The 72,089-nt window shown below is 44.4% G+C and overlaps 1 gene segment (V, D, J or C); it reads right to left on the bottom strand.

Annotated features, from left to right (window-relative positions):
• Positions 1-42,454: 42,454 nt before the first annotated feature.
• Positions 42,455-48,641, bottom strand: LOC132474512 (Ig heavy chain V region 3-like). The segment is given in 3 exon segments: positions 42,455-42,598; positions 43,727-43,923; positions 48,596-48,641. Coding segments are annotated over 3 exon segments (387 nt in total).
• Positions 48,642-72,089: the final 23,448 nt, after the last annotated feature.

The raw sequence follows: 72,089 nt of genomic DNA, 5'->3' as shown, positions 1-72,089 counted from the left end.
TGGTGTGCTTGTGTTGTTTGTGAAGCACTGTGTCGCCAGGAATGAGGGGGCGTGGTTTCGCGTGACGGCGTGCGTCTGAGTCGCGCTTCATCTTGGCCTTAGCTGTGTTGTCTCTGTCTCTGATCGTGTGGTCAATGTTCTTTTCGATGGTTGAGGTGAGTGTTGGGACCTTTGTGTGCATCTTTTACCGTAGTACAAGTTCGGCTGGTGATACTTCAGTGGTGCTGTGAGGTGTAGAGCGATACTCATGGAGGAATGTGTTGAGTGTCTGCTTCCACGGGATGTTCACAGTCTCTGACACTCGGATGGCTATCCCGAGTGTGCGCATGAAACGCTCTGCTGTTGCGTTGGCCTGAGGCCAGAGGGGTGTTATCTGGCGATGATGGAAACCTAGGCAGTCAGCAAACTTGGAAAACTGTTCACTGTTGAATGGTGGACCATTATCAGTTTTGACCACTTGGGGTATACCAAACATGGAAAACACTTTGTCAAACACTGGAATAACTGTGTTAGCTGAAGTAGACCTTATTATCTCAACTACAGGGTAGCGTGAGTACTCGTCTATAATAACTAAGAGATACTCTCCCGTAGGGAGGGGGCCATATAAATCTGCACTGACATTAAGCCAAGGGGCTTCTGGTAGATCTGACATTCTCAGGGGCTCTGACTGGGCTATGGGTGTGTTTGCTAAACACAGTCTGTTCTGCTTTCTGATCGATGTTGGGGAACCATACCTTTGACCTGAAAAGTGTCCTTATTTTAACAATGCCCTGATGTCCTTCATGGGCTAACTGTAACACTCTGTGTACAAGGGATGCTGGGATGACGATCCTCATGCCTCGGAGGATGATGTCGTTGCTCGGCAGCATGCTCAGCTCTTCGCTGACTCGGATGAACTTCTTCAGAGTAGCAGCATGCTGTGTGTTGTCAGTGATCCTGTGCCACGTGTTGTGTTTGATGTTGGAAGCGACCTCCTGTAGTATCGGGTCCTTGAGTGTTTCTTCTCTGATCTCGGCAAGGGTCATTGCTTTGGGTGTGGCATGGTGGGTGATGAAGTTCACATATTCTTCTGCTACCTTCCCTGCTCTTGTAGATTCTCCCGTTGGCATCCGGATGGGGTGATGTGACATGTAGTCGGCGGGGTTCTCTGCACCTTTCCGGTACTCCACACGAAAGTTGTAGGGCTGGAGTCTCAGTCCCCATCTCTCGATTCTCGCCGGTGATTTTGATTTTGGGTTATTCCACATAAATTCGAGGGCCTTGTGGTCTGTGACAAAGGTGAAGGGGTTTCCGTAGATATACAAGTGGAAATGTTCACAACTCAACACGATGGCCAATGCTTCCCGTTCAGTCTGTGAGTAACGTCTTTCAACGTCACTCAGAGCACGACTGGCATATGCTATGGTGTGCCTCACCCCTTCTTTGTCCATTTGATAAAGAATGGTGCCTAGGCCTACCGGGCTGGCGTCCACGATCAGCTCCGTGTCCTTAGCTGGATCAAAGTACGCCATGACTGTGTCACTGATTGTCCTTGATTGTCCGTAGCACAGCAGTGTGCTCCGGTCCCCAGCTCCATTGCGTGTCTTTTTTTGTGAGCTTGCGTAGTGGTGCAGAGACGGTGGCAAAGTCTGGTATGAATCGTGCGCAGTAGTTCGCCATGCCGAGAAGGCTTCAGACCTCCGACGGGGCCTGTGCGTCGTTGGCCTGCTTGATGGCGGTGACCTTTTTGGGGTCTGCTGAGATCCCGTCTGCTGAGAAAATGAACCTGAAGAATTCAAGGCTGGATTTGTCAAACTCACACTTTTTGTGATTGAGTGTGAGACCTCTCTCTCTCAGTCTCTGGAACACCGCTCTGAGGGTGTCGTCGTGTTCAGCCTGTGTCTTGCCGTGGATGATGATGTCGTCACTCTGACTCTTGACACCGCTGATCCCTTGTAATGTCTGGCATATTGTGTTCTGGAACACCTCCGCTGCAGACGATATTCCAAAGTTCAGGCGTTTGTATCGCCTCAGACCTTGGTGTGTGGTGAAGGTCGAGATGTATCTGCTGGCCGGGTGGAGCTCTAACTGATGATACCCGGCAGTCAGGTCCAGCTTGGAGAAGACCGTAGCTCGGTTAAGCTCATGGATGACGTCGTCCATGGTGGGTGTGATGTGGCGTTCGCGCTGTATGGCGGTGTTGGCTTTTCTCATGTCGGCGCAGATCTCACTTTATCTGGGTCTTTTGGTTTGGGAGGCGTCACAATTGGGGAGAGCCATGGCGTGGGGCCTGTGACTATCTCTATGATGTCATTATTCTCGAGTTTCATCAGTTCGTCTTCGACTTTTTTTCGGATGTGAAATGGCACCCGTCTGTGTGGCTAACAGGTAGGCTGCACGTCTTTGTTGATGTGTAGCTTGACTTGAAAGTCTTTCAGTTTGCCTATTCCCTGGAAAAGCTCTGGATAACTGTCCAGCAGCTCGTCTGCAACTGTTCAGCCGCTTGTGGAGGAGACCCTGTTGACTATTTTAATCAGGCCAAGCTCATCAGCTGTTTTGTAGCTTAACAGAGAGCAGCCATCGCCCTCCAGCACGTAGAACATGCCCTTATTATTTTTGTTCCCTGCCTCTATGTCGCAGTTGAATGCTCCAGCTATGGGCAGTGGGTTGGTGCAGCCATAAGGATATATTTTTACGCTGACTGTGGTGAGCTGCGGGCGCCGAGTCATTGCGTTGAAAACAGACTCACTGATAATATTCACCACAGCTCCAGAGTCTATGAGTGCTGATATCCTGGTATCGTTGAGCTTCATGCGTGTCTGTGGCTGCATATTGTCACTGTTGCTGTTTATTACAAACACATATTTCTCATCGCTGCTCAACATTTTGCTCCGTGCTGGTCACATTGTACACTTTGCGTCTATGTTGTTTACCTTTCTCTCTGTCTGCTGCTTTCGGTTCAAGCCCTTTGGTTGATCCTTGTTGCTTAGATCTGCATTGTCGAGCAAAGTGATTCATTTTACCGCATGCTTTGCAGTCCTTGCCCCGTGCCGGGCAGTCTCCTTCATGTGGATATTGTCCTCCACAGTTCCTGCAATTATTATTGGTGTTGCCTCTCCCAGTGTATTGGCTGGGCCGCCAATTTTGCTAGATCACATTCACTGATGCAGTAGCTATCTGTTCCATGCCCGCTGCTTGCTGCTCGGACAGTTCTAACGACCTACCATGTTCGAGAAGGTCATCTAAATCCTTGTCAGGCTCTCTCAGCGCGCGTCGGCGCAGCCTGGTTGAAGTGCAGCTTTGAATCAGCTGTGCTTTGATCTCTATGTCAGTGTCTACAAACTCACAGTTCTTTGCAAGCATGCGTAGTCTAGATTTTCGCCTGGCAGTTGCACTGCCTTTCTGAACATGTAAACTTGATATTGAATGTTCTTCTTGGGGGTGAAGTACGTACCGAGCCTTGCCTTTACGTCCGCATATTTGTCTCCCTCTTCTGCGAGCGTGTCGTAGATATCGTACACGCGCTCTCCTGCTAGGTGCAGCAGCAGTGCCTTTAGCCTAGCATCGCCGGTGATGTTGACAGCAGTAGTGTCGTTTTCAAACCTCTGGACCCATTTGGTCCATCGCGGTCCCACCAAGCTTAGATCCGTTTCTGAGTCAGATGTATGGAGTGCAGGAGTGTGCGCGAGCGACATGACGAGTGCCACGTGTAGCGTTGGCCACTCAGTCCTCGGAATGCTGGCTATGCTAACTGTGAAGCTAGCTAAACTACCGCAGTCTACGAGACGTTTTATATTCCTCTTCTCTTCCAGACTTTATAGTTCCATATCCCATCCTTGTCGCCAATGTGATATAAGTTACCAATTGAATGAGACAAGCGGACAACCGTTATCAGTAGGCTACTGATGCTTTATCTCCGGGATAGCAATAAATGTCAGACTCCTTCATGTACATATGTCATGACCAATACCACATACGGCAGTGTCGCAAACACTACAATGACCAATACCATATACGGCAGTGTCGCAAACACTACAGTTAGACAGCGCATTGTTTTTATAGATATTTCCGTTGTCCCAGATATGGGAAATCCACTCCAGTGGTTTTCCTTTTGGATGTCTGATCCAACCTGTGGCGTAGTCTACACTACCACTACTGACAGAATATCCTGTTACTCTACAGGTAAGGACCAATGGCTCTGTTGTTCTCACAACGACAGCGACAGGCTGGGAAAGTTCCAAGCTATGAACACCTGCAAAGTAGATAGACCTTAAGAAGCTTTCAAATTATTCATTTATTTTACCAAATGCATACTTACAGACGCCACATTTAAAAAGCAAAAGCAGAACTACGTGAAACATGATTTACTTTTAGTTGTTTAAAAGTGTATTCTTTCTACCCAAGAACTTAGAGGACTTGAAACTGTTTATGTAGGACAAAGAGGGGGTGGATTTGCATTTTGCAAAAATGACAAATGATTACGTTATAGGTCGATGGGTCCGATGCCCTTATTAAGACTTCCTGGGTACATTTATATTTGTCAATATTGCATTTCTATTGCACGTTCCAGACAATGATAATTGATTATATCTATATCTAGGCCTGTCACGATGACACATTTTTCTGGGCGATTAATTGCCCCAGAAATTATTCCGATAAGCGATAATATTGCAGTTTTTCAACTAATATAATGATAAAGTACACCCTTTCGAAGATCAATAAACTTTTATTTTTAAAGAACACTGGAACTGGACGTCTGGAAGACGTTTAAAATATCCAGAATAAATTAACAAAACTACCAAAAACAATCTATTATTAACAAAAAATGCTCTTGAATAAAAACCAAACACCACCAAAAACAATAAATAAAAAGGATGTAAACACGATTGCGCTTCAAAAAATAATAAACACGTGTAACGCCAGGGCTCCGCCTCCCACACAGACCATGCAACAAATGACTGACACTTGACGTGGGGGTTTACTCGTTGTGCCCTGTAATTATGAGCCGGAGCCCGATTTAAACCCGACATTTGTTACTTAGGCCTACCCTGCTAAATATATATGATATACATAAATATATATAATGCATAGAACGCCGTAGGGCTGGGCGATAAAACGATAACGATATGTATCGCGATAGATACGTAATCAATATCAATAGAAAATGTGTTCGATAGAACGTTTTTTTTATTTTTATTCCTCGTTGTAAGAAACCGGAGCAAAAAGTCTACTTCTAGCTCCGCTTTGAACCAGAGGTTGCGAAGCAACGTTGGTTGAACTATTCAAGATGGCTGCGCCCAGTGTGACTTGAAGCATGAACTGTTTTCATTGTGCTTGGACCGCTTTGGTGGTTTAAATGGCCATTTCAATCACTCGTATGACTGCAATACCTTACTGCGTCCGTATCTCTGCCTATGGCCTATAGCCTACCTATTTTGGAGCGCCTGGTACTCTGCCAATGCTACCGCGACAACAGCTTCGACCGAGCTAAATAATAAGCTTGAAGTGTGGGCATGGCGTCAGATCCGAGATCCGGTTCGCAACGCACCAGCAACGTATCTGATCATGCTAATAGCCAATCATGTAACAGTATCAAGTTTGGTTGCGCCATCTCATTGTCTCGTGTTCACAGAAACAGCGTGCTGTGGGATGTGAAAGATGAGTACCGCAACGAGCGAGGAAATAGTCGATAAAAATGGAAATGTCAGCTCGCCAGTATGGCAGTTCTTTGGATTTTACAAGTCAGACCGTAGTCAGACTAATGTTGTCTGTAAATTATGCAAGACCATAGTCCCCGGCAAGACTGGGAGTACAACAAACTTATTTTACCACCTTAGCCGCTCTCACACTTTGGAGCACAGCCGTATCAAAAAAACGGCCAACAACATCTGCAAATGCAACGCTGCAAAAGCAGCAGCAGACCACCATGGAGAGGTACTCGGCATCAGTGCCTTATGAAAAAACATCCAAACGCTACAAAGACATAACCCAGGCAGTGGCATATCACATAGATATGGATAAGGATATGCTTCCGCTCTACCTGTGAGAAGCCCGGTGTTTCAGTTCAACTCGTGACCGTGTTAACTGGTGACCAGCCGAATGCGTCGCTTGTTGTCGTAGCTACGCCAGCTGTTGGAAATCGGGACCAGACACGTAGCTGTCCTTGCGAATGCCTCTGTGATTTGTTTTTCAATAAAATGAATAGTTCAGAGGCCTGTTTCAGGTAGCTGGTTTAACATACTCTGAGTTTAATCCTGCGCTCTGAGTTGGTTGACTCAGAGTTCAGGGTTGAAAAGCAACTCTGGGTTTTCGGTTTCAGAACAGGTGATAACGCTTAGTTCAATCAACTCTGAGTCAAGGTAACTCTGAGTGAAGCTCGTGCATGAGGATATAAAAAGCCCTCATCAATGGAACACAGATAACATGATTCACCATGGCAACAAGTACTAACAAGCCTCGATCCTCCTACTTCTCCCCAGCGGAGTTGCAAATCTTAATGACTGCATATGCAGAAAGCGAGCATATCTTTTTACTAAAAAGCAATACTATGGCAGCAGCCAAAAAGCGGGAGTTCGCGTGGAAAAAAAATAGCTGACCGAGTCAGAGTATTTGAGAAAAAGAAAATGTTTTCTCTTGAATGTTCCACTTATTCAACAATTATATTCCATATGTGTGTTTGTGCGCACAGGTGCAACCCAACAGGCCCCAAACGGACTTGGCTGCAACTAAAAATGAAATATAAAAATGTAGTTCAAACAGATAAGGTATAATTTAAGTACAAGCAATTGTGATGTTGTTTAGCCTGCCCTCATTGAACAGCATTTAGTGGCTGCATTCAACATGTGATAGATATATTTAAGTAATTAGGGAAATCTGCTAAACAAAGAAAAATCCCAACACTGCCAGTATTTAATATTGTCTATATGAAAGCAACACCTAAATGCCTTTTATACATACAAGTCTCCAAATTTGTGTTTTCTGGTTATCTTAAAATTTGACCTCCATTATAGCCAACAGAAAAAAGGCAGAGTCAGTTAGAAATGATTGAAGCATATCATGTCTCTGACAGGTCTTCCATCTTGTGCATCAGCAGGGGGGTCAGGATTATTATCTGGATCATTGGGGGAAAGAGTAGGACATTGTTCTCCTCTAATAGTGGCAATGTTGTGGAGAACCAAACATGCCACTATAATGTCACAAGCCCTTTCCGGGGTGACCCTGAGCCTACGAAGGCACTGGAACCGGGCCTTGAGTATGCCGATGGTCATCTCCACTCTGGCTCGTGTCCTGCAGTGAGCCAAGTTGTAGTGTTGCTGTGGGCAAGGGTCAGGGTCAGGGTAAGGGGTCAGCAGATAGCGCTGGCAGGGGTACCCTCTGTCTCCGAGTGGATAACCATCAAACTCACCTATGATAATACAAGATACACTTTATTGTTTCAGTTGTAATAGGAGGAAACAAAATATTGATCATAGGATATAACTATATACTGGATATATAAACTCACCACGGGCAAATCTGGCACTCAGTGTAGACTCACGAAACATTCGTGAGTCATACACAGACCCATGCCACTTCGCTTCCACATTATTTATCATGTGGGCTGCGTCACATATGATCTTCACAGTGGAGAACAGTAATTAGCTGTATAGTGAAGCATATTTCATTTGGAATGTTAAAGGCTACTATTTAGGCCTACCTGTACATTAATGCTGTGGACAGATTTCCTATTCACATAATCTCCTTCATTTATTGAAGGAGCTATGATAGGAATGTGAGTGCCATCTATGCAGCCATCACACCTGGAAACCCTAAAATATATCAAATTGACTGATTAGTGCTTCAAGTCTCAAAGCTTTATGACATAAATGAATTACTGCTTAGACTGATACCTGCAATTCTGTGGAACTCTTCTTTGAGAAGTCTGGTGGGTCTGTGACTTGCATAGTAGCCGTTTCAGTGCAAGTGTCACATTTCGGACAGCCCGACAGACAGTTTCCTTGGACACATGCTCTGCATCACCGACGTTATACAAAAAACTGCCGTTGGCAAAAAAACGAAGTGCAATACAAAGAATTTGCTCGGAACTGAGCGTGTCCACAATGTGTCATGTGAGCGATGTGAGGGCTGAGAATATTGTTTATATAAATTATTGATGATGCAGAGAAACGGAAACGCTCAAACAGGTAGCTACTCATCAGGGAATGATAAAACATCCAAGTATCTGCGCCTCGACATCAACTGGCTCTTCAACAAAAGGACACGCCATGTCTGCCACTGCCTTCAGTCTGCAGGCTTCAACTTAAGAGCAGGAGAAACTCGGGGTTAGTTGAAGAAAACCTGCCAGCGAGCAGGTTAGGTTCACGGAGTATGTTGCCAGGGTAACTGACTCAGAGTAAAGCTGAACTGGCTTTGTGAAACTGAAAAACCAGAGTTTCCCTCATCTCAGGGTTAACTAACTCAGAGTTTTCACTAAACCTGCTTTCTGAAACGGGCCCCAGAGGCCTGTTTCAGGTAGCTGGTTTAACATACTCTGAGTTTAATCCTGCGCTCTGAGTTGGTTGACTCAGAGTTCAGGGTTGAAAAGCAACTCTGGGTTTTCGGTTTCAGAACAGGTGATCAGCGTTGGGTTAATCAACTCTGAGTATGTTCACTCTGGGTTGAGGGCGTGCCTGTTGGCTATGAAGAGCCATCATCAATGGATCCCTGATAACATGATCAAACATGGACCAAAAGCGTAGATTACTTTTCCCCCACGGTATTGGACATTCTAATGAACGCGTATGCCGAGCAACCAATGGGTAACTGCTCCCGCGGCAGCGAGAGCGTGAGAGAGAGCTCGGCAGGAAATAGCTGAACAAGTCAATGCGTGAGTAAAATAAATTTGTAAAATAAAATAAAAATAAGAGGAAAGTTTAATATCTTCCACTTATTCAATATGTAATTTGTGTGTGTGTGTGTGTGTGTGTGTGTGTGTGTGTGTGTGTGTGTGTGTGTCAATTTACGCAGGAACAACCCGAGTTGCCCCAAGAGGACTTGGCAGCAAATGAAGATGAAGTACAAAAATATGGTTCAAACAGGTAAACTAATGTTTAATTGAAATCAAATCAATTGTGCTGTTTTGCCTGCTCTACCTAATTTAACAGCTATATTCAACATGGGCCTATATTTAAATGCATTATATATATATATATGTCTTCAAAATAGCGCTTACTGAATATTAGGGTAACATTTTCCTCCATGTTAGCAAATCGAAAAAAAGCAGAGCCCTGGCAGACTGGAGGGGGTCCACCTCTGCAGCCCTCACAGAGGCTGAGGAGATGGCCCTCAGCCAACAGAGTATGGGTCCTGTGGCTGAGGGCATCCCTGGGGGGAGCTCCTCACCAACCTCCATGCAATTGTAACAATTCTTCACCTTCCACAGATTATTAATAATGTCTTGGTAATTGCTGAACACAACCGTTAATGTCATTACAGGAAGATGATGGAGAAACATTGTCTGCAGCATTCGAAAGGGAAGAGGAAAGGCCTATTGAGGTTAACACCTTTTAAAAATAACCTCTAAAAGTTGATGATAGCGTTGTACAATTTAAAACTGACATCTTCTTTCTCTCAAACAGGATGAAATCGAATCCAATGAGAGGCCATCCACTTCTAAATCACAGCTTACCTCTGTAAGATTCTCCCTGGAATTATAATGAAACGCTCTACTTGGCACTGTGAAATCCAATCTCATCTTTTGCATTCCTATAGCTTCCAGTCAAAGACTTATATAAAATCTATCTAGAAAAGCAAATCCACAAAGCAGACTTGGAAATGGACCACCTTAGGCAAAAGATGCAAAAGGATGCTTTGGAGATCCACATTTTGGAACATAAGTTAATGGTGGTTGAGGTGCAAACTGGGATACTGTTCCCTGCTCTAAAAACATACCCAATATGAATGACTTTTTTTGTGCTTTCAGGAAATAAAGAAATCCTCATAAAAAGTAGATTGTCTTTATTAGAACACGGGCTGTGGTGGGACAAGTTATTTTGTTGAACAGTTTACTCAAAGGGTTTTACTCCAGTGAACAATGCAGAAGATTATGCTGAGCATGTGCATGTAGAGAAGAAGCATCTGGTTAAAAGCAGTACCAGGGTATTTTCTGCCCTGCATTCTTAATATGCGTTTCTTGACTTGCAGCAGTTATAGGTCCGTGGTTAGTCAGCTACTCTGATCATTGGAAAGCCACAACGTTAAAGTGACTGTAGTAGGGCCTACAGCGCGGGTGGGATGCACGGGGCGGATCATTCTGCAAATGCGTTAATTGCGTTAAAAAAAACAACTTAAACTTAAAGCATGCCCCCGCTGCGTTTGAGAGTTAACATGGGGGCTGAGAAGGTGGTCTAAATAAATGATAGATTGCGCTGAAAAACGATAGCGCTCGTGAAGAATATTATCAGGAAAATAAAGTATATCCAGCCGGCGTCTTAATAATCGTTCCTCACGGAGATTCCCTCTGAGGATCGCAGCCTCTCCGTCCGCAGGCTCTCGTAGAAAAGGACATGCCATTTCTAACACTTCCTTCTGTCGGAGAGCTGCCTTCAGCCTTATAGACAACAAACTCAGAGGGCCCTATTTTAACGGTCTGAAACGCAAGTGGGAAGCGCAAAGCGCAAGTAGCTTTGTGGGCGGTTCTACGGCGCTATCGCTATTTTACAGGCGGATAAATGACACTTGCGTCGCGGCGCAAGTGTCAAAAGGGTTGGTCTGAAGCAGCCTAATTACCCGTAGGTGTGGTTTGGGCGTAACGTCCAACAAACCAATGAGAGTGCCAGCTCCCATCCCCTTTAAGAGCCATGAGCGCATTTGAATCGGACGAGTTGATATTTTGACAGCGCGTCTGCAGTCTCCGATGAGACAGATGCACATGAATTTCAAACTGCAAATGGCTCAGTTTATTGCCAAATAATATGGCCTAATTCACACATGGAATAAGGGGTTTTCTTCCACAACTTCAGAAATACTGAGTCTTCAAATAAATTTCGCCAAAGAAAACGTATATGATATAACATATTGTAGCGACCCTGGGACAATTAAATAGTTTGTGTGTTATGTGTTGCATTGTATTTCATTGTCCGTTATGCCAGTTGTTCTATGTGCATGTATTGTTCTTATTGTCAATCAGGGTGGGGGCCTGCACGCGAGTGAGACCGTGTTGCCGGGGTAACCGGGGGTTTGTTTGTGTGTCGGTTTTCTGCGGTTGTTTACATTGTTACGGGTTTTTCAGTGACCTGGTTTTGGTTGATTAAAAACTACGATCAATTACTAATGACTCGACATGATTATGTCACCGGCGAGGTCGTTACATTGGTGTCAGAAGTGAAACTATTTTATTTTTATTTTTATTTATTTTTTCTCGGTCCTGCTGTGCTTGGCGAGTAGGCTGAAGGTGCGATCGGCCGTTAGCTCTGTTTTTGTTGTGGCTTGTTCTCTGCAACAATAATGCTTCCTGCGGACTGTCGGGTGAAGATAGAGATGGACGACTACGGCGAGGGGGCATGTGGAGAAGCCTCGGAGTCTCTGGTGAGGGGTAGAACCAAACGGGAAACGGCCGCCGTGGAAAAAGATGATTTTTCACGCATAGTTCGCAGCGCCGACTGCCCGTGGCCACCACAAGACGGCGACAGACACGGCGGCGCCTTTCTTACATCAAGCCCGGTGTCCATCAAGACGCCTAGATACACCGGTAAGGCTGACTGGGAAGCTTTCCACGCGCAATTTGAACTTTTAGCCGATGCTGCCGGATGGTCAGTGAAGGTCAAAGCGCTGCAGCTTGCGATGTGTCTGGCGGACGACGCATTGTCTTGTTTGTTGCTGCTTAGCCCAGAGGACAGGGGGGACTATGTTGCCCTAGTGGGGGCACTAAGTAGGCGTTTTGGACTATGTGTTAAGCCGGGGCTAATGCGCTCAGAACTCTGTAATAGGCGCAGGAAGCCTGGGGAGACGCTGCGGGCACTGGCCAACGATATCGAGAGCCTGTCTCGGCGAGCATACGCCCACATGCCGCCAGCCGTGCAGAGCGAACTCGCTCGGGATCAGTTTCTCCAGGCCCTTTCCCCTACAGAACTACGCATTCAGACCCAGCTAGCCCACCCGCAGACTTTGCAAGAGGCCTTGGAGATGGCCATAGAGAGGGAGCTGGTGTGGGCTGGAGCAATCGACGGTCATCCTGCTCCTCAGCCGATGGTGAGATCGGCGAGGGAGAGGAGTGAGGACTCACAGAAGCCAGCCTGGGTGGACGAGCTCACTGAACTCGTCCGCGCTGTCTCTATGCAGGCGGACCGCCGCCCCCCGTCTCGTCGAGAGCAGAGGGTCTGCTGGGGCTGCGGGCAGCCTGGCCACCTTGTCAGAGAGTGCCCTACAACTGTGAGAGCCCAGGGAAACGGGTCAGGGTCCGCGTAATTGGGGAGACGCGAGGCCCTGTCCCCTTACCCCCGCCGTCGTCGTCTGGAGGAGCCCATCATCACAGCCAGGGGGGCGGAGCTCCACCCCCCCCAGAAGCAGACGACAACATCCCGGAGCCTGTTGTCGTGGTGGGGCGGACCTGGGCGGGGGACTTTTGTCATGTTCCTGTCACTGTTGAGGGGGTGGCCTGTTTGGCTTTAGTCGATACGGGGTCTACTGTGACCCTGGTGAGGCCAGACATTTTGCCGACCTGGACGGTACTCCAACCTACAACCGTGCAGCTCCGCACAGTCACGGGGGAGAGGGCTCCCATGAAAGGGAAGGGGTTGTTGTCCATCTGCGTAGGGGGAAAGACTGTCCTCCACCCAGTGTGGGTAGCAGCTGTGCAGGACCCCTGTATCCTAGGGTTGGACTTCCTGAGGTGCACTGGCTGCCAGCTGGACCTTGAGAGGGGGGCGATTGGCTTCCAAGGAGGGCCCACAGTCTATATGGCCCCGCCAAACACCTCCTACATCCGCCCCCCACCGACAACAGCTCAGATGGAACAGTCACACGTCACCGGCCCCCTTCACCCCCTTGCAAAGACCTTCCAACCACCCTGTCTTCCCGATCCCTGTCCATTGTCTCAGTCCTCCTCCTGCAACCCTTCCCCCTCCCTCCCACCCCCTTGTGTCAATGTTTCGGCTCCTACAGACTACTCCCTTGCCACCCCAGCACCCCACCCCATGAGCCTGGGCCCCTTCCCCTGCCCTGCCCAGCTTCCTCAGACAGGTGAGGAGACTGTGCTGTCGACTGTGCGGGCAATTTGGCAGGGGCACTGTGATGGACTAGACCCTCAACAGCAGGAGCAGCTGTGGCTACTACTGGCAGAGTTTAAGGACAGCTTTGCCTTGAACGAGAGCGATGTGGGTCAGACGCACCTGGTGCAGCATGAGATCGACACTGGGGATGCCAGGCCCATCAGAATGCGCCCGCGTCGCCTGCCCTTGGCCCGCCAGGAGGCTGCGGACCAGGCGCTGTGGGAGATGCAGCAGGCAGGCCTCATAGAGCCCTCAGATAGTCCCTGGGCAGCAGCCGTGGTGATGGTGCCTAAGAAGGGGGGTAAGTGGAGATTCTGTGTCGACTACAGGCCACTTAACGCAGTGACGAAGAAGGACTCCTACCCCATCCCACGCATTGATGAGGCCTTAGATGTCGTAGCTGGGTCGTCCTGGTTCTCCTCACTCGATCTCCGCTCTGGCTACTTCCAGTGCCCTCTCGCCCCTGACGCCAGACCCAAGACTGCATTCTGCACTAGCAGAGGACTGTGGCAGTTTCGGGTCCTCCCTTTCGGCCTCTGCAATGCACCTGCGACCTTCGAGAGGCTGATGGACAGAGTGCTCGCCGGCATCCCCCGGCAGCAGTGTATCGTCTACCTGGATGATATACTGGCACACGGGGGCTCCTTCGAGACAGCACTTGCCTCGCTGCGTCAGGTTCTGGAGAGAGTAGCTGCGGCGGGCTTGAAGCTCCATCCTGATAAGTGCCATTTCCTGAGGAGAGAGGTAACTTTCCTTGGGCACAGGGTGGGGGAAGAAGGCATTAGCACCATGGAGGACAAAGTGCAAGCTGTCCAGGACTGGCCCACCCCCACTGACACCAGACAGCTGAAAAGCTTCCTCGGACTGGCGTCTTACTACAGACGCTTTGTGAGGGGCTTCTCCTGTGTGGCCGCTCCCCTGTTCCGCCTGCTACAGAAGGACAGGGAGTTTGTGTGGGCAGAGGATTGCCAGTCTGCTTTCGAGACACTCAAGGGAGCTCTCACCAAAGCCCCGGTGCTCTCCCCTCCTGACCCTGCCCTGCCCTTCATCCTGGACACGGACGCTAGTAACGTTGGCAATGGCGCCGTGCTGGCACAGGAGGGGCCGGAAGGGGAGCGGGTGGTGGCGTATTACAGCAGGACATTTAACAAAGCTGAACGCCGCTACTGCGTCACTCGCCGCGAGCTGCTGGCCATCGTTAGAGCTGTACGCCACTTCAAATATTACCTCTGTGGCCGTCACTTCACTGTAAGGACCGACCACTCCGCGCTCCAGTGGCTCATGTCTTTCAAGGAGCCAGAAGGGCAGGTCGCACGGTGGATCGAGGAGCTGCAGTCCTACAGCTTCAGTGTGGTGCACAGGGCAGGGGTACGCCATGCTAATGCAGACGCCCTCTCCCGACGCCCCTGCAGTCAGGATGGCTGCCGCAACTGTGAAAGGAGGGAGAGCCGTGAGAAGGAGCTGTGCAGCCAGGAGGAGGGATGTTCTGCGGTGGAGGTGGCGTCCCCAGTCTGCTGTGAGCTCCGGGAGGTCGACACCGCAGGATGGAGACGGCAGCAGGAGGAGGACGCAGACCTTCGACCAGTGCTCCAGTGGTTGGACCAACAGCGGCGGCCCCCATGGGAAGAAGTGTCCGTTCTCTCCCTGGTCACCAAGGGACTGTGGGCTAAGTTCGAGGCCCTGCGACTGTGGGATGGCGTGCTTCAGCGGGCCTGGAAGGAACCCGCCACCGGAGAGGTGAGGTGGCAGGTGGTGGTGCCTCACTCTCTGCGTGGGGAAGTGCTTCAAGCGGTCCATGGTGCCGTGGGCTCAGGTCACTTTGGGGTGACAAAGACCCTGCGTCGCCTCCGCCTTGGCTTCTACTGGGGGCAGCACAAGAGGGACGTCGAGGACTTCTGTCGCCGCTGTGATGGCTGCACAGCCCGCAAAGGCCCCACGGAAAGGTCCCATGCCCAGCTACAGCAGTTCCCTGTGGGGTTCCCTATGGAGAGGGTTGGGGTGGATGTGGTGGGCCCGCTACCCTGCACAGAGAGGGGGAACAAGTATGTCCTCACGGCCATGGACTATTTTACCAAGTGGCCGGAGGCGTACGCTCTGCCTGACCAGGGGGCGGAGACCATAGCGGACGCTTTGGTCGGGGGGATGATTAGCCGTTTTGGGGCAGCGGAGTCCATCCACAGTGACCAGGGGAGAAATTTTGAATCCCGTGTCTTTGCGGCTTTATGTAGCAGGCTGGACATGCAGAAGACCCGTACTACCCCCCTGCACCCACAGAGTGACGGCTTGGTGGAGCGATTTCATCGCTGTATGGAGCAGCAGCTGGCCATTGTCTCGGCTGAGCATCAGCGGGATTGGGACAATCATCTGCCTCTGGTGCTCATGGCATACAGGTCATTTTAAACTCTCGGTGAGAGTTTAATTTTTTTTGTACTGCTTGTGATATCTATATGTTTGAGTTATGTCAATAAAATGACAATAGTATAATAATAGTCTGATATATTTATGTATTTATTTCCACGGGGGTTTTTGCATTTCACATTCAGCCTCTCGCCACCAGGGGGGGCTGCAGCCCCCCCAGCCCCCCCACTTCCAGCGTCCCTGGTTGCCGGGGTAACCGGGGGTTTGTTTGTGTGTCGGTTTTCTGCGGTTGTTTACATTGTTACGGGTTTTTCAGTGACCTGGTTTTGGTTGATTAAAAACTACGATCAATTACTAATGACTCGACATGATTATGTCACCGGCGAGGTCGTTACAATATGATATGCGGTAACTGTGGTTCTATTTAATGATATACGCAATACATTATAAACATTGTTTCTTATCAGTATTGTATGCTATCCTAATATGCATGTGTCCCCGCGGTAATAGACATTGCCATTGATTGTATTATGCGTTACGTGTTTAGTTTGCGTGTGTTTAAACAGAGCACACACGCGCGCCCGCATTCATTCATTCTTTTTAACACTCACTCGCGGTAAAACAATGTTTTTCACGATCAAATACTCATCAATCCTAAAAGTTATGGACATGTAGGCCTACACGATGTCTGTGTCAAGAAAATATGTTTTTGCTGTACGGTGTTTGCAGATGCATTGATTTAAAAGTCTTATTACCGCTGCATCAGCTGTTCTTTCCCAAATAATTTACCAAGAATGTGCGGCTAGGTAGATGAGAGAAGCAAAGTGTATGCGCGAGGTGCACAAGCAATCCGTATGCATCGCATGCGCATGTATGCATCCGCCCTTAAAGGGGTAGTTCGGAATTTTGGACATAGGGCCTGATTCCCAAGTGAGCATTGGTATTCTATATCACTGGAGACAGTTTTCAACACATTTCATACAGTCCTTCTAGTTGCAGAGTTCGCTCGTGCTAGGCTAGCGCAAGTCAACGGGCAATGCTAGCCTGCTATTAAAAACAGTCTTACCCACTCCACAGTACACCCGAGGTAAATCAATTATAACGCCAGACTATAGATTTAAATGTCTGTGTTGATAGAATAATGTTAGAAATAAAACTAACCTTGCATCGCATGAATCATCGAGGGACTACTCTCTCAGCAGAAGCGGAATTTTACTATGCGCTGGTTAGGTTTGTAACCGAATCACGACAGAAGAACGTAAACAGAGAAGCGTGGGACAGAAGCGCAATTGAACGACTAGGCAACATGATGGTTCAGTGTGCTTTTAGAAATTGTAGAAATAAACGGTACAGATGGGCACCACAAAGTTTCCACCAATTTCCAGTGCGAGATCCAGAAAGGACTCAACTGTGGCTTGTTGCTGCTGGCTTGGACATCAAAACACCGGCTCGTACATGTACGGTTCGTTGGATACAACAAATTCCTCATAATCGTCTTCAAAAGCAGATGCATCGCTCACTCCTCCAAACGTGGGCATATCTTGTTAATTTAATACGCTTATAGAATTCCTTCGTTCACTGTACTCTGCGTTTGTAGCAATGACAGCGGCAGGTAACCTAGGTATCAGTCCGCCGCTGCCGTAGCCTACGTACAGGAATATAAACACTGCTGCTGAGACCCCGCAATTCCCTCAAAATGCAATGCAATGCAAGGTTGGTTTTATTTCTAACATTATTCTATAAACAGACATTTAGATTTATAGTCTGTCGTTATAATTGATTTACCTCGGGTGTACTGTGGAGTGGGTAAGACTGTTTTTAATAGCAGGCTAGCATTGCCCGTTGACTTGCGCTAGCCTAGCACGAGCGAACTCTGCAACTAGAAGGACTGTATGAAATGTGTTGAAAACTGTCTCCAGTGATATAGAATACCAATGCTCACTTGGGAATCAGGCCCTATGTCCAAAATTCCGAACTACCCCTTTAAAGGCACCCAGTGCAACTTTCGAGGCTTAAAAATAAACATTCAATTTCTAGTCTTTTTTACACGTAGTAAGTTTCAATAACTCCATACCATTACTTACCGACATTTAAGCAGCAAAGATGAGACGTCGTTGTGTGGTGAGAACTGATACAAAATCGATAACAACAACAATGCCGCCATTTTCTTTATTTTTTGTAACCTACAATAAATAAAGCAGGCTTCCAGTCAATGGAAAAATGGCTTCTCCCCACTGGCGATTGTTGTTGTTTACGATTTTCTATCAGTTCTCACCACACAACGACGTCTCATCTTTGCTCCTTGAATGTCGATATGTAATGGTATGGAGTTATTGAAACTTACTACGTGTAAAAAAGACTTGAAATTGAATGTTTATTTGTCATTGAATGTTTACATAAAGTTGCACTGGGTGCCTTTAAAATAGCATCTGAACAACGCGCCACTGACTTTAAACCAGGTATTTCGATGTCAGTAGCGCAATGGTATTCAGCAACGGCAAAATAGCGTTTGCGCCTGAACACGCCTCCTCCTTCCGCCGAACCGCCCCTTGGGGCGCATGATCAATCCCTAATTTACCGGCGAGTGGCGCTGGTGGGAAAAGAACGCTCTGCGCCAGTTGTAAACTAGCAACGACACATGCGCCAGTGACTAAGTCCCTTGCGCCGGATGCAAGATAGGGCCCAGAGTAGGTCTAACCACCTCCCGAGCAGGTTAGACCCACGGCGTATGTTGCCGCAGCAACTAACTCTCGGTTGCGCTGAACCTGCTACCTGAAACGGAAAACCCAGAGTTTCTGTTAAGTATATTAGTGAATATAAATGCAGGTGCAAAGCCATGTTAAATAGCCTACAAAGAGACTTCATTATATGAGCATGCGTGCCTGCGTGCACTGTTTAATGTCATGTGATCATGCGCAGAATAAACGGTCCGTGGTAGTTCCCCGATCAAAGAGATGATGGCGGTTGTGTGTGTTTTTCTCCGGTGAATAGTGAAATGTCTAACGCAACAGGTTATGGGCCCAGTCATGCAGGCCAAAGATGGTTTAGACTTTTATTCGACGGCGATGAGAAAAACTATGAGCAATGGGAAACGAGGTTCCTCGCGCACATGGAGTTACGCGGCCTCGGAGAAGTCATCACGGAGGACCCGAAGATAGACGGGGAAGACGAAGAAGCCCTCGCAGAAGACGAGACCAAGAACGGACAGGCATATGCAGAGCTGGTGCAATGCCTAGACGACAAGAGTTTATCCTTGTTAATGAGGGACGCAAAACGTGATGGAAGGAGAGCGCTGGAGATTCTCCGCGAGCACTACGCGGGAAAGGACAAACCGCGCGTTGTGAGTTTGTACTGTGAACTTTCCTCGCTCCATAAGGCTAGCAATGAAACGGTAACTGATTACATAATTCGAGCAGAAACTATATTCACGTCATTAAGAAGAGCAGATGAGAATATTAGTGATGGGCTTCAGATAGCAATGGTAGTAAAGGGCCTACCTGATACATACAAGCCATTCGTCGTGCACATCACCCAGACAAATGACATTGTTCAGCGAGTTTAAAACAAAACTCAGAAGTTATGAGAGCACTGAAAAATATGGGCAGAGTGACGGAAATGTAGAAGAAGACAACGTGATGAAGACTAGCGGCGCAACATGGCCACATGGAAGAGGAAGAGGAAAGAAAATGAACCTGGCTGATGTTGAGTGTTACACATGTGGTAAAAAGGGACACATGGCAAGGACATGTCATGACGGATTCCAAGCAAGAAGGGAAGAACGAAAATGGGACACACCACAGCGAGGCAGAGGGCGCGGCCGGGGACGAGACCATGAGTATGTAAAGAAAGCTGATGGAGAAACGGAGGCAGAGCCGACATCGTTCTGTTTCTTTAAAATAAGTGACTGTCCGACACAACGAGGAAACAAGAAGGGCCTCATGGTCGACTGCGGCGCCACAACACACATGATCAACGACCCCAACAAGTTCATGACAGTTGATGAGAGCTTCCGACCCGAAGGCCACACGATCGAGCTTGCCGATGGAACCAAGGTGAGCGGGATGGCGAAGATGAGGGGAGACGCCGAAGTCTACCTACTGGACAGCGAGGGACGACGGGTGAAGACGAGGCTCAAGCAAGCACTCTACATCCCATCTTTTCCTCAGAACATCTTTTCAGTCAAAGCGGCGACAGCCAACGGAGCTGAGTTTCGTTTCAAGAACAATGATGACTGGCTGATCCACAAAGACGGTACCAAGTTCAAAATGGATGTGTGTGGTAGGCTGTATTACCTTAGCACAGTAGAAGATGAAAACAGTGATGAAGTGAAGGGGTGTTATGACATTCAAACGTGGCATAAGATACTTGGTCATTGTAATTTTGATGATGTTTCAAAATTAGAAAAGGTGGTAGAAGGGATGGTGATAAAAGGGAAACATGACAAGTCCAATTGTTGGGAAAAAACGGTCTGTCTAGCTACTGGACCAGATAAAATGAGACGGAGAGGTAATAAAGTCTATCGGCACGAGGACCTTGGATTTATTAAGTAAAGTGGCAACGGTTATACAGAGTCATAAAGCGTGAGAAATCGAATATGTCTAAGTCCCTAATCAGCGCTGATGGTTCGTCTGGAGCTTCGCCTCCGTGGAAGGTCTGCTTCAGAAGAAGGTAATGAGTCCCTGTGTGATACAGTCTCATGCTGTATCCTCCTCTCGATGAGGTGTGTGCGTTTGAGGTGTGTGCGGTTCTGTGTGTTTTGGCTCCCAGGCCCTGAGAGAGCTTCGTAACGGGGAGAGTTCCTCGTGTCTCTGGTGTGATAAATTAAAACGGGGGAGTGCCCCCCGCGAAGTGTCTCGTGTGTGATAATTGAATGTGGCTCTCAGGCCCCTAGTATCTGCATGTGTTCCTTCTAGTGGGGGAGAGCTTCGAGGTGTCTCCTGTGTGATAAATTAATGTGGCTTTCCCGTTCTTGAGGATGACTGGTGCATTGTCTGAGTGTCCACCATCTGCCTGCCTGGGAGATGGGGCCTTCAGCTCCGGCCTTGACCTGACTATATATTATCATGTTTGTGTTGTTGGGTTAGAGCAAGAGTTGACTATATTATAATGTGTCCATGTGATGTGCTCATCAGGCTAGGGTAGGAGTTAGCTATATTTATAATGTACATGTGATGTACTCAGCAGGTTATTTTTCCCAACACAATTCAAATTGTGAAATATGCACACAGGGCAAATTTACACAAAACAGAAACAGACAGGCAGACGCAAAGCTACAACTGTACTAGAATTAGTACATACAGACCTATGCGGTCCAATAGAACCAGCAGATAAAGATGGATACAGATATGCTATAGCATTTACTGATGATCACAGTGGGATGATTTTTCCATACTTTATCAAAGTAAAGAGTGACACGACAAAAGCTACTGAAAAATTCATAGCAGATGTAGCTCCATATGGAAAAGTAAAGTGCATAAGATCTGATAATGGTACAGAGTTTACCGGGCAGGAGTTCCAATCTTTACTTAGGAGTAAAGGGATAAGGCACGAGACTAGTGCACCCTACTCACCTCATCAGAACGGAACTGCAGAGAGGGGTTGGAGAACCCTATTTGAGATGTCACGATGCATGCTATTGGAGAGTAACCTCCCAAAGTAATTATGGACATATGCTGTACAGACAGCAGCTCAGATCCGTAACAGGTGTTACAGTAACCGACTAGAGCAGACACCTTACCGTGTTTTCACAGGAAAAACACCTAACCTTTCTAACATGAAAATATTTGGCTCTGAATGCTACACATACAAGCAGGATAAGAAGAAGCTGGATTCTAGGTGTGCAAAGGGAATCTTTGTAGGCTATGATAAATATAGCCCATCATATAATATCTACTATCCTGAGACAGGAAAAGTCCTTAAACATAGGCTGGTAAAATTCATCAACAAAGGTAACGCAGATAGCCAGACTCAGACAGATCATGACATGGGGGACAACATTGAGTGTTATGGAGATACACCACCAAAGATAGCCAACCAGGGTCAGGAACAACCTAAGGGGTGTAAAGAACCCAGTGTTGAGACTGCTGAGACAAGTCCCACTCGGACAGGTAATACTCAGATAGAACAGGAAGAAAGCAGGTATCCTACCAGGCAAAGGAAGGCTCCACACCACTTAAAGGAGTACCATTGTAAAGCTGAGTGTAACAATGATAATGTTGATTATTTCTACAGAGTGACTTATGGTGTACCTAAAACACTTAGAGAGGCTATGGACTCCAAGAAGTCAAAAATGTGGGCTGACGCAATGGAAGAGGAAATTACCTCTTTAACAGAGAATGAGACTTTTACTCTGACCCCACTGCCACGGGGCAAGCGAGCAGTGGGAGGTCGCTGGGTATATGCAGTAAAAGAGAGTTCAGATGGATCTGAAACGTGCAAAGCCCGATATGTCGCAAAGGGTTATGGCCAAGTGGAAGGGATTGACTATAATGAGACTTTTTCACCAACAGCCAACATGACCTCTGTCCGAGCTTTGATGCAGGTGGCTGTAAAAGAAGATCTCATCCTACATCAAATGGATGTGAAGACTGCTTACCTTCATGCTCCGATGGACTGTGAGGTATACATGGAACAACCAGAAGGTTTTGAAATCAAGTCAAAAACAGGAGAACACTTGGTATGTAAACTCAACAAGTCACTGTACGGGTTGAAACAGTCCGGGCGTAACTGGAACATGTTACTACATGATCATCTTACAGGGAATGGTTTTGTGCAAAATGGGGCTGATCATTGTGTTTACAGCAGAGAATCTGAGAAAGAGAAAGTGATTCTGCTAGTATGGGTAGATGACTTACTCATAGCGGCAAGTAACAACACCTCACTCAATGATGTAAAAGAGATGTTGAAGAGAAGGTTTAAGATGAAGGATATGGGTCCACTTAAACACTTCCTGGGTATCGATTTTAAACAGAGTGAAGGAGAGATCAAAATGACTCAAAAGAGACGCATAGAGAGGATGTTGATAAGGTTTGGAATGTCTGAATGCAAACCAAGATCAACCCCATGTGAGCAGAAGCTGCATTTTGACACTGAGGGTGAAGTTATTGACTCGACAGGCTATAGAGAGATAGTAGGTAGCCTGATATACATTATGACATGTCCTAGACCTGACCTGAGCTGGGTTGTGAGTAAATTATCACAATACCTAGCGGAACCAAAACAACAACATTGGGCTACATCAAAACACCTACTCAGGTACTTAAAAGGTACTATAGACCAAGAACTACACTTCAAGAAAAGTGATGAAAACCTACAACTTGAGGGATATAGTGATGCTGATTGGGCAGCCGATCAAAATGACAGGAGAAGCACAACTGGATACTGCTTCAGCTTAACTGAAAATGGTCCAGCTATATCTTGGAAAAGTAGGAAACAGCCTACAGTGGCACTGTCAACTTACGAAGCTGAGTATATGGCACTAGCAGCCACTACTCAGGAGAGTATGTACCTTGTACAACTACTAGCAGGAATAGATAGCAGCAACCAGCATGTACCAGTGAAGGTATACGAGGACAACCAGGGGGCGATAGCTTTATCAAAGAACCCAGTATGTCGACAGAGAAGCAAACATGTAGATATAAAGTATCACTTTATAAGGTCTGCACACACAGAAGGGAAAATAGCTATAGAATACTGCCCTACTGCAGACATGGTAGCTGATGTCCTTACCAAACCAGTGGTGAAGGCTAAGCTTGAGAAGTTCAAGAGGTATTTGTTTGGAGAGTGAAGGGTACTGACAGATGCAAAGTTTTTTATTTGTTTTTAACACTGTCAATGAGCCAAATGTTTATTATAGATGATTATATTCTGGTGTTCTGTAAAAAAAAAAAAAAAAAAATGTTGTTTACTATTAGAGAGAGCTATAAACATGTCATTGAGTGGGAGTGTTAAGTATATTAGTGAATATAAATGCAGGTGCAAAGCCATGTTAAATAGCCTACAAAGAGACTTCATTATATGAGCATGCGTGCCTGCGTGCACTGTTTAATGTCATGTGATCATGCGCAGAATAAACGGTCCGTGGTAGTTCCCCGATCAAAGAGATGATGGCGGTTGTGTGTGTTTTTCTCCGGTGAATAGTGAAATGTCTAACGCAACAGTTTCCATTAACTCAGAGCTAACAAACTCGGGGTCGCCTCAAAACCAGCTACCTGAAACAGGGCTCCGGTCACCAACCCATCCGGAGCTGTGTTATTGGGGATAAAACATGTGCCTGTCATCGCATACACCCCTCCTTGCTCTGTCAATAACATATCCATATCTTTACATCCCTTTAACCTTATTCGTGGAAAACTGTAGGAACTGTTGCTGATTATGATATGTAATTTATCCAAACAATATTTTTTCTAATGGTGGACAACCAAAACAGAACCGATTAAAATCCTGCCGTTATTTGATTTCCTCATGTGACTGTTACTCCTTGCTCGGCGGACGTAGTTTGTAGGCTCCGGGTGTGTCTGCATCTGGCTCTGGAACTTTTTGTTTCTATTGTAGAAATACAGACTCATGTAAAGCAGTTAGTTGTTCAAAAGCATATTTTCTTTAATTCTATTTTTAATTGTTCTAATGGAAGTCCCTTTTGGGACCCTCGAATGTAGGTGAAGGCATGGGTCGACCCTTAAGCATTTCATGCGGGGTTAGATGCGTCGTTCTGTTAGTTTTCATGCGACAACTCATTAGTGTCAACCGTAGTGCATTAGTCCTTTAATTTAGTACTCTAATTAAATTTTGTTAATTATTGTCTTGAGCGTCCCATTCCTCTCTCCACCATACCTTGTGGTTTGAGGATTGTAGACACGGACTAGTCTTTATTTGACATGCAGATGTTAAACGCTGCCCTATCGTCTGAGCTAATTTGTGACGGAATTCCAAACCTTGGCATGACTTCTCGAGTCAGAAACTTAACTGTAGCCGCACTTTGGTTTTTTGATGGGACTGCTTCTACCCATCTGTTGAACACTGTTTTTTTTCAAATATTTCACAGTCATTTATCTGGATGTCAATCATTGTTCACCAAGTATGGTGTTGAAAAACCTTTTTTTTTAATTTTCTAACTGAAACCAATCTTTTGGAAAGGGAAATCGAAACCAGTATGTCCAAATCCAAAGCCCAATATGGGTGGGTTTACCATCAGCCGCCTGAAACCACGCTGTTCCAAAGTCATGCACTAAACCGAAAAAACGTACATGTGTTAGTGGGCTTCTATCCCACAAAGGTAAAATAAAATAAAATAAAACGCGTCATGCCCCGTTCCAAGACCACCTCTGCTGCCAGAGCTGACATATCTGACTCCTGTTCCCCCTCCACCTTTCATCAGCCGGCTCTTCCTATGATGGTTGCAGTTCGTCACTTCATGTTCCAGTGAGCCAGTGCTCACAGTGACTCTGCCAAGTAATCGTGACTGTGCCTGTTTTAGGTTGTCCCGGGGTTCAAGGTGGGATCTTACCCGTCGTTGGCTAACCAGCCTTCCATACTGGCTCATTGCAGGATGCCGTACCTGGGATACGATCAATCCCCACCTATATGGTGGTATAGATCGCAAAGTGGAGGGACGGAGACAGAGTCTTCAGCCGCATCTGCCCTATGCAGCCATGTGCGTAATGGATACACATCAGGGCGACTATAAAACAAAAGGTAATTTATCAGAGTTAAAATTATTAAAGTGTTGCAGCAGCAGTAGTGGCATTTGAAAGGTAAACCCACTACTTCCGAATCCAATTTGACAACATAGCATGTATGACTCCTTCCCAGCAGATGTGGCGTCAATCCACCTATTGTCCTTAACTAGGGAGATGTGAAAGAAAACAAATCACAATATTAAAACTTGCATTTTCAATATTGGACGCCTCACTTCTGTCTTAATCGTTACTCAAAATCACAATTCTCTTCATAATCCTACCCGATTGCCCTTCACTATCTATTTCAATTGGACAACCTAATTAATCATTTTATTCTACCTATTGCTTGCATTTAGTGTTTTCCACATTTTGATTCACTACTATACCAAACCCAAACCCTCTTCGTTGTACTTATCTAGTTTATTCAACACTGAATTGATACATTGTTTCCATTTACTAATTAACCATGTTGTTTTATCTGAAGTATGCTTTCAGTATCCCCTTGTGTATCCCGCTTGTGTATCCTCTTGTGTATTCCATCACTCTGAGTAGGAGAGGATTCTCCCCTACCTCGGCAGCCCTGACACACACACGAGAACAGGCGCACACACACATCCTTTCTTATTTTATTTTACTTATTCATTTTAAATGACATTTGTCATTGTGGATAACCTGAATTAGAAATTTGGATAACGTTTTATCGTACTTATTTGGTCTAAGTTTAAGTATTGCCGATTGTTTTTTCTAAATTATAAGATCACTTTTAATAAATTGTCTATTACTATCGTAATTTCTAAAGGAAATATTTTATTTTTGTTGTTATCTTGGCACCTAGACCTCGTCAGGTCCAAGCACCAAAACAACATCCACCTATCCACCACGCTCCTGCAGAGTAAATGGGTTGGGTCAGCTCCTCTTTTGATGAGTGCAACTGTGTTGACCCAGGGGCGCCATTAAACCCCTTGACTCCTGTGGAGAAAATTTTTAACGCTAATTGCTCATGTTTTGGAGTCTAGATAATTATTCCTAAATCATGTAATCACCATGTAACTTGCTCAGGGACACATCAACACTCAGCTAGGAGGAATGGATCGAACCAGCAACCATTCGGTTACAAGACAACTTCTCTACCGCCTGAGCTAAACCGACCTCCAGCATCCTCTCCGCTGATTTATTACCTCTGCGTCGGTCCGCGTCCGCCCTTTTTGCTTTCTTTACATTCCTCTCCCTTCTCCAAACACCTTCTCCCTCTGATCCAACCCGTTGTCTCACCAGTGCTCTGTGTACCAAGATGTAATGATCTATACCACATGGTGTTCCGACACGATGGAGAGTCTCCAAGAACCACAGAATCACCAATCCCAGTGGTGGTTCTACGTTTTTTCTGAAACAGTAGACATAGGTTACATTCAGGGACCAATTACAGAGTAGGCCTACATCCAAGCACACAAATGATCTATTCAGTACAATGTGAATACAGTCTCTCTCTTACTCTCTCTCTTACTCACTCACTCTCTTACTCACTCACTCTCTTACTCACTCACTCACTCACTCACTCACTCACATATACACCTTAAAATAAGAATTATCCGATTGTCATCCTTGGAGCTGTCATAGGTATTAACTGCGTGTGTTCCGAGAATCCTAAAGTTTTGGTGAATTTTCCTGCCATGGGGAGGTGAATATTCATATTTTGAACCTACGCAAGTGTAAGTGGCTCCAGTGTCAGCCATCATTGGCGTGCCTCTATCATTTATCAGAACCTGCAGTATTGGTTCCTCATCAGCTTGTTTTGTGATTGCTACAAGCTGACCCTCCCCCTGTGGATTCTCTGAGCACCCCTAGTATCCCTGTCCCATAAAGGGACCTGCCTGGTAGCTACCTCCTTGTTCCTGCCTTCCCTGATAGCTGTTACCCTGTCCTTGCTGTGGTGGATAAGGGTTAGCTAAACAATTCCTCCTAATATGTCCTTCCATGTTGCACCCATAGCATATTAAAGGACCTCTGCGTTGTCCTTGGGATCCTCGTTGTTGATTGTTTCTAAGCTGTCCTTGGTGTCCTTGTTGTAAATTGTTTTTATACTGACCTTGGGGCCCCTTATTCTGATTCTGCCTATTCCCACTTGTTGGGGTCCCAGTATTATGTAGGTGTATCTGAATGGTGGAGTGGGTGACCATTGGCTCTGAGGCTGTTGTACTGGGGAAGAGAATGCCTGTTGAGGAGGTTGTGTTTGTGGTGCGCCCTGCTGGACGGCTTGCAATATTGTTTCAACCGGCTCTGAAACAACCGCCTGTTTTTTCTTCTCTTTTTCTCTTCTTGTGAGTTCTTCCAACTGAAGCTGAGATTGCTTCCTCTGCACCTCTTTGCTTTGTTCCTGTATTTTGTGTTTATTTTGCTGATATTTCTCCACTGCATGAACCACATGGTCGCAGAAGTCTCTATGAGATTTATTTGTAACCAGTCCAACCACATCATCTAGCTTAACTTTGATTGGGCTAGGTAGAATCTCTATCACAGAGTTTCTGAACATGACCGAAAACACAGGATGGATCTCAGGATCCTCATCCGTCTCCAAGCGCCATCTGTCCACTTGGGCCTGCAGGTAGGATGCAGGATTCTCTGTGTCGTTGATAGGGAGGCCTCTCATGTTTTTATGATCGATATGGGTCGGGAACTCCCTTCTGAGTGTGGTCCACATCGATCAAGCGTAGTCCCATCATACATTCCGTCCATTATATCCAACCCTCCATTCCTCAGTACAGACTCCATCTTAGATAACCCCAATACTCTTGCCAACAGAGCTTTCAGGTCCCCCACTGCCACTCTATTCTTGTACATAGCCTTGTCACCTCCCGTATTGATTACTGTAACTCTCTCCTCTTTGGTCTCCCCCAGAAATCCCTCCATAAGCTCCAACTGATCCAGAACTCAGCTGCCCGTATCATCTCCCAAACCCCCTCTTTCCACCACATCACCCCCATCCTAGAACAACTCCACTGGCTTCCAATCAACTTCCGTATCAACTTCAAAATTCTCCTTCATACCTTTAAAGCCATCCACAACCTTGCCCCTCCCTACCTGTCTGATCTCCTTCACACTGCCACCTCCACCCGCTCCCTCAGATCCTCCTCTTCCATCCACCTCACTGTCCCCTCTGCCCGGCTCACCACCATGGGGAGCAGAGCTTTCAGCCGCTCTGCTCCCAAACTCTGGAACTCACTCCCACCTCACATCCGAAATATTGACTCCCTCCCTCAGTTCAAATCCTCTCTCAAAACCCACCTTTTCAGGATAGCATTTTCACTGTAGTTGTCATGTTTTTTTTACTTGCACTTTTAATGGTTTTGTTATTTGTTTGCCCTTGTTTTAAATTGTTTTAAATTTGTAAAGTGTCCTTGAGTGACCTGAAAGGCGCTGTTAAATAAAATGTATTATTATTATTATTATTATTAGCTTTCCCACTGTGAGTTCCTCAAATGTTCTAACCCATTTTGACTCCCCGTTTTGTATGTTAGGGAGTTTAGAACTGACTCCCTCCATGTCCTGTGAACCCCACGGTTGATAGTGGACCTGTTGTCCTTTGACTAGAATAGGATAATTTCCTGGGAGGGTGTCGGTGCCTTTTTTCCCCTTCGTGCTCTCCTTAGTTTCCCCCGTGACTGGAGTACTAGGGGGCTTTGTATTGATGTACTGCAGCCAGACTCCTCTGTGCCTGGGTCCCCACTGACCTTCCCTTTCTGTTTTTTGTTCTGATACTTTGGTTTCCCCTTAACCTTCTTACTCATGAGCTTTGCTAAATTCTCTTTTGGTTTTTGGCCATTTTAAATTATTACTTTATTACTTTATTTATTTTATTTTGAAATACACTATTTATTAATACAATTTATTTGAGTTTATTCTACTAGTTAGTTTAAATATTTTATTATCTCTGAGGCTACAAATGTGAACTCTTCCCTGGCGCTCGTCTCCCTCCCGTAGATTGGAATGTGGCCCCTTGTTCCACTGTTTTCTATTTTTAACCTGGCTTTGCAGGCTCCTGCTCGTCCCCTGTGTTCGCTCGTGCACATGCAGTTAGAGTCAGCCCGATAATGTTTAAGTCAAAGAAGATTTACACATTTATTCATTACTTCAACAAATTAACTATTCTCTATCCGTCAAATTGATTTATGATTATCAATTACTTCAAACAAATTAACTATTCTCTGTCCGCCTAATTTATTTATGACAGAATCAACTAAAAAGAAAACGTGCCGTACAAGGTATTCCTATCACGGCTTGAATACAGAAATAAACCGATTTATACAATTTTAAGAGTATATCAAAAAAAATTAGAAGTTTTTGTAGAATTACAAATAAAAGGTTGACCGAGCGTAAAAACTGGCCTTTTGATTAAAACATGAACGGTCGGATGGATAATCAATCAACCAGAATTTCAAACTAGAACGTATTGCCACACAGCACCAAGATCAGAGTTAAAGACTGGCCCTTTCTTTAGATCCAATACTGCAGCGTGATTGGAAGATTAGCGGGTCAAACTCATTGAAACGGAACGTCAAACAACAAGCCCATTCTTTTAAAATAATGGCTGAATACATAACCAGTCGAACAGATCAAGAACAAACAAGAAACTTCTCAAAACACCAAGATCAGGATTAGCTAATCACCTGGGGCCGTATTCACAAAGGATTTTAGGGCTAAAAGTAGGTCCTAACTGGCGAATTTAGGAGTAACTCTTAAAAATAATGGGCGTGTCACTCTTAAATTTAGGACTCCTAACTTTTTTCACTAAAAGCAATTCACAAAGTATTTTAGGCCTAAAAGTAGCACCTAAGTCTAGGAGAGCTTAAAAGTCCTCAAGAGGACTCCTAACGCAGTAAGACCTATTCACAAAGAATTGTAAATGCCTGCGAGACGAAATGTTAGGGTATTAAACTTGTTGTGGAGTTAATCGCAATGCAACAACATCCCCGACTAACAGGAATAATCAGATTAGTCCCGAAATAAAATGTTTGGCCACACTACGTTATTTAGCAACAGGGGAAATGCAACTTTGCAAGACCGACGATTTAAAAATATCGCAACCATCAGTCAGCTGTGCCATAAACTTTCCTTTGGACATTCAACAATTACACAGGATCAAAGCCAACTTCATGGCAATTGCAGGTATGTCCAGTGTGGTCGGTGCTATCGACGGGACGCACATAAAAATAATTGCGCCATCAAAAGACGAGGACGTGTTTGTCAATAGGAAGAAAGTGCATTCCATCAACACGCAGGTTGTTTTTGATGCAAATTTTAACATAGCCTACTGGATGTTGTTGCAAAGTGGCCTGGATCTTCAGCTACCCATTTTAATGGAGAGCGGTCTGAGGCAGCTTTTTGAGATGTACCAGTTGGGTGTCACTTGCTGGGAGACAGTGACTATCCATGCAAGACGTGGCTCTAGACACCCTACCTCAATCCACAACCGGGAGCACAGTTAAAGTATAACATGTAAGTGATTACGCATATTACGCTTAGTCCTACGTGTAAAACACATCATATTGGCTCTTTGACGCCTTTTATTTGTTGAATCCATATTTATTATTGTTTACTGATTTCTTCCATGTATGCTAGAGCATACAAACATACACGAAATGTTGTGGAGAGAGGAATTGGGCAGATGAAACGTTGGTTCATGTCCTCCACGGCGAAATACGCCTCACCCCAGAGAGGGCAAGCACAGTCATTACTGTATGTGCCATTCTACACAACCTCTGCAAGCGGCGGAACATTCCACAGCCAGACGACGATGATGATGATGATGGAAAACACATGATCACTTTGAAAACACATTTTAGGTAAACACCTTGGCACAAATCAGTCAACACTTGTGTAGTTCATAACATTTATTTTCTTTTAAATTTTACGTATTTTTATTGTTTGCTTTCTCTCTCTCTTGAACGTGCAGGCTACAACGTCATTATCGTGGTCTGCACAAAATTGTCATCATACGTGTATTCTGCTAACTGCCCTATAACTACTTAATAGGAATTCATTTCTAGCCTAGGCTATTTCCTTGTTTTTCGGTGATTCAGTGGGCTCGTCTGAACAACCAATCACCGAACTGACTGCTTCTAAACTCGTGCACGAGAATTGACGTAATCCATAGCAACGGCGCGTCACTCTTAGTTCACTCTTTGTGATTTATCCTTAGTAAGAGTAGGTCTCAGCGTCTTTGTGAATAACTTTTAAGAAAAAACTCCTACGTAAAATGTTTTAGCGCGAGTTAGGAGCACTCCTAGCGGTAAGATAAAATGCTTTGTGAATACGGCCCCTGAAGTGGTATCCCAACCAGGAGACTTATCTATTCAAAAAGTGCGAGAAGCCTGTTTTCTCAAAATAGCAAGATCGGAATCAGAAATTCACCATCATTGGTGCAGGATCTGCAGGTCAACTGCCCCAAGGTGAGAATTTAAAATTCACTAGTCAGCATCCCAAGAAAGCTCCTCAAATAAAAACGAATTAATTCCCAACTGACAACTCAACTCCAAATAGGATACAGTCAGAAAAAATCCTACAGGTCTGTTTCTTTCGACCTGCGGGCCTTCTGGCCCTGTCCTTGTTAGAACTTTCCACTAATTCGTTCCTCCACAAGACAGTCACAGGACTTACAGTAGGCCTATTTAACCAAAACACCAAAACACCAAATAACAACAACTCGTATCAAAATAGGGAGCCACAAAGCGCCTTGGTAATTTAGAACCACAGAACGCGTATGGCCTATGTGCACGCGCACGTCAATCTCTCCCGGAGCCCCCGTATCTCTCTCTGGCTCATTATCTATAATTTTGGTTTGTTTGATCGAAGAGACACTTTACCTGCTGCTCAGCGTTCAGACGGGGAAAGAACAGATCAAACGACTCTATCCTATATATGGCAAGACAACTTACCCTTGAGCTCTGGTCGTATGATCCGTTCGCGTCCCGTCCTCTGGCCTGGCAGCTGGCGAGTCCCTATTTCATCCTGTTCGTGACGCCAATTATGTAGTAGATTATAACCGAGATATATAACACTTCGACTAGTTTAAGAGAGGGTAAAAGAAATCGAGGGGTCCAGAGCAAGTATTGACAAAAGACTTTATCGTGAAGAAACAGCAACAATGATAACAGCAGGGTGGGTCTGCAGAGTCACTCCTCGTCAACAGATTCCAGCCTCTCCTTATGCACACACAACAGCACAGTACTCAGCAGTTTCTTGTTTTTGGTGTCCACACATAATCAATAACAAATTCTTCTAACCAGATAGTCACCGAGATAGTATAGGACCCAGGAAGTGGAGTCAGTATGCATTGTCTCAGTAGCTTCCTGCTCCTGGGGGGTTGGGCCCCAACCCCTGCTCTGACCCAAGACTCCCAGGCATCGTGACCAGCCCTGGATCAGAACCCAGGACGCTTTAAATGTTTTCTACCATTAGATATACAGGCCTAATAATAATCATAGTTTATAATAATCATTAATATATAATTAATATAAAATGAATATTAATTAATATTAAATATAATTAATTTCTACCACACCTCTTTCCCCCCCTCAGCCCGGTGGCTGTAGGGTGGCGGTCGGACGGCGTGTTCACATGGCCTCTGGTTCACCAGCTTCTAAGAAACGGCGTCCCTTGGAGCCTCCTGGACGGACCAGAGACTCATTGCACGAGCCCGTAGATACGGCCGCTTGTACCGGTCTCCTGGTTCCCCACATTATCCCCTCTACCTCCCTTCCACAGTTTGTGGAAGGTGAGGAGACGGGTCCGCGCGCTGTGGCTACAGCCTGCGGACAGCGCACGGACACAGGTGCGGCGACCGGACGGCTCGCTCCCTATTCAACGGGCACGAGCGCGACGTCTAGACAGCTCATTGTTTTTACAGCGGCTGGTTCTGGTACGTCTCCTACGCTCGCTGAGCCTCCTGCCTTTCATGGGAAGCCCCTCTTGGTTCACACACAGTGTGGAGGCGGTAGGGGTCTTCCTCAGCTGTCGGCTCGCCCTCTCTCCGACCGCTATGCGTGTTGGCAAGAGCGGTGCGTTCTACCATCGTGGTTGGACAACACGTTGAGATGGGGCCATCCCATACAGTTCAAGCGTCGTCCCCCACCCTTTATGGTGTTGGTGGAGACCACGCTACGGGACCCGGCTGCGAGCACGGCTCTGGCAGCAGAGGTGGCCCGTCTCTTGGTGAAGGGGGCCATCACTGTCATTCCCCCCCACGAGTCTCACCTAGGGTTTTATTCCCGCTACTTCCTGGTTTCCAAGAAGTCAGGGGAAAAAAGACATATTCTGGATCTTCGCGTGTTCAACAGATTCTTTGCCGCGAGGAAATTCAGAATGCTCACTGTCGGAGCGTTGCTCCGGTGTGTGAGAGAGGGCGATTGGTTCACATCCCTGGATCTCAAGGTTTCTTACTTCCACGTCTCTGTTCGGCAGGCGCACAGGATGTTTCTCCGCTTTGCCTTTATGGGAATGGCGTACGAGTACCAGTGTCTGCCGTTCGGCTACTCCCTGGCTCCGCGCACCTTCTCAAAGTGTGTGGAGACGGCGTTGGAACCGCTCAGGTGTCAGGGAAAGAGGATTCTCTTCTACCTAGACGACCTGCTTATTCTGAGCAACTCAGAGGAGACCGCGAGTAGGGACACCATGACGTTGATAAACCATCTCTCCTTCCTGGGTTTTGCCATCAACTGGGAAAAGAGCTCCCCGCTCCCCAGCCGGCAGACAGTCTACTTGGGGCTTTGCCTAGACTCAGCCACCATGACTGCGATGCTTTCGCCTCCTCGGCAAGACACCGTCCTGTCGGCGCTCTCCCGTTTTCGCATTCGCAGAAACGTGACCGCACTGTCCACCATGCGCCTGTTAGGGCTGATGGCAGCTGCCCACCCCATGGTCCCCCTGGGTCTGCTTTTTATGCGCAGACTCCAGCGGTGGTTTGCTCGCCAACGGTTGGACCCCAGGCGACACAAGCTCAGGGTGCTCCCCGTTCCGCGTTCGGTGTTGCCAGCCCTGGAATATTGTGATAACCCCCCCGCCCTTCTCAGGGGTGTTCCCCTGGGCAGGGTGGCGTCCTAAGTAGTGGTCTTCACGGACGCCTCGTTGACGGGTTTGGGGAGGAACGTGCCTCTCTCACTCGGTCGGAGGCGAGTGGCGCACGCCCCCTGCAGCACACATAAATGTGTTGGAGCTCGACGCTGTGAGGAAAGTGCTGTTGCATTTCTTTCACCTGGTGCGCGGCCGCCACGTTCTGATCAGGACAGACAGTGTGTGGGCGGCGGCGTACATCAACAGACAGGGGGGAGTCCGCTCCCCTGCTCTCCACCGAAAGGCAGTCGAGCTCTGGCTTTGGGCTCATCAGTATCTCCTCAGTCTGAGAGATACTCGCGGGCGCCCAGAACTTTGGGGCGGACTTCATGTCTTGCGGCGGTCCCCGCCAAGACGTGTGGCGGTTACATCCCGACATTGTCAGACTGATCTGGCAGAGGTTCGGGGCGGCGCAGGTGGACCTCTTCGCGTCCCGGGAGAACACGCACTGCAGGTGGTGGTTCTCCCTCAGCCCTCGGGATCTTCCCCCGTTGGCGATGGCACACACACCTTGGCCGTGGGCTCTCATGTATGCGTTTCCCCCGCTCCAGCTGATCCTTCCTCTTCTGGAACGGGTCAGACAGGAGAGATTGTCCCTGATAATAGTGGTCCCGGCCCCCACAGTTTTTCAAATGAAAAACAGGCTAGGGTTTTTTTTATTGGCCCGCCAGTCAGGTGGTTTTTGTTTGCCAGTATGGAACTCCCGCCGTTTCTTTCAAATAAGAAACGGCCGAGAGAGACCCCTTATTGGAGAGCCGGATTCCGTTGCTCCGCCCCCGGTGGTAGCGGACCTAATGGAAACCGTATTGCTCTGGTTTTTCTTTTCCTTTTCATGGGTTCCATGAAACACGGATTAGAGCCGGAGTCTTTACAGACTCACTTTTTCTCTCTTGATCATTGCCTTGCTTGATCTAGGAGGAATAATTTTTTTATTAAGCTGTTGTGTTTTACACTTCCTTGGCTTTTTGAGTCTTAATGTGCTCTGGTGACTCAAGTCGTTTTGACTGGGGTCCAGCAGGAGTACATTGATCGGGCTCCGCTCGCAGCTTCACTTTAGCCCATGAGGCGAAGCCTAGACGGCGTAGTCTACATGAAATAGAACGATAGTTATGTTATCATAACTCTAGTTCTATGATTGTAGGCGTAGCAATCTAGTTTCCCACTTGCTTTACCCTCCAAATGCTGAAAGAAAAGCGTGGAGGATGAGCGACGGTATACACCGCGTTATATAGACACGATACCGTGGGAAATGTGGGCGGTGCCCACGCTGATTGGTGCATAGTTTGAAAAATTCACGGGACAACCCCATAAGGCGAAGCCTAGACGGCTACGCCTACAATCATAGAACTAGAGTTATAATAACATAACTATCGATATTTTCGGCAGGGGGTGCGGGGTTACGGTCCACGTAGAGTATGTGATCGATAGTGTTTAATTGTGGTCGATAGTGTTTAAATGTGGTCGATAGGGTTTAAATGTGGTCGATAGGGTTTACATGTTTAAATGTGGTCGATAGTGTTTATATATGGTCGATAGGGTTTACATGTGGTCGATAGGGTTTACATGTGGTCCATAGTGTTTAAATGTGGTCCATAGTGTTTAAATGTGGGCGATAGTGTTTAAATGTGGGCGATAGTGTTTAAATGTGGTCGATAGGGTTTACGTGTGGTCCATAGTGTTTAAATGTGGGTGATAGTGTTTAAATGTGGGCGATAGTGTTTACATGTGGTCGATAGGGTTTACATGTGGTCCATAGTGTTTAAATATGGTCGATAGTGTTTAAATGTGGTCGATAGTGTTTACATGTGGTCGATATTGTTTAAATGTGATCGATAGTGTTTAAATATGGTCGATAGTGTTTAAATGTTCTTTTCCCTCACTCTCCACCTCATCCCTAACTCTCCACCTCAAGCTGGTGTGTAGTGAGCGTTCTGGCACCGATTGGCTGCCGTGCATCACCCAAGTGGGTGCTACATATTGGTGGTGGTTAGTGAGGTCCCCCCTTCACTTTAGGCGTCTTTGAGTGTTATTAATTATTATTATTCTTCATGTTTAACCTGTTTTCCTTTTATTCCTAGTCTGTTTTACATAGTTTTGAATGATGACTATATGCTCTGTAAGGTGACCTTGGGTGTCTTGAAAGGCGCCTCTAAATTAAATGTATTATTATTATTATTATTATTATTATATAATTCTAAAGATACTTTGTTACAAAGGTTCTGTATTCTGCAGACCACTCTAGAACTTGTTCGTTGTTGTTGTGTCTGGCTGTGAGTGTGCGTGCATGCCAGAGGCGGAGTGGCCGTCGGGACGATCGGGAGATTTCCCGGTCGGCCGGCCGGCCAGCGAGGTCAGGTGGACCGGCCCAAAATTGTGTAGCGGCCTGCGAAGTCAGTTGGACCGGCCCACAGTTGTGAGCGGCCTGCAAGCCGGCCCTGTGCATAATTTATTCCCGTCAAGACGCCGTGAAATTCCCCGAAATAAACAATATTTGTCTTGGGAACATCCAACCAAAATGTATACCACTTGCTTACTCTCTATGTCACATTCATGGTTTTTTTTTTAACATAATTTTTTCTTACTTCATTTAATTCTTCATTATTCAGGCGTTACAGAACTTTGACGTAGAATGGAGCAAAGACTCCTGGGATTGGGAAATGCGTTTATCCAATAAACAGCTTGCAGGTCAAGTCCATTTTCGGAAATGTAGGGGAATATATGAGCGGCCCCATGTCTAATGGCATGACCCTAAAGACGCGTCAGACAGAGAAGGCAAGTTTGTGGTTGCTTGCTTTTGCTTGTTGTGGCACTCATGGAAGGCAAGAAGAGAAAAGAGAAAGGAGGGGCTGAAAAGGCCAGAATAAAGAAGAGGCGGATGCTGGAGGGGGATGCATCTAAGTGCTCAAAAATAACGGATTTATGCTTGTGCTAGGCTGCAGCTAGCACAAGCTGCTAGTCAAAGGTGTATGTGCTGGCTGGTATGTTTCAGACGAATGAATGACTTAACTGATCCTTCTCTTTTAATGGATGGAGAATATGTTAACCGATTTGGAACATGTAGTAGGCCTAGTAGTCGTGTCAACACGTTACACCGGTATTACCGAGCATAAACTGTATAAACTTTGAAACTAGGTCAACCGCCATTTTCTCCGTCAACTCTCCTCTCACACTCGGTGACAGCGTCTTATAACGTTCGATATATAATAGTATAATATAATTTTATAGATAATATCACGGCCAAAAGCTCTGTGCGCCTCCGGATGGCTGTAGTGCGGAGAGCACTCCGGCCAGAATCAAAGTGCTTTTGATTACCGGCGTTTCTATGGTTACCGGTCTGGTAAGGAAGTGCGCCAATTCTCAGAGCGCCAATTCTCTTCCGCACAGAGCAGAACTGTGGCCTATTTTACAAATTTTTATTTTCTTAATTATAATTATATCATTCTTTTTTACAGATATTTTTTTTTATCACTGAAAAACGTGTTGTTGGGGGGGGGGGGGGGGGGGGGGGGGGAGGGCCGGACCGGGGAGGATTCTCCCGGTGGCTATTAGTCAGGCCCCCAGGACAGGCATATACTTCCGCAATCCACCCGTGCTCAGAGGCCAAGCCTGGTATTGCAGCTGTTTAGCTGGGAGTGGACGGGGGTCCGTCATTTCATGCGGCCCAGAAGTAGATATCGCCGTCCACTCCAATACAAGTGGGGAACAGGATTGTGTCTCCGCAAGAAATGTCTGGATATCAATCAAAGGCTCATAATTATATTTCTACCCTGTTCTAAAAAAATGTAAGTTTTTTCTTTTCAAAACGCCTCCTCAAGCGTTTTATTAGCAGTTTACGTTGGGTACGCAGCTGAAAGGAGCCGTACTGAAACAAACGGCTCCTTGCTATGATCCTATTTTGAAGTGCACGGCTCCATTAACTTCTGAATTAAATTAAATTCCGAATTAACTTCCATTAACTCCATTAACTTCCAAAGTCTGAGATTTGTCCTTTACTTGACATGAATGGCGTTGAACACGGATATATAACACACATATCATTGCAATAGCTGGAACAGGCACGCATGTAATGATTACCTGAATGATTATGGGAGACCTACGTAATTTTCATAATATTGTAAATTGTCTGATATTAACATTTCAGTTGCGTTGGTAGGTATTTCATTTTCATTTGCTTGTTTAGCTATGTATGACAGGGTTATGGTTAGCTATGTATGACAGTTGACAATGTTGGTGTATTACAATTCAATATTTGGGTAGGCTACTCCAACTTCGTTGCTGGTCGATATGTAAACATTTACTTTTATATAAATTATTGATTGCATTCTTCGTAAAATAGTTAGTTGGAAGGAATCTGTTTCTTAAGCAATAACATTGAACTGAAATTTTTAGGCCTACATACGTTTACTATGTTACTATGGTATTATATGGAGCAATCTTACATATTTATGAAGTTTCCAGATCAATAAAGTTCTATCTCTTTTTATTTGAACTGCCTGTATGTCCTCTTGATTATAGTATTACAGTGTGTACCTTGGTTATCAGCTATCATAGAATGGTGTCCAAATGGCTGCATGTGTAAGAAATAGGATTTGAACCAAGTGTTACAATAAAAAAAAGCTTTTATTAAAAGACCCCCCACCCCAAATTTGAACAAAACACATTTTTTGGCTGTTTGGCTGGGGCAGAAGAGTGGAAGGGGAAACAAAGACAGGTAGCCTAAGAAGTAAGGAAAGGAATGAGAGGAAGAACAGTGAAATGAATGAACAGTGTGATAAACGCAAATGATTACCAAAAAGGTTATAATTACTGATTTATCAAATACGCAGAGAAGAGCATCATCGAATAAAGATTAAGGACCTGGATTATATCTTACAGTATTGAAAACTGTTGAAATTACAATTCAGAGTGGAGAAGGCTGAAGGCATTGGCCCTAAAAGTGTCAGTTTCACCCACTCTGGATTATCACTTCAAGAGACTGTGAAATGCTTTTTAAAAAAAATTCTTTTCCCCTATTGGTGAAATGAACCTTGTCTTTTAGGTATAAACCACAGCAGTTAAACCTTATTCCAGGATGCTCTACGCTGTTGCCTCCTAGCTCTACACTAACAAATGCGTTCATCACACTTCACCCATTTCCTAGCGTGATTTAGCTTCCCCGGATGGTCAGCCCTCCACCAGCGTCTCTCGTTGATGGTAGAGTAGACGATCTGCATTGCTGGGAACTGCCGGTGGAGGTACTGCAGGTCCTGCTTCATTGCGGCAATGTGGTATTGGCATATATATTCCAGAATTTGAAAAAGGATATGGATATAGAGTGGGTGACTTTATCAGTATACTCAATCGAGATGGCCACAATGATAACCGCTCTTAGACGGGTTGTAGATACTAAGTTTTATAACAAATAATTCAATACGTGAAGATTTGGTGATAGAGGAAAAGCATCTTCTTTTAAATATTATAAGCCTTGGTTTAGTTATTCAGTTCTGTTGGATTCCAGCCCACCATGGAATATATGGCAATGAAATTGCTGATAAATTAGATAAAAGATACTAACCTAATTAGAAGAATTTAACCTTAAGTATATATATTTTTTATTTTTATTTATTCATTTCTTTTGTTAGTTTGTTTTATTTTGTTTCGTTAGTTTGGTTTTTTCTTTGAATTTATTTGTATGATTTAAAGTATGATTTGCCAACGTCCTTGTCAACGTCAACGTCCTTTTCACAAACTCCTGTGTAGTAGTCCAGTAGGTCGCGTATATGGGGAAAAACTATGATCCGCCACTAAACTAGAAGAAGAAGAAGTTCTCTGCATCCGGTACGTCACGGACTAGGTCACGTGTCCTGGCCACATAACGCGGAAGCAAATCGCTCCTGTATGTTACCATGCGCCACTGAGCAGTTTGCATTGGAATGAATGGGCGGCCATTTTCCAGTCCGTGGTCCATCCTTTATTATGTCCATGCTATTAGTGCCCCACTCCAGCCCTGGTGCATGCTATGCGTAGGCTGGATCGCAACAAAGATTTGATCACGTGAAGACAAATCTGATTGGCTAATCAGCTAACCAAGCCACCCTGGTTAGCGTTTCATTGGTTGTGTTCCTACAAAACTCTTGCCTTTTGTCATATGCACAGAGCTGAAATTAATTTACGTTTTTAGTGTAAATTTGTTAGAAATTAAATTAAATTTTTTGTTGTACATATTGTTGTATGTATGTTTAATGAACAATACACACAATGAAGAAACTTGTGAAGATATGTTTTAGAGTGCATCTCTTTCTCTCTCTCACTCACTCACACACGTTATGTCTTTTTCACTGATCCAAGTGAACTACAATACAAAAATGTTAAGTAACTTGTAATTTGAGTAACTTTATAGCAAAGTACTTTTTACTCTTACTCAAGTAGATTTCGAAGGAATAATTGTACTTTTACTTGAGTGTAGATTTTCAGTACTCTACCCATACCACTGGGTCTAATAGCATATAACCGCGTTAGTTTAATTTATTTTTCACAATTTACCAGCTCTCGTTTTGAAGAATAATCACTGCGCCATTTGTTTCAACTGGAATAGCGACGCTATGCTTTCAACATAAAGTGTACATATTTATAATTTGCAATTCGTCCCAGCCTTTATACCACAGATACTATAGTCTATAGCATATAACCGCGTTATTACAGTTTAATGTAACAGTAAGCTGACAAAATCGCTAATTAACACCGCAACTGCATATTAACCACACAGAGATAACCATTGCAACTGGTCAAACAAATGTTTTTTTTGCCATCATTCTGCGTGCGCATCCGCCGTTTTGATAAACAAATAATCCCACCAGGAAAAGTGTCACGAAGAAATCCAGAGAACCCTCAAGAAGATGCTACACAATAGCCGTAAGGCAAAAAACCAACATGATGAATTTGAAAAAATGTCTAATCAAAGATTACAATTAGGTCATTTAGCAGACGCTTTTATCCAAAGCGACTTATATCGGTTAAGACACACATTCACACACCGACGGCAGAGTCAACCACGCAAGGCGACAGTTTGGATTAAGTGTCTTGCTCAGGGACACATCAACACTCAGCTAGGAGGAGCTGGGGACCACTGCTCTACCTCCTGAGCTAAGCTGACCCATAAGATATAACACTGACTAACTAACTAACACTAACCCCGTCAACTATAAGAAAGGACAGGTTTATTGTAAGACAAATATATCATTTCAAAATGTATAACCTTGTCTACTCTTTATGAACGCCTACCTCGGACATGGCTTCACGCATTCACCGGCTTCTTTGAAAACAAATGCACATGGCTAGCGTAGAAGTGGTTGGGAAAGGGTCATCAACGAGTTGTTACGACAGTGTTGTAAAATATTTACGAAACTGTATGGGGAGCTGTGTAGGGAAAAGTGCGAGCGCAAACCGAGAACACAGCGAAGAAATGGCCGATCCTGCATAGTGGGCTTTTAAATATCATGATTAATATTTGCTTTTATTTAAAAGTAACATTAGTATCATACAATTTTACTTGAGAATAAGGCTAACAAATGTCGGCCTACCTTTTTAGTTTTTTAATAAAATGTTGTTTTCTATTTTGATGAAATTGTATATGCAGGTCTACATATGGAATGTTGTAAAGCAATTCAAAAGTAATTTCTCAAAGAATATCATGTTATATGTATTCTGTCTTGTAATACAATTATATATATCTGGCTGCTGCAATGTTTCCAGGTCCAGCCGTGAAAATCTAAGGCAACTATATGGGGAAACTATTACATTACATTACATTAACATGTTTACTATTACATTTAAACATGTTAATGTCTGGCTAATGCTATTTCCTCCTTTTCCTGTTTATATATAACAGTCTGTAAGTTGGTCATCCTTTAGTTTCTGACCAACTGATCGATTAACGTTAATTATTTAATAGTGATTTGAGGTACGTCGGCATTCAGCTATCACTATAGTATATTTATCAGCTGATGTTGATCAAAACAATCTATTTTAAATTATGAGTTTGGTTTAGAGCTCCCTCTTTGGAGGGTTTCTGATGTAACACCTCATGGGTGAAGGGTTTTTGTTCATCCTTCACATCAGTTTGTAATACTGTGGCTCTCTGGCACAGTAATACACAGCTGAGTCTCCAGGCTGCATGTTTTGTCCCAGCAATGTCCCTGTTTTACTGGCCTCGTCAAGGGAAAGACTGAATTTACTACTTAGGGGGTGTTCACACAGGCAGTTTTTTTTTCAGGTGCGGGTGGATGTTTTACATTATATTCCTATGATACAGGGTGTTTTTGTAAAAACATCCTGGGTGCTTTTAAAAACACCGCTGCCAGCGGTTTTTTTTCACTGCTCTGGGTGGTTTTCAAGTTGGGATAAATTCAACTCGCCAAGAAAAAGCACCCGACGTCAGGCAGTTTTTTGACAGCTGACCAATGAACGAGAACCTACGTCACTAGGAAAAACGTTGGAAATTCAAGAATGGCGACCCAAACCAAGACGTCTTTCCCGACGGAGAAACTTGTTGTTCTTGTTAGTGAACATGTTGAGTTATATGACATGACCAACAAGTTATACCACAACATATATCACAAGGAGAGTATCTGGAGGACGATCGGTGGGATTTTGGGACATTATCAAACCGTAGCTCCTGAATACAACTATGAAACGCCCCGTACTGCTGCCGTCCCCGGTTTATGTCATGCACCCACAAACGGGAGGGTTCATCGTTATCCTCGTCGTTGTCATCTAACGCCAAAACAAGGGCTAATTTTCTCATCCTCGACATTGTAACCGACACACTAAATTCCCGTAAGACCACTCTCTCCCACCAGTCTTGGCTGCGGACTCGCATCCAACTTCCTCTTGTTTGCGGCGGCGCTTAGGGTAAATATAAAGATCTGACGAGAAATTGACGTTGCTGCGCTGTCCTCCTCCTTCTTAATTGAAGGAGCAGGCAGAGAAAAGCTCTCTCCTGCTGTGCTTTCATTAAAATCAAATTTAAAATCCCCGATAGTGATAAGACATCCATTATGTCGCCGCCGGTCCAGAGACGTGTCAGGTGTGCGCGAGAGACATAACGGACACTTTTGTTACTGCCATGTATACAGTTCATTCGGAACACATTTTAGGAACAGATCTATGCCGCATAGAAATCTATGCGGCATAGATCTGCCATGTAAACGCGGCTACTGTAGCGTAGTCAAACCACTTTGATACGGTAACCGATTGGCAACGTTGGCTCTAGAACATTCTGCTCTAGAATGAACTTGACAAAACCACCCTGTCAGTTTTTTAGTTGGTAAAAAACCGCCCGGGTCAGGTGTTTTTTAATATAAAAAAACTGCCTGTGTGAACACGCCCTAGGGAGTCTTTCTGGTATTTTGCCCCAGTATAGATCTGTCCAATCCATTCCAGTGCCTGTCCTTCAGGTTGTCTGATCCAAGCTATGTAGTAGCTACTAACAGAATAAGAGACCTGACAGCGGATGGTCAGAGATTGACCAGGTCGGACAGTCAGAGACTCTGGCTGAGTAAGCTGTTCACTGTTCACACCTGTAGAGAATATAAGCTTATGGTCATGAATGAGCTACTTCAACTATTAATCAATATGTTTTGTTATTGGTTGGATGTTTTCTCATGAAGCCTCACCAGAGCCAGCAGCCAGGAGCAGCAGCAGTACAGCTGCAGAGAACATGGTTTGTGTTGAAGCTGAACTGGAGGAAGATGTCCGGTTGTACACTTGACACCTTATAAGGCAGAGCGAGAGGAGAAAGACCCACAGTCCTTTTTGCATAACCCAATGAGGCGCCACAGAGTGGCTGAGGTGCTGCGCGACTCGGGGGACAGGAATCATAGATCATTTACACGTTTTTGCATTATTTGACATGTGTTTCTTAAACCATATTGCTATAATATCTTTTGATATTATTTTTATTTTCTTATTTTAAAGGGTTATTAAGATTTATAATCATACATATCTTTAATATTTGCTCGTATTTAAAAAATAACATTAATATAATTTTAAATGTAATTTGAGAATAAAGGCTGTTTTAAGATCAACATTTTGTGTTATAATCTTTTATGTACCATGATATTGTAGGCCTACCTTTATTGTTTTTGAATAACGTGAGGCTTTCTGTCCTTTTATAACATTTCATTTTAAGGTCTAAATTTGAAGTCTTTTAAGAAATGTTATCGCTCTAATAATAAGGGGTTATATGTGTTCTGTCTTGTGATAAAATTATATATGTCTGGCTGATGCTTTATTTCCAAGTCCAGCTGTGAAGATTATTGCGGCAACTCTGTTGATTAACATGACAGTGAAAAACAAAAACAAAATATATTGCATAATAATCATTTAACACTAATTAAGATAATGAAACAAGTAAAAATATCTAATCCGTGTATGATCAATGAGGCGATCTCGTCGTGTGTCTTTCCATTGTCAAATAGTTCACGAATAAAATCCCCATATGGTTCAAGTGCGGCCATAACTAAAAAAAGGGAAAAAGGCTACAATGCTACCTTTCTTTTCGAGTGTATCGAGTATAGGGTACACTGGACCATCCTTTAGGAAAAGAAAGGAGCTAATGCTGTCCCACAATTCCTTGCGGCAGGAACATTTTAAGAAATTCATCAATCGGCGGTTCAATCACATGACCGACAGTTATGTCATACAATCATATGTATGTCATAACTGGGATTCATGTCGATAAAAATGAAGGTTCAACTTGAGAAACCATTTCACGATGTGACAATCATTTCAGTTCACCTTGGTGCCTATACTTTTATTTCAGATCCTTGGTAATGAAGTTATATATTTTTCTCTGGGTTATATAGCCTGCATGAAGCAACACAAAGTATGCAAAGTATCTTAACATGTGCGCTTTGGAGACCATCTTCGGAAAGTTGTAGGTTCAACAGGACAGATCAACGTCAAAATAGGTACATCTTATGTACTTTCCTCCGTTCGCAGTCCAAGCACCTATGCATTTTCCTTCACATCTTTCCTTGACCTCATGGCGTTTTCCATCAAGGTCAAAAAAAGTCGGAATGAAAAAGGAAATAGAATATAATTCCATTAGACCATAGGCTAAAATAATCCGACTGCACTTACACTAGGCTGCCGTGGTGTAACCACAATGTTCAAAGATGGACTAATCAAACGCATCTTAGAAACTTTGCCCCATGTGTTCTTACTGTGTTGTTGCATGCAGGCTGTATGACAATCCATTGAAAAATATGTGTCGTTATTTGGTTTTTCTGATTTTGTTTTAAATCTGAATATTCAAAGAACGAACTATCCACGGATTATTTGTTTATTCCTTTTGCCCTTTTTCCGTTTCAAAACCAAATCAGAAAAAACAAAAAACGACTGTTATTTGGTTTTTCTGATTTTGTTTTAAATCTGAATATTCAAAGAACGAACCATACACAGATTATATCTGCATGAGTTGTTAACCAAATACATTTTTCCCTGTTTATATATTTCAAACAACTTGGTCGGTAACTTAGTCAGTGGGTCTGTCTGATCAATAAATAAAAAACTAAATAAAAGGTTCCAGCGAGCTCGGCATTCATCTCTTCCTCTATTTATCAGCTGATGTTCATGAGTTAAATAATCTATTTTGAATGATGTCTTTGTTTCAGAGCTCCCCCTCTGGAGGATTGAAGTAATAACACCTCACGGTTGAATGTTTTTTGTTCATCCTTTACAACAGTTTGTAATGCTGTGCCTCTCTGGCACAGTAATACACAGCTGAGTCTCCAGGCTGCATGTTTTGGCCTTGCAAAGTAATTGTTTTACTGGCCTCATCAAGGGTGAGACTGAATTTACTACTAAGGGAGTCTTTCATTAATTTGTTCCCAGTATAAATCATTCCAATCCATTCCAGTGCGTGTCCTTCAGGTTGTCTGATCCAAGCTGTGTAGTAGCTACTAACAGAATAAGAGACCTGACAGCGGATAGTCAGAGGTTGGCCAGGTCGGACGGTCATAGACTCTGGCTGAGTAAGCTGTTCACTGTTCACACCTGTAGAGAATACAATCTTTGGTCATGAATGAGCTACTTCAACTATTAATCAATATGTTTTGTTATTGGTTGGATGTTTTCTCATGAAGCCTCACCAGAGCCAGCAGCCAGGAGCAGCAGCAGTACAGCTACAGAGAACATGGTTTTGTGTTGAAGCTGAACTGTAGGAAGATGTCCTGTTGTACAACTTATAAGGCTCAGCGAGAGGAGAAACACCCACAGTCTTACTTGCAAATTTCAATTAGGCGGAAGATGTTGGTTGAAATTATGCGCGAGCCGGGTGGGGAAGGATCACAGATCATTTACACGTTTTTTTGTATAATTTGATAATGTGTTACTTAAACCATATTACTATAATATTTAATATTAATATTTTTAAGTGTTGTTACAATTTATAATTATACACATCATTATTCATATTTGCTTTTTTTACAAGAAATAACATGGATAAAATGTAAAATGTCATGCGAGAATAACGGCAGTTTTAAGATGTAAACTCTGTTATTTTGCGTATGCGGTATGTCTTGTAGGCTATGAATCATCATGATATATGTAGAGCTAACTTTTTTGTTTACGTTAACGTCAGGTTTTTGTCCTTTTATACCATTTTATTTCCAGGTCTAAATATGGAGTGTTGTAAGGCAAGTTATCTGTCTAATAATATGGTGTTATATGTGTTCTGTCTTGAATTAAAAAGATATATGTCTGGCTGATGCCAGCTGTGGAGATTTAAGGTCCCATGGCATGACAATTTCCCTTTATGAGGTTTTCTAACGTTAATATGAGTTCCCCTAGTCTGCCTATGGTCCCCCAGTAGCTACAAATGGTGTTAAGTATAAAACAAACCCGACACAACCCGTCGTTTGAGATTGATAATATTGTCTGGAGGCGCATACAGCTTTTGGCCATGATAATATATACTATATGATATAGATATCTATGTATAATATGATATTATTTAGATATAGAGCTCCAGGACTCCCGCCGGAGCACCCGGAGTGTTCTAGAATATTTAGAGAACACTGCCAAAAACTTGATGCGCCTCGCCATTGCGATACATCCACTGTAACAATTAAAATGTCAATGAAAAAATCATGAAAGTTTAACACAAATTAGGATAATGAAATGCGCAAAAATATTCACAAGAAATAGTTGCATGAGTTGTTATCAAAATATATTTCTCCCTGTTTGTGTGTTTCAAACAAGTTGGTCGGTAAGTTAGTCAGTAGGTGTTAAGAGTTAGCAGATGCAGGCAGGCAGGTAGAACTCAAATGCAGACAGTTCAGGTAAAGGGCAATTTATCAAATCCAAAAGGCAAAAAGGCAAGGAACACTGAGAACACTGGTTACACCGGTAACACAACTCACCACTAACCACAATGATACGATGAGGAACAAAGGAAAGACAAGGGCTTAAATACAAAACACAGGGCACGCAACGAGGAACAGCTAAAACACATTAGGGGAGGGAGCAGTAATCACACCGGAGGGAAACTTGACAGGACATGGGGAGAAACAAGACAGAGATACCAAAGTAAAACAGGAAACACAGGGAAACACACCAAAACCAGACAAGGAAACAGACTGACCATGACAGTAGGCCTAACTGATCAATATATAAAAGGTTCAAGCGAGCTTGGCATTAATCTCCCCCTCTATTTATCAGCTGATGTTCATGAGTTAAATAATCTATTTTGAATGATGTGTTTGGTTTAGAGCTCCCCCTGTGGAGGATTCAAGTAATAACACCTCACGGGTGAAGGGTTTTTGTTCATCATTTACAACAGTTTGTAATGCTGTGTCTCTCTGGCACAGTAATACACAGATGAGTCTCCAGGCTGCATGTTCTGCCCTTGCAAAGTTACTGTGTTACTGGAGCCGTCAACGGCAAGACTGAATTGACTACTTAGGGAGTCTTTCACTCCTTTCCAACCAGTATTAATTCCTCCAATCCATTCCAATCCTTTTCCATCAGGTTGTCTGATCAAATGTGTGTCGTAGCTACTAACAGAATAAGAGACCTGACAGCGGATGATCAGAGGTTGGCCAGGTCGGATAGTCAGAGACTCGGGCTGAGTAAGCTGTTCACAGTTTACACCTGTTGAGAATTTAAGCTTTTGGTCATAAATGAGCTACTTCAACTATGAATTAATATGTATTCTTATTGATTGGATATTTTCTCATAAAGCCTCACCAGAGCCAGCAGCCAGGAGCAGCAGCAGCACACCTACAGAGAACATGGTTTTTGTTCAAGCTGAACTGGAGGAAGATGTCGTGTTTTACACTTCAGAACTTATAATGGTGAGCAAGAGGAGAAACCCCACAGGTCTTTTGCATAATTCAATGCGGTGTCAGATGTTGGTTGAGATGCTACGTGACATTGGACAAAGGAATCACAGATCCTTTACACATTTTTGCATTTTCTTATAATGTGTATGTTAACTTACACACTATTAATTTAATCATTATTAATAATATTATTATAAGGCTGTTTGAAGATCTAAACTTCTGTCGGCCTACCTTCTAAATTTTTCATCGAAATGCTGTTTTCCATCTTTTCATTAAATTGTATATGCAGGTCTACATTTGGAATGTTGTAATGCATGTAGTTTATCCAAAAATATCATGTTTTATGTATTCTGTCTCATGATACAATTATATATGTATGGCTGCTGCTATGTTTCCTTGTCCAGCCGTGAAAATCTATAAGGCAACTATATAGGTAAAACAATTAAATGGTGTGCTTTCACGTTACTTTATGTTGCCTCAAAGTCTAAGGCCACAGGGATATGTGAATGATGTGTGCAACGGTCCACACTGAACTGGGGTGAATGTCATGATCTGTCTGTTTCCTTGTCTTGTTTTGGTGTGTTACCTGTTTTACTTTGGCATCGGTCATGTTTCTCCCCATGTTAGGTTTCCCTCCTGTGTGATTACTGCTCCCTCCCTAATGTGTCTCAGCTGTTACTCGTTGCGTGTGTTTGGTATTTAAGCCCTTGTATTTCCTTTGTTCCTTGTCGGATCATTGTAGTTTGTGGTGAGTTCTGTCCTGTGTGTTCCCTGTGTTCCCTGTGTTCCCTGTGTTCCCTGTGTTCCCTGTGTTCCCTGTGTTCCCTGTGTTCCCTGTGTTCCCTGTGTTCCCTGTGTTCCCCGCGTAACCTGTGTAACCCGTGTTCCTTGCCTCTTTGAGTTAATAATTTATCCTTTTACACAAACTGTCTGCGTTTGGGTCCTAACTGCCTGCCTGCCACTCGCTAACCGTGACAGTGAAGGCCTTACAGTGCTCTGCTCCCTCTGATTGGAACTGCGTGGACAAAGACAAGATCTTGACTTTGTGTCCTCGTGTGTATGTATCATGTTATTCAAAGAAAATAAAAGTAAATATTTTTTTGTTTATATGCCTTGTTATAAAATCGAAAAGTCTGACTGCTGCTATCTTTTCCCTGTTCCCACTCTGAGGATCTTTACAGACACTGTTTAAAGTGAAGCAAACAATTCATATCATACAGTAATCACTCAATCATTATTAGTATGATGGTAAACCACTATTTTTTCCAATTGTATATTTGCCATCTTTAAATATTATCAACCAATATGTTTAGCTTTTGTGACTGGGAAGCTTTATTCAAATTTTCTATTTGAATTCCAGCCTTGGTAATGAAGTTATATATTTTTCAATGGATTGTCATACAGCCTGCATGCAACAACACAGTAAGAACACATGGGGCAAAGTTTCTAAGATGCGTTTGATTAGTCCATCTTTGAACATTGTGGTTACACCACGGCAGCCTAGTGTAAGTGCAGTCGGATTATTTTAGCCTATGGTCTAATGGAATTATATTCAATTTCCTTTTTCATTCCGACTTTTTTTGACCTTGATGGAAAACGCCATGAGGTCAAGGAAAGATGTGAAGGAAAATGCATAGGTGCTTGGACTGCGAACGGAGGAAAGTACATAAGATGTACCTATTTTGACGTTGATCTGTCCTGTTGAACCTACAACTTTCCGAAGATGGTCTCCAAAGCGCACATGTTAAGATACTTTGCATACTTTGTGTTGCTTCATGCAGGCTATATAACCCAGAGAAAAATATATAACTTCATTACCAAGGATCTGAAATAAAAGTATAGGCACCAAGGTGAACTGAAATGATTGTCACATCGTGAAATGGTTTCTCAAGTTGAACCTTCATTTTTATCGACATGAATCCCAGTTATGACATACATATGATTGTATGACATAACTGTCGGTCATGTGATTGAACCGCCGATTGATGAATTTCTTAAAATGTTCCTGCCGCAAGGAATTGTGGGACAGCATTAGCTCCTTTCTTTTCCTAAAGGATGGTCCAGTGTACCCTATACTCGATACACTCGAAAAGAAAGGTAGCATTGTAGCCTTTTTCCTTAGCATTTTATTCTACCGTACCCCAGCAGCCACTGTATTATATATAGAGCAGCTATGTTTGATAACTATAGCTGCCCCTAAATACACGCCTACATGTTTAAAAAATCTTTTAACAAGAAGCATGTGATTGATTGTACTGTTTTTTCGGCTTGTTACCTGTTAGGGAGACTTTATAGCGGTACAATTGTACAGTCTGTACAATGTTTATTTTAAACATTATCTTTTTAAGAGTTTGTGTTCAACAATTAGGAACTTAAAGATATACGCTCCCAGCAACATGATTGGTCTCACACATACGGAGCGAAAGAAAGTTAAATGCCACTGTTTGTGTGTGGTTGTGTGTGTGGTTGATGGCTGGTTTAAGCAGCCTCACCTGGGCCCCGTTTCCCGAAAGCGTCGTTAGCCTAACGCCTCGTGCCCACTGCACCGTCAGTCAACGGACGTGGGAAGGCGTGGCTGACGGATGGGGGAGTAGTCTTTGCAGAGGCATCCGTCAGCCAATCAAATCGCTTCGCCGGGTTCTTCCCGCTTCTTCCTGCTTGTTGCGATGCAAGATTACCCGCTTTCCCGCTTTCCAGTATCGTCAGAGCCCGAGTCGCGTCACAGTGCTTAAATTTGCATACGCGATCTGATTGGATGACGGAACCGTCGCTGCCGAAAAAGTTGAAAATTTTTCAACTTTCTGACGGTGGCGAACGCTCCAACTGAACGGACGGATCCACAATGCATTGCGCGTCCGTCCCCATTCAAAGTCAATGGGCAACGGTCAACTGACGGAGGTAGTGGGCACGGGGCGTAAGTGGATCGTGAAGTGCGTCGAAAGGGCATCGTAGAGTTTTCACTGCGTTTCCCGAAAGCATCGTTGGGAACGAACGTCTTGAAAACGCTCGTAGCTAACGAGTACTCCAGGGGTGCTCGTAGGTACTCGTAGGACGCTAAGAGCATCGTCAGCTATAGCCTCAGTGGCGTCACCATCGGACATTCCGTGTATTGGATGCGTTTTATTAAAACGCATTGCGCCTTTATGTTCTTAGTTTGGTAATTAAAAAAGATTATTAATTTATTTATTAATAAAGATGTTAAAATGGCCAAAATAAAACAGGACAGTCCAGAAAATGTTTGCGCAGGCAGGGCACTCAAAATGTGTGAGAGAAAGTGTGGGGATTTGTGCAGACTGACATAGGCTACTCATAAAACGTAGCATAAAATAATGTAAAAAAATAAATAAATTAATAAAATTAAAAAAAATTAAAAATAAAACAAACAAGCAAAGGAGCAGGCAAAAGGCTGGGATATGGTGGGGATTGGTCACGTTGACGGGAATGTTTAGTGACATGTGGGAGGGTGGAGGGGGTTAAAAAAAAGTCTCAATCACTCTTCGACGCGCATGAAAACCAGCCGCGTAGTTATGAGGGAGGCCGTCCTCACACCGATCTTCCTCGTCGTCATCGTCCTCAACGTTCTCCGGTTCAAGCAAAGCCACCCCAGCCTTAGCTGCAATGTTGTGCAACATAGCCGTCACACATATCACGGCGCATGACTTGGCCGGCGAAAACTGAAGCCCTCCGCTGGACTTGTGAAGGCATCTAAAGCGCAACTTCCACCTCCCGATCGTGCGCTCAGGATTAGGACTGATATATGTCGGTTTAAGCCTAATCAATTGTGTTTTAATGTCTTTAGCATTCATATAATTGCAGTCTATTTTTTTCGTAGGCTACTCTGCTGTTGTCCTTGATGGGCAGATATTTTAACCCTTTTTAACACAATTTTCCTGCGACATTCCTGCGTCTCCCCCTCCTACGGAGCCCATTTCAGCACCGTGTCAGTAGACAGTTACAATTCTACGACGTTGTGAGTGCAGCGAATGCGCGTTCACGTTAAGAGGAGTTTCGGGAAACGCGACAAAGAAATAATCGATGGTTCGAAAGATCCATTGAGAGAATGATCTTACGAGCGAAGATCCATCGTTATCGGGAAACGGGGCCCAGGCCAGGGCCCCGTTTCCCGATAACGATTACATATGGAAGTTGCGCTTTAGATGCCTTCACAAGTCCAGCGGAGGGCTCCAGTTTTCGCCGACCAAGTCATGCGCCGTGATATGTGTGACGGCTATGTTGCACAACATGCCCATTGACTTTGAATGGGGACGGACGCGCAATGCATTGTGGATCCGTCCGTTCAGTTGGAGCGTTCGCCACCGTCAGAAAGTTGAAAAATGTTCAACTTTTTCGGCAGCGACGGTTCCGTCATCCAATCAGATCGCGTATGCAAATGTAAGCACTGTGACGCGACTCGGGCTCTGACGATACTGGAAAGCGGGAAAGCGGGTCATCTTGCCTCGCAACAAGCAGGAAGAAGCGGGAAGAACCCGGCGAACCGATTTGATTGGCTGACGGATGCATCTGCAAAGACTACTCCCCCATCCGTCGTCCGTTGACTGACGGTGCAGTGGGCACGAGGCCTTCACACACCGGCGCCGCAGCGGCGCGGCGCGCATTTTACGCACGTCAAAAGCACCCCCCTAGCACCAACAGGAGGCGGCGCGACGGCCGCGCTGCAGTATAAATGCAGGAAGTCACCTGTCAATCAACCGCAGCAAAGAGACGGAACGCAATGGGTGAGTAGCCTATTGTAGCCTAGTTTATTTATTTTCCATCTTTTTGGCTTAATAATTGGAAAAATGTATAATCTGCGCAGTGAAAGTATGTTTTCAAGCATCAGATCAACTTAGTTTGTAGGGCACTTTATCGTTTTATTTACTGTCATTTCTTTTTTATTTTATATTTTACAATTATTCATCTACTGCATCAACAATCTCAATAAGTGCAGGACCTTCTATCAAGCCTTTTTAGTATATAGTGCAGTCACCTTTTAAGGCCAATTGTTATTGTGTGTATTTATTGCATTGAGCTCCTGGATGGCTTTATTGGTCCCCATTGGGACCAATAAAGTATCTATCTATCTATCCATCTATATAGCCTTAACATAGCCACACATTTACATGCATGCAGCCAGTAGTTATACATTATAATTGAACACAAGTTATTTCACATTTTATTGAGTTTTTTTTTATTTCAACAGAACAATTGTTGCCAGACAGAGGGTGGTTGCCCTTCTTCTGCTGCGCCGTAGGCGGGCAAGGAGAAGACGAAGGGTTTGGGTGCACCCCATCAATGAACGGAGACAAGAACAGGAGGTATACCACAATCTGGTCCAGTAGCTCCGTGCAGAGAGACACCGCCAATATTTCAATTCGCCACTAGGAAGTGTGCAATGGCAGAACTGTATGGTGTAACCTAGCCATGATGACCTATAATTTAGTTTTTATCACTCTCTGGTATAAATACTCTTTTGCATATATATATATATATATGTATATACACATGTATATTATCTCTTGGGATAAATACAGTGATGTTATTGCTGTGCTGGACTCAGTAGCCAGTCTTTTTTATTGTATTGTATATTTATTGCATTTCTATGTGAAGCACTTTGAGTCTGCTTCATGTATTAAAAGTGTTAAATGAATGAAGTTGCCTTGCCTTAAATAAAAAAATATATATTACAAGTAATCTGGTTTCTACCTACATGGTGTGATTATATGTGACTTGATTTCGTCTATTTCCCATTATGGTTAATGGTTTGGGTACTTAGTCCACCATTGTTGATTTCTCACCTGAAGATCCAATCTCCAGAGCTATGGCTCGCCAGGCAATGACCTTTTTGGAGTTGTCTTTGTAATGACGGGAACTTTGGTCATACAATTCGACATATTTTTCCACCTCGACGACCAGTCTCTCATCGTCCATTCTCGTAATTGTTTCTCACAAACGAAAGAGGGCGACATCAAGTGGTGAGGGGTAGATATGGAGGTGCCTACGGGACCCGGGATGTACAAACCAGCTTTTAAAAAACGCTTTTTCAGGGGCGGCGACGCTAGGGAATAGAACATTGGCTCGAAGAGCAGTTGGGCGGCGCGGCGCAGAACGCTGCCGCGCAGCTAGTCGGCGCCGGTGTGGGCTAGTACACCCGGAATAATGGGGACAGAGTTTTTTCCGCGCCGCTGCGGCGCCGGTGTGTGAAGGCCTTTAACAGCTGTAACATCTGCCTACCTACAACGTGATCACGGCAGTATTCTCTGATCGTTGATTATCTGAAAACCATGCACCTGATACTAAAAGTGCGTTCACATCGCTGGGAATTATGGGAAAAACCTTTTCGCGACGTCGGAAAGTTCGCGTGAACGCCACCTCATGACGCTGTTATGTTTCTACTTCCGTTCGGCAACTGGGGCCAAATTTAGTTAACAGAGTTGCCCAGTTGGTGACGTATGGTGACTCATTGTTTACTAGGGATGCGCATGACCATGTCGGACCTCAACGCAAAAGTTTTGAACAACGGAACACACATATACTGATATGATTTTTCTGATTCACCATATATCTTCCTGATCATTTTCCCGCAGATATTCCAAACATGTGTCAAGGTGTTGCTGGTATGCACGAATGACAAACAATATATTTCTTGCAGCTTCCATGATCCCCATAATCCACGCCAAACAGATGGTGGCGGTAATCCTCTTGGTGTGATATATACCGCTGACGAAGAACGTGCGCGTCATCACTGACGAGCCGTCTCGTTATCACCAGGAGAGTGAACGCACCATAAGTTGCGTTTGAAAAGGTCAGTTCAGAGCCGGAGTCGGAGCCCACTGATGCGCGTTTGGGGATGGGTCAGTCACGACCGATTCGTTCACAACGAACGAATCCCGAACGTGAACGACAAGAACTTGTTCCCCAAAACAAGAAGAACTGGTTCTTTGATTATTTTTTTTTTAACATAAAACAAAAATATGGTCACGTAAATAAAATATACAAATGAACAGAGCTTCGTCTCCCCGCGACCTTATATCGATTGAGTCTACAACGTTCTCAAAGATTCCGCCAATGAGAGGTAGCAATGGTGTTGCCATGGCACCTGGGTAAACAAATGACAAGGCGGTACCGTCGAATTTGCGCGCTTTCTCCGTCTGACGTATCTTGGGTCATACCATTCGACGTGGGGCCACTAATATATCCCCCTACATTTCCGAAAATAGACTTGACCTCCATCTGTTTATTGGATAAACGCATTTCCCAATCCCAGGAGCCTTTGCTCCATTCTACGTCAATTCAAGAACAAACAAAGAAATTAAACTGCAGTTCGTATTTTTTATTTATTATTACAGAAAGTTCTGTAATGCCTGAATTCTGAAGAATTAAATGTAAAGTAAAATAAAAATTATAAATATAGAACCATGAATATTGGTGGGATGTTTGGTTATACTATAGTATATCTTGTCGATTTTCACAATTAGGTGCTGAGACAGTAAAGACTTCAACTAGTTGCAAACGTTTTCTCACGTATGTTATTAGGGCTAGGTAATTGCTAAATAAAGGCTCATGTGCAATGACGTTTTGTTAGATGAGCTTGCTGAAATATTTCAAAAGAAAAACGAATCATGGACATGGAGAGAAGAATCAAGCAGAGCTTCAGCAGGTAAGCTAGTCACATAATGATTTATGTTCAGTTGTTTGTTAGCAAAAAGAAAAATCTTACACTAGGCTACCTTTTCATTAAAAGATGGACAGTGTGCCCTTATGAAGGTATTATTGTAGCAACAGTTTTTAGCACCTGTATCTGCAGAATTTGAATGCGTACACTAAAGTCACAGTAAATTTGAAGTCGTATATATTTATTTTGCATGAGTACTCTAAAGTCACAAATGTGTAACAGTACAAGATCTAGTTTACATAGGCTACAGATAAAGTAATTCTTTTTTTTTTTCTTTAATCATTGCACTGCTTGCACTGCTTGTCCCTTGGGGGAAGCGGTCATCAGGACAAATGAGGATGGGGAGTACCACAGGATGGCCCACCTATGGGTATATCTTGGAAATCTTAAGAATCGGGCAAGTGGCACTTTTAAATTCCCCAAATTATTCAAGGTGGCCCAGATTGTGTTGAGCATGCCTCACTGAAATGCGAATGCTGAGCGAACATTTTCATTGATTGGCCTAAACAAGACTGACACCAGAAACCGACTGTCCCTTGAAGGCACCCTGTCGTCAATTATGACCATGAAAATGAGCAGCCTTGAACCCTGCTTCAGATACGAACCTCCTGCAGAGGTTGTGAAGCAGGCCAAAACTGCCACTGTGGCATACAACAGGCCTAATATGTAACTTCTATGTTCTGCCTCTGCTGCGGAGTGTACACGCACACACACACACACACACACAGCCCCCCACACACGCCCACCACAGCCAGCCAGCCAGCTCTGGGGAGCTGGGGTAACTATTGTGTCCCTTTTTTTATTTTTTTGTCTTTATTTTGTAACTGAACATTTTGAAAAAGCGTTTCCATTCTTTAACTTTTTTTCATAAATGAGGGTTTATACTTAGTAAAAGAGGACTATTTTGTATAAAAAAATTTTTGGGGTTAAGGGTTGTCCAAAAAATTTGCCTCTCACACTAATATTTTAGAGTCTCACTCCAGCCAAAGTCCCAAAGTTGGCAACCCTGCTGGCACGCAATCTTCAGCATCTTTAACATGAACTAATGCCTGTATGTGAAGTGTGTGTGTATGTGATTGAAGAGACTTGTATGGATTTGTATGCAGCTTAATGTAGTGGGTAAAGAGCCCCATTTATTAGGGAACCAATTTGGGGTGATCCGAGGTCCCTTTGCCTATGTTTGGTGTGATGCTGTGGCGATCTGAAGCCCGCTGTCCACTGTGCAACTAGAGCACGGAGCCGACAGTATTGCGCACTGCGTGGCAACTGAAGCGGCAGCAGCTTATAGTTCCAGTGAAAGCAAGGCTTGCCTCGGGAAGAAGTGCACGACAACAACCTGATTTTAATTAGTCATCCTCATATCTGTATCATGCTACTCATGCCCAGTGCACAATGCTGTTGGCTGTAGTCGCTCATTGCGCTCTCATTGTACCACCACAGAGGCTATCAAACGTTTTGCTTCAGCCACTCAACGTGCTATTGCACGCTGTCACAAAACAAATGCACCCATTCCGAGTGATCGATGACGAAACAAATGCTACGTTTTAGGCCTTTGTACGCTTCAAACTAGTGCATGTGGCAGCAAATGGAACATCGGTATTCGCTGTAACAGTCGTTGCCGTTGGACATGGCTAGAACCTGCTTTGCACATGCCTTCCTTTATCACAGTCGGACGGGTATCCAACAAGTGACGCTCTTATTCCCTATCGCTCTCCTCGCTTGTCCGTGATATAGCATCTAGGATCGATTACTCTTACTTGGGTCCTCGGATGTTAACACTGAATCTCATGCATTTCATTTTGCAGCTGAAATTGGCATGTTGGATTTGGCGACGTTAAAAATATTTAAATTAATTTTTTTACATTGAGTTTTGCATCTGCATTTTGAATATCTAATTTTCTAACGTTGAATATTATATTTTTGAACATTGAAAAATAATGGTGAAAATCATTTGTTGAAAATTTGAAGAGTTATACTCAGAGGCAAAAAGTCCAGACACGTTACTTCAATGCATAAATATTCAGTGCTTCAAATTCAATGGCTTTTTATTTTCTAAATCCGATGAGACAGATTGACTTCCATAGAAAATTACTACAACAGATTTAACTCCCAGAGGTGTATGGTGGCATGGTAGGTTGTGAGGAATTTTAATTCTCCAAGGGAGAACTATTCCTCGAGGTTCAGGTCTTTGTTCTGGCAGTCCCGAGAAGACGGACCAGGCGGACTGGAAGGCCTTCACCCCAATTCAGTGTGGACTGTATGGACACATCATTGACATACTCCCCGTGGCCTTAGACTTTGACGCAACATAAAGGAAGGTGAAAGCACACCCTACTAGACAAATAGAAGGAGCCACTCATCACTAGAACATTATCATCATTTGGATTATCATTGCTTGGTTGGGACAATATATAGGCCTTTTTGACTAAATCAAAATATGGTCTGGTAACGTTGAGAAGCAATACAATAATTAACGTAAATCGATCAGTTGGTCAAAAAGTTAAGAACTAACTTACTGAATTTTTTTATTTCAATAGGAAAATATACTTTTGTTCACAAAATGTCTGACAGGGACCCGGAGAGAAAATAGCATTAGCCAGACATATCACGTGTTACATTCGAATCGAACTGTGTTGCCTTTTATTTGAACCTGGAAACATTGCAGCAGCCACATATTGTATTACAAAATACAATACATATAACATTGTACTATTAGATCAATTACAAAATGTACAAAATTCCAAATGTAATCCTGCATATAAAATGTAAAATCTAAAAAGGTGGGACTATATATAGGATGTTCCATGCAAGACAGAAAGCATACAACAATAACACAATGTTAAAGGGACACTGTGTAAAAATTACTCCCATCTAGTGGTACAATTGTATATTGCATTCAAACTAATAGTGCTCGCTTGTCCAAAAACTACGGTGGGCAGTATGTGCCAAGAAGCTGTGACATGACACCTACTAGGCTACCTCATCGAGTCATTCGAGTGATGATGAGGTTCGTATCCTAATCAACGCATTGTAATCCGTTGATTTCAACAACGTAACAGTATTCTAAATACCAACAATTTACATTGTAACGTACGGAATCAAATCAAAATCAAATCAAATCAAATTTATTGTCATTTTGTTGATTGAACAACAAAACGAGAAGGCGTTTCTCACGGATCAAGATCAACATACATTTCAAACAAACAAACAAACAAACGTCCCAATGATGAATAAATAAATAAATAATAAATAAATAATAAATAAAGTCCAGTGAGAAGATCTGGGACGCTGGTGCATTGAGCATCCTGACAGCTTGAGGTAGGAAGCTGTTCCGCAGCCTGGTGGTGGAGCATCTTAAGCTGCGATAGCGTTTCTTGGAGGGTAGGAGCTGAAAGAAGCTGTTCAGTTTGTTTACGTCCACCCCGTCTCTGCTGCTTCCTCCTCCGGGCAGTTGCGGGCACGGTGTCACAGTGTCCGTTAGTATCCTGTGTTTGCGTAGTATGTCCAGATGCCAGCGAATGCCAGTGATGTTACTTGCTCTCAATGTCCTAATGTTTAATATTGTTTCCCTGTCATAAACTACGTTCGTAGGACGTCTCACACTCAAACATTCAATCTCAATCTCACAGATCTCAAGAGGGGCCGCTGCGACTGTACGCGCCGCCAGTTAGTCGCCCTGGCAAAGAGTTTACTTCCTCGTCTCCTATCCTGTTCCTAATTCCTCCTCTCGATCTTCTTTTCCTCCGTATTGTCTTCTTTAGAGTTGTTGGTATGAAATCCAGTTGTTCGGGTGATAAATCAACTGTCTGGCAAGCGAGTTGAAGCTCCAGAAGGTCCGCTCTAGCGTAAGTGCGTCTTGGTGGATTTGGATACGTGTGACCCCAGCAGAGAATAAACCTCCATAACTTGATGAAGAATGGCTTTTGAATTCCTCCAACGCATTTGACAGTATCCATAAGTCATAAGAATATTGTCATGATTTAAACTCGACAGAAATATGAAAAAGTAAATTAAATATGTAATAAAGTAGCCTTTCAATGACGAGTCGCTCAAACATAGGAGCACCCATCTCGTTGCCATGGAAAACCATGTTATACATGCTTACACATCGTCGTTTTTTTTTTGCGTCGATGATTCCTTCTCCTGTGGCGTGGCATAACTATGGTCTTTCAAACAAATGCGGTGCATGTTCAAATTTGCCGGTAAAACTCGTCTCGCTATACTAAGCTCTGTTCCACCGTTACGCTGGCTCAGAGTGAAAACGCGTTTGCAATTCCTGTACGACGTAGTGCTTTTTGACCCTCTCGGCAGCTCATAGACCGGAAGAAAATGGAAGCCTCCATGAAGCTTACCCGTCCTATGTAACCATATTGATATTAATATTAATTATTCTTCGCTCAGGAGGATAAGTGCGATTTTTGGCAGAGATCATTTTACACCAATGAGGACTTATTTATGAATGAATATGTTGATTTGAGGTAATAAATTACTCAAAATATTACATAGTGTCCCTTTAAGATCTTAAAAAATGCTTTATTCTCAGATTACATTTGAAATCAAAATGTTTTTTTAAAGAAAAGCAAATATCAACAGTAAATCTTAATTTCCCTTAAAAAAAAAAATGATATAAAATGATTGTACTAACAGTGTGCAAGTAAATGTGTCGTACACACTATAAAAAACATGCTAAAATGTGTAAATGATCTGTGATTCCTGTCCCCCATGTCCCCGGGTCGCGTAGCATCTCAACCGCCATCTGCCACCTCATTTAATGATGCAAATAGGACTGTGGGTCTTTCTCCCCTCGCTCTGCCTTATAAGTTGTCAATTGTAGAACAGCACATCTTCCTCCAGTTCAGCTTCAACACTAACCATGTTCTCTGTAGCTGTACTGCTGCTACTCCTGGCTGCTGGCTCTGATGAGGCTTCATAAGAAAATATCCAACCCATAAGAAAACATATTGATTCATGTTTAAGTAGATCATTTATGACCAAAAGCCTGCATTCTCTACAGGTGTGAAATGTGAACAGCTTACTCAGCCCGAGTCTCTGACTATCCGACCTGGTCAACCTCTGACCATCCGCTGTCAGGTCTCTTATTCTCTTGATTATTGGACAGCTTGGATCAGGCAACCTGAAGGACACACACTGGAATGGATTGGACATATTGATTCTTCAAGCAAAAGAGTGAAAGACTCTCTTGGTAGTAAATTCAGTCTTGCCGTTGATGGCTCCAGCAACAAAGTTATTCTGCAAGGACAAAACATGCAGCCTGGAGACTCAGCTGTGTATTACTGTGCCAGAGAGACACAGCATTACAAACTGTTGTCAAGGATGAACAAAAACCCTTCACCGTGAGGTGTTATTACTTGAATCCTCTAGAGGGGGAGCTTTAAACCAAACACATAATTTAAAATAGATTATTTCAATCATGAAAATCAGCTGATAAATAGAGGGGGAGATGTATGCCAAGCTGTCTGGAACATTTAAAGGAGACTATTATTATGGTGTTTTCCCAAAAAGTAAACATAGTATTTGAGTTCCAGAAAACATGTTTTTGAAGCTGTTTGCTGGAAATAGCATTTAGGAAAAAAAATATTGTCTACCGCTATTCCCCTCTGTTTCAGTCCCTTCAGAATGCGCTGTTTCTGGTGTCTGTAGCATTGAAGCAAATGAGCTGCTGCCCATTGACTAATGAGCTGTCAGACTGAACCACAGCATGGAGGAGAAGGGATTGTTGCCCTTTGCTGACTCCTGGAGCGCTATATCTATATTATATTATATAACATAATAATAATATTATGTACGGGTATTTATATAATCTATCTAATATCACGGCCATAAGCTATGTGCGCCTCGGATGATATTATGAATAATATAGACTGTGTCTGACGTCTCTGGTACTTCCGTCTCCTCCTTCCAACTTCCCTTCGGCGGCAGTCCGGCAGCTCAGCTCTACTCCATGTCTCCTCCTCCCGACTTCCCTTCGGCGGCAGCTCTGGCGGGGTGAGCTCGGCGCCAGAGAAAGGGACTCCCGGAGCTTATTTTGCAGGGCTAGCGCCGAGTTCCCCCCACCGGAGCTGCTTGTCCGCTGGTCCACAAAATCATAGCGATGCTCTGATTGGAGGGCAGTGGGGAAGTGGGAGGTAATATTCAAATGTGCCCCCTTCCTACATAGGAGGGGGCGCCGAAACTGACTCGCTCGTTTGGTAGCTGGAGGCGGGCTGCTTCCAGAAATGCGTATCTCACTCAAAAAATCATGTACAGACTTATTTCAAAGTTTGTATGCGAGTGGGAGCACCATCTACCCACAAGAGCACCCCAAATCCCAGGAAAAGTGCTGTTTTCATAATATGTCCCCTTTAATTTACTTTATTAATTCATTGATCACTTTGGCCTGATGACAAACTTATGACATCTTCCTCCAGTTCAGCTTCAACACAAACCATGTTCTCTGTAGCTGTATTGCTGCTGGTCCTGGCTGCTGGCTCTGGTGAGTCGTCATGAAAATATATCCAACCCATAAGAAACATATTGAATCACAGTTGAAGTAGCTCATTCATTACCAAAAGCTTGTATTCTCTACAGGTGTGAACTGTGAACAGCTTACTCAGCCAGAGACTCGGACAATCCGATCTGGTCAGTCTCTGACCAATACTTTGAAATGAATAAAGTGCCTTTAACACATGCTTATTGACCCACATTGTCCTGTGCAATTTGGTGGTGCCTGCCATCACCAATAGTGCAGAACAGTTTTTGCTCTTCCTCTCTATTTCTGCTCTTTCTGTGTGTGTGTGTGTGTGTGTGTGTGTGTGTGTGTGTGTGTGTGTGTGTGTGTGTGTGTGTGTGTGTGTGTGTGTGTGTGTATGTGTGTGTGTGTGTGTGTGTGTGTGTGTGTGTGTGTGTGTGTGTGTTGTGTAAATTTCATCATGGCTCGAAAGAAGTTTAGGCCTGCCAAGAACCTAACCAGGTGAGGGAAAAGTGTAATAGAGCATTAGACTTATGTCCAATGTTCTAATATGTGGTTTAATGTTATACATTTCTCATTAGTAGGTCACGTGGACACTAAAGTATGCTCCTACTAAATGACTTTGTATGATATCTGTACTGTGTTCCAAAACAGGGATAATGTAAGATGTCTGGATTGATATACATTTTGATTGCTTGTTTTTCACCAAACGCCATAGGCGTCATTGATTAGAGTAGCCTGGGTGCCTCATAGCTCTGCCACTTTCACTGTATGATTATCAATCCTTTGCCATGATCTGTTGTGTACTTACTTAAACTCTGGATAATCCTGTGTCAATCCAGAGACGCATATTCTGAATTGCATTGTGCTTCATTTGTGCCTCTTTCCTGTATACAGCCAAATTAAACGCTGTATCTTGATTGTACTTCTCTGTGACTGTGGATCTGATGTCTCACTTTGGTATACTTTTACCAACCCAGGTGAGCCTAAAAACCTGCAGCTGTTGTTTCACAGCTCTCTCAAACAACGGAAAAATAACGGCCAAAACTGTGTCCCTGGACAGGAAGTGGGCGAAAGAGGTATAAAAGCTCATATTTCATTAAGCATTAATGATTTGCTTCACTTTCATCAATATTTTATGTTAGGGCAAGGACCTAATTTTACAAAACAAGTGTAATCTGTTAGTGAATAAATTTGAGTTAGGCATAGAAGGCATTGGTCTAACATATGATTTATATTTCTTTGTCATTTGACTGACATGCATGGAATATACTTTATTTTTGACCGGGCGCTCATGTACATTTATTTACATATACAACCGGCTACGTTGTAAATAAAACCTATGCGTGCTACTGAACTCTCTGTTTCTGCTAAAGGCAGGTCACAGAATTCAGACCCAGTCACTATAAAGTCATTCTTGCATGATTATGTAAGTACATAACATGCTCCAAAATAGGTCAAAGTATCTGGAGGAACGCTTTTCCCTCGCTTACTGCGACACCACCTTCTACAGGCCACAGCAAACACACATCACACCGGGACCCTTTTAGAGGCATAGAAAGAAAATCAAAAAATACAGAGAAACATGAGAAAGGAATTCAGAAATGTTTTTCTGTTTTCAATTGTCCGACCAATAGAGCCGCAATAGATGAGTTACATAATTTAATCTCCCCCATTTAAGTCTGTAACCTAAAGATAACTATTTAGAAAGTGTTCCATAATCTTGAATTCATGCTAGCTGGTGTATTTTTAGGTGGAAGAGGAGGAGGAGCGCTGTTTGAACCCGTTAGCGGAGGACAGGGCTGAGCAGGCAGGACCATAAAGCATCACCACAGGCCTAAAAAAGCCTCTTGGAAAGCAGAAGTGAAACTTGGTCACTTCAGTGGTGCATTAAAGACACCAGGTGCGAGACTAAATATGGCAGCAAGGGAAATATGCTTCACATTTTAATATCAAGAATGATTTACATTACTGACTTTTTGGTGGTTTTGGAATTTTCTGGACCGTTGCCCACAAACGTATTTAAACTTGTACACACTGGTTAATTTCCCCCCCCAAAAAAGTTTTGACTAAAACTATTGTTGATACTCAAAGATTTCCTCATTTTACTAAAATAACAAATAAGTTATTTTTGACTGTTTCTGCCAGCTGTAATAATGCCTCCCCTTCTTTTCCCGATCCGACTCCTCCTGCCACACAGCCATGAGGTTATTTTTGATGATTGACCTACACTCAGTTAACCCCAGCCTCACTTTTACGTCCACCTCTTCCCTTCGTGAAGCCCTTTTCGCTGCCCCATCAGCTAGCTCCCCTCTATCCCCACATGAGCTGGGACCCATATGAACCCCACTGACTCTCCCGCCTGCTCAATACTGTAAGTCAGGGTAAGAAGCTCCACCATGAGGTCTGACCTGGCTCCAAGCCCTCCATCCCTCAATGTCCTCCTCCGTCACCATGGAGCTCTGGAACTCCCAACTCAAAACTCACCATTTTCACTGCTACGCTGATGACACACAGGTCTACATCTCCACTAAACCCTCATCACGTGCCTGGAAGACATCCGGAGCTGGTTTAGCAGGAACTTCCTGAAACTCAATGGAAACAAGACCGAGGCCCTGCTCATCGGATCCAAATCCACCCTCACTAAATCACAACACACCCCAGCTCCACTCATAATCATCGATGGATTCCCAGTACCCTTCTCCTCCAAAGTCAAGAGCCTCTGCGTCATCCTGGACAACACCCTCTCATTCGCACCCCATATTCACAACATCACCCCGACTGCATTCTTCCACCTCCGCAACATCGCCAGACTCCTGCCCATCACTGACCCAATCCAGCACTGAAATCCTAGTTCACTCATTTGTCACATCACGCATAGACTACTGCAACGCCCTCCTCACCGGACTCCCCACCAAACTCATCAACAGACTGCAGATCATTCAGAACTCAGCCGCCCGGATCATCACCCGCACCAAATCATCTGACCACATCACCCCTGTCCTCATCCAACTTCACTGGCTCCCAGTACACTACCGCATCCAATACAAAACCCTACTCCTCACCTACAAAGCTCTCCACAACCTAGCCCCCAGTTACCTCTGCGACTTCCTCCAAGAATACACTCCCTCCCGCTCCCTCCGCTGAACCTCTGCTGGACTACTATGTATCCCCACATCACGACTCACTACAATGGGTCCCCGGTCATTCAGATGTTCAGCACCCAGGCTCTGGAACTCCCTCCCCCCACACATAAAACAGTCAGACACCATTACAACCTTCAAGTCACAACTCAAAACTCACCTGTTCAAACTCGCACACAACGTCTAACTGATCACTGTTTTGATTGTTTGTTTGTTTTGTTTTGTCTTGTTTTTGTTTTATTTTATTTAAAAAAAAATTATACAATGTCTTGTTTTTTAAATGATTTATGATGACTATATGCTCTGTAAGGTGACCTTGGGTGTCTTGAAAGGCGCCTCTAAATTAAATGTATTATTATTATTATTATTATTAATGTCATCAGGGCCCCGTTTCCCGAAAGCATCTTTAGCCTAAGTGGATCGCAGAGTGGGTCGTACGAGCATCGTACAGTTTTCACACCGTTTCCCGAAAGCATCTTTGGTAACGAACGTCTTGAAAACGCTCACGAGTCACGAGTAGCTAACGAGTGCTCCAGGGTACTCGTAGGACGCTAAGAGCCTCGTTAGCCTACTATAGCCTCAGTGGCGTAACCAGCGGACATTCCTAGTATTGGATGCGTTTTAGTATAACACATTGGTAATGGTGTATCACGTGCGTCTGAGCCTAATGTGGGCCATTATGTTCTTTGTTTGAGAGAGACAGTCCAGGAAATGTTTGAGCAGGCAGGGCACTTAAAATGTGTGAGAGAAAGTGGGGGGGATTTGTGCAGACTGACATAGGCTACTCATAAAACGTAGCCTAAAATAATGTAAAAAAAATATATATTAATTATAAAAATATAAAAAATAATGCAAAGGAGCAGGCAAAAGGCTGGGATATGGTGGGGATTGGTCACGTTGACGGGAATGTTTAGTGACATGTGGGAGGGTGGAGGGGGTTAAAAAAAAGTCTCAATCACTCTTCGACGTGCATGAAAACCAGCCGCGTAGTTATGAGGGAGGCCGTCCTCACACTGATCTTCCTCGTCGTCATCGTCCTCAATGTCCTCCGGTTCAACCAAAGCTACCCCAGCCTTAGCTGCAATGTTGTGCAACATAGCTGTCACACGTATCACAGCGCATGACTTGTGAAGGCATCGAAAGCGCAACTTCCACCTCCCGATCGTGCGCTCAGGATTAGGACTGATATATATGTCGGCCTAGGCTTAATCAATTGTGTTTTAATATCTTTAGCATTCATATTATTGCAATCTATTCTTTTCGTAGGCTACTCTGTGGTTGACCTTGATGGGGAGATATTTTAACCCTTTTTAACCCCATTTTCCTCCGACATTCCTGCGTCTCCCCCTGCGTCATTGCCCGTTTCAGCACCATGTCAGTGGACAGGTACAATCCTACGATCGTCGTGAGTGCAGCGAATGCGCGTTTACGTTAAGAGGAGTTTCGGGAAACGCTCCAAAGAAATTATCGATTGTTCGAAAGATCCATCTTTCAAACCATCTTACGAGCGAAGATTCATCGATATCGGGAAACGGGGCCCAGCACTGATGCAGAGTCAGAGCATATCACAACTGGCCCTGGCCTGGGCCCCGTTTCCCGAAAGCGTCGTTAGCCTAAGTGGATCGTGAAGTGCGTCGAAAGGGCATCGTAGAGTTTTCACTGCGTTTCCCGAAAGCATCGTTGGGAACGAACGTCTTGAAAACGCTCGTAGCTAACGAGTACTCCAGGGGTGCTCGTAGGTACTCGTAGGACGCTAAGAGCATCGTCAGCTATAGCCTCAGTGGCGTCACCATCGGACATTCCGTCTATTGGATGCGTTTTATTAAAACGCATTGCGCCTTTATGTTCTTAGTTTGGTCATTAATAAAGATTATTAATTAATTTATTAATAAAGATGTTAAAATGGCCAAAATAAAACGGGACAGTCAAGAAAATGTTTGCGCAGGCAGGGCACTCAAAATGTGTGAGAGAAAGTGTGGGGATTTGTGCAGACTGACATAGGCTACTCATAAAACGTAGCATAAAATAATGTTAAAAAAAAATTTAATAAAAAAAAAAAAAAAAAATTATATTATAAAATTATAAAAAACAAGCAAAGGAGCAGGCAAAAGGCTGGGATATGGTGGGGATTGGTCACGTTGACGGGAATGTTTAGTGACATGTGGGAGGGTGGAGGGGGTTAAAAAAAAGTCTCAATCACTCTTCGACGCGCATGAAAACCAGCCGCGTAGTAATGAGGGAGGCCGTCCTCACACCGATCTTCCTCGTCGTCATCGTCCTCAACGTCCTCCGGTTCAAGCAAAGCCACCCCAGCCTTACGCCCCGTGCCCACTACCTCCGTCAGTTGTCCGTTGCCCATTGACTTGGGGACGGACGCGCAATGCATTGTGGATCCGTCCGTTCAGTTGGAGCGTTCGCCACCGTCAGAAAGTTGAAAAATGTTCAACTTTTTCGGCAGCGACGGTTCCGTCATCCAATCAGATCGCGTATGCAAATGTAAGCACTGTGACGCGACTCGGGCTCTGACGATACTGGAAAGCGGGAAAGCGGGTCATCTTGCCTCGCAACAAGCAGGAAGAAGCGGGAAGAACCCGGCGAACCGATTTGATTGGCTGACGGATGCATCTGCAAAGACTACTCCCCCATCCGTCAGCCACGCCTTCCCACGTCCGTTGACTGACGGTGCAGTGGGCACGAGGCGTAACCGGCGTTTTCAGAAATCTCCACTTTGGCCGGAGTTTTTAGAAATAATCGTTTTCTGTGATAAGACAGGGCCTCAGACAGCACCCCCAGCACCCCTACTTCCCGCGGTACTGCACGTCACAGTGCTTAAATTTGCATGCGCGATCTGGTTGGATGACGGATCCGTCGCTGCCGAAAAAGTTGAAAATTTTTCAACTTCTTGACTGAGCCGAAGGCTCCAACGGAACGGACGGATCCACAATGCATTGCGCGTCCGTCCCCATTCAAGTCAATGGGGATCACGCAACGGACGGAGGTTGTGGGCACGGGGCGTAATAGGCTCGATTCCACCAGAGGCGTACGCACCGCGGGACGGCTGCGCCGCGGTCACCGCTGCTGATCGCTTCCACTCTAATCAATGACACCATTTCCACCGGGCGCGCCGCGGAACGTTTCAGCAGCGTCCCAGGAGCGGCGTGCCGCGCCGCGGCGCTATCTTTCCATCCAATTCTATTTTTGCCGCGAGCCGCTGCTAAACCGCGTCAATTTCGACAGAGCAGGTCAAGCCGGGCAGGAAGTGAAAAGTAAAAGCCATAGAGCATCCGGTCAATTTTCAAAATAAAACACAATACTCAGCTCATGTAACTTCACATCAACATTATTACGTCATGACCGTTGGCACCAGGTCAGCAGTCAATCAATCAAAGGGTCGGCAATATGGACGACGAGAGACTCATTGTCGAAGTTCAGCAACATGAAGTCATTTATGTACCAAATCATCATTTTTATAAGGAAAATGTCAGAAAGGACAAAGCGCGGCATTTAATTGCAATAGTTTTGGGAGTGGAAGGTGAGTATATTAGGTTTAGGATTATCGTGTGATCTCGTGATCTCGCGTGAATACGGCTGGCTCGCAAGGCAGCGCTACGCTGCCGTTACGCGCCCGGTAGGAATGGACGCAGGGCAGAGGACGCAGCCGTTCCGCGGCGCATACGCGCCCGGTGGAATCCCGGTGTAAGTCTGCTCCTGCAGAAAATGAACGGGAGGATTTTTTATTTTGGTGTGACATTTCTTGCGTGTGCGTGACAGCGTGAGATTGATGGTGAAAGCGTGAGAGTCACGCCAGGGGCGTGACTGTTGGCAACCCTGCCTAAGGCAACGGATACTCCAGCTCCCGATAGCATTTTGCGTTTAACTTCTATGTTAATTATGTTGTCTACACCATCACTATCTTGTACGAGAATATTCTATAACAGGCCGACATTTTTTGGACTACGATACTCAGTCTTTTCCGAGAATCATTCTGGAGTAACACTGCTTTTGGAACCCGAAACACGAGTAACACTGCTTTTGGAACCCGAAACTAGAGCCATTCTACACCAGCAAGACCCACGGGCCTACAAGTCAGCGGACTCTCCTCCCATCACCGGCCGACACTAGAGGCGGCTGGTGAGAGACCAAGCATGCGTCGCAAGCGGTGTCCTAGCGAGGCAGCCGAGCGGGTATCAGCGCCAGGATAAAAGCTAAGTAGAGGTTAATGAGGGATTGTCTCGCGAGAAGGGGGAGGGGGGGGGGGGACAACGTGAGGGAGGGTCCGGAAGCAACGTGTGGTTGGAGTTAAACTGTGTTACGGCTAAATGTACGGCGTGGGAGATAAACGTTGGATTTGTTAAATAAAGAGTGGGATTGCAAGCCAGTCATCGCCTGTTTATTCAACGCTGCACCACCGTGGGGTTCGAGTTACACTGGTGTCAGAAGTAAAAGCCACGGACTGATTCTTCTCTGGTGCTTGTCATTATCCTAGCCGTCTGGCGGACCTACCACGGGGTGCCGCAGTTTGTACTGCCAACGGACATGGCGCACGGGAGCGGAGCGCGGCTGAAAGTTAAGGAGGAGGAGGGGAGCTACGGTTATGCCCTTGCGGAAGGTCTGGCGGCGGAGTTTGAGCACGCTGCGGGGACCAAGGCCCGCTGGAGGGAGACATATCTATCTATGATGAATACGGAGAATGGGTTAACCTAGCGATTGTTGGTGCTTTGTGTGGTACTCCCAAACTGATTATTTTATTTATATTGGCAAAAGGTAATTGGCTCTGAATTTAAGGGCTTGAAAAGATTTTTATAAATGTATGAGACCAGTACATTCATTTGTTCCTCATAATTTGTGTTGAGAGGAACTTAAAATGTAAGCAGCACCCAGGTGGAACTGTTGACACTTAAGTAAGTGGTTGGGTTCCGGGTTGTCGTCAGATGGGAGCACTTCCGCCCGCGTGCTCAGATGCAACTTGGATGACGATCTGAGCAGTCGTGTCTTCATTGTTTCTCCCCATTTTCTGTAAATTACAGGTCAGTAGTTGGTTTAAACTATAAAATGTCAACCTTCTAAAGCCTTGCTTTATGTGTATAACTGTTGAAGTAGTTCGGGTCATGTTTTGTTGTGTTTCTAGCGAACTTAAGAGACTTTAAAATACCGCCGTTAAGTACAATGGCAGAGGTAAATTCCGGAAGGCGCGAAACGGCAGAGGCCTGTTTCAGGTAGCTGGTTTTACATACTCTGAGTTTAATCCTGCGCTCTGAGTTGGTTGACTCAGAGTTCAGGGTTGAAAAGCAACTCTGGGTTTTCGGTTCAGAACAGGTGATCAGCGTTGGGTTAATCAACTCTGAGTATGTTCACTCTGGGTTGAGGGCGTGCCTGTGGACTATAAAGATCCATCATCAATGGATCTCTGATAACATGATTCAACCATGGACGAAAAGCGTAGATCCACTTACTTTTCCCCCACGGAATTGGAAATTCTAATGAACGCGTATGCCAAGCAGTTACCCATTTTAACAAAAAAAAGCAATACCGCCGCGGCAGCGAGAGAGAGCTTGGCAGGAAATAGAATAAATTAGTCAAATAAAATAAAAGAGGAAAGTTTAATATCTTCCAATTATTCAATATGTAAATTGTGTGTATGTGTGTGTCAATTTATGCAACCCCGAGTTGCCCCAAGAGGACTTAGTATAGATATAGACAAAAATATAGTTCAAACAGGTAAACTAATTTTTAATTAAATCTAATCAATTGTGCTGTTTTGCCTGCTCTACCTAATTTAACAGCTATATTCAACATGTGATGGGCCTATATTTAAGCAGTAAATGTACGTAGTACATTTCCCAGCCACCCTAACACTGCCAATATTTAATAGGATTTAGATATATTAGAAGGCTACACCTAGGCAAAATGCATTATATATATATATATATATATATATATATATATGTATATATATGTCTTCAAAATAGCGCTTACTGAATATTAGGGATGGATTTTCCTCCATGTTAGCAAATCGAAAAAAAGCAGAGGCCCGGAAGACTGGAGGGGGTCCTACTCTGCAGCCCTCACAGAGGCTCCTCTGATCCCCCCCCACCCCCCAGGATAGAAGTGCCTT

This window comes from Gadus macrocephalus, chromosome 2 (genome assembly GCF_031168955.1).
Source record: "Gadus macrocephalus chromosome 2, ASM3116895v1".
Lineage (NCBI taxonomy): Eukaryota > Metazoa > Chordata > Actinopteri > Gadiformes > Gadidae > Gadus > Gadus macrocephalus.
This window is presented reverse-complemented; position numbering and strand designations above follow the sequence as displayed.